Source organism: Heterodontus francisci, chromosome 28 (genome assembly GCF_036365525.1).
Source record: "Heterodontus francisci isolate sHetFra1 chromosome 28, sHetFra1.hap1, whole genome shotgun sequence".
Classification (NCBI taxonomy): domain Eukaryota; kingdom Metazoa; phylum Chordata; class Chondrichthyes; order Heterodontiformes; family Heterodontidae; genus Heterodontus; species Heterodontus francisci.
The window spans coordinates 8,322,977-8,395,065 of NC_090398.1; positions in this window are offsets into that span (position 1 = coordinate 8,322,977).

Genomic DNA, 72,089 nt, shown 5'->3' on the forward strand with positions numbered 1-72,089 from the left:
TCAAATCACGGAGGGGTTTGTACTGGAAGAGTAGGGGGGCCGGGAGGAGCGGAATGTTGTGAGTTCAAGAAACCAGCGAATCTGAGGTTGAGTCAAACCCTATCCTATCCCAGCCTTAACTGTATTCAATGATGGAGAATCCACAACCTCTGGGGGAGAGAATTCCAAAGATTCACAAACCTTTGAGTTGTAGTAACTTCTCCTCATCTCAGTCCTGAATGATTGACCCCTTTATCCTGAGACTGTGTCCCCGTGTTCTAGATTCCCTGACCAGTGGGAACAATCTCTCAGCTTCTACCCTATCCAGCCCTTTCAGAATCCTGTCTGTCTCAGTTAGATCACCTCTCATTCTTCCAAACTCTAGAGAATATCGGCCCAATTTACTCAGCCTCTCATCATCGGACAACCCCCTCATCCCAGGGACCAATTCAGTAAATCTTCACTGCACCGCCTCCAGTGCAAGTATATCCTTTCTTAAAACGATGCCAGTGCCCCGAGAATCGAAACCCCTTCTTCCCACACCACTCTTTGAGCCACGTGTTTAGTTCTCTGATCTGCGTGACCCTGTGCCAGTTTGCATGTGGTTCAGATAACAATCCGGAGATGTTCTTCCTTTTGGTTTGGACCTGAACTCCTCAAATTCTCCAATCAGAACATCGTTTCTGGTTCTCCCTATGTCATTGGTTCCCACATGGACTACGGAAACTGGATTTTAAAAAATTCATTCATGGGATGTGGGCGTCACTGGCCAGGCCAGCATTTATTGCCCATCCCTACTTGCCCTTGAGAAGGTGGTGGTGAGCTGCCTTCTTGAACCAATGCAGTCCATTTGGGGTAGGTACACCCACAGTGCTGTTAGGTAGGGAGTTCCAGGAATTTGACATAGCCACAGTGAAGGAACGGTGATATAGTTCCAAGTCAGGATGGTGTGTGACTTGGAGGGGAACTTGCAGGTGGTGATGTTCCCATGTATTTGCTGCCCTTGTCCCTCTAGTTGGTAGAGGTTGCGGGTTTGGAAGGTGCTGTCTGAGGAGCCTTGGTGTGTTGCTGCAGTGCATCTTGTAGATGGTACACACTGCTGCCACTGTGCGTCGATAGTGGACGGAGTGAATGTTGAATGTTCTTGTAGCTGTTGAATGAACGTTTTAAGAGTGATCTCCCTTTAAGAACTCAGTCTGCTATTGAGCTAAGAACTAGAATGTAGTCATTTAATGAGAAGCCATCGTCACTCGGCAATTGTAACAACTGTGAAGGTTCTGTGAATAGTTTGCTCAGTACTGTATATATTATTCTAACTATTAATAATCCCTGCCCAGAGATCACTGGACAGTGATCAGGATCAGGAACCCTGGCTGATTTCCTCTCCCTAACCCCTGGGTCAGTGGATTGTGGTCAGGAGCAGGAACCCTGGCTGTCCGACCCACCTCTCTCCAACCCAGGTTCAATGGACAGTGATGAGGTGCAGGAGTCCTGGCTGTTTTACCCTCTCTCTATTCCAAGGGTCACTAAATGAAAGGGTCATTAGATCCAAGGAAGAGGCAGAGAAATTTGCCAGAAAAAACAACAGACCTGAGGATTGGGAGCAGTTTAGAATTCAACAAAGGAGGACCAAGGGATTGATTAAGAAGGGGAAAATAGAGTACGAGAGCAAACTTGTGGGGAAAATAAAAACTGAGTGAAAAAGTTTCTATAGATATGTGAAGCAGAGTCTTTGAATATTTTAAATGCAGAGGTAGATAGATTCTTGATAAGCAAATGGGTGGAAGGTTATTGGGTGTCGGTGGAAATGTGGAGTAATCAGTTCAGCCATGAACTTATTGAATGTTGGAACAGGTAAGGTAAGGTAAGGTAAATGGGTCTGTGCCTGTGATATGAATCATCGTAAAAGAGGACAACACCAGAGATCAGGTGCTGCTGTCAGGAGAAGATGGACGAAGACCGGTCATCTCCAGATCCAGGGCTCCCGTCAACTCCGGTAAGGACCAACTGTGGGGCTGATTGTAAGTTTCAGCCAAATCGCGGAGGGGTTTGTGCTATGAGGTATTTTGATATATTTCCAAGTCAGGATGGTGTGTGACTTGGAGGGGAACTTGCAGGTGGTGATATTCTCATGTATTTGCTGCCCTTGTCCTTCTAGTTGGTAGAGGCCACAGGTTTGGAAGGTGCCGTCGATAAGGAGCCTTGGTGCATTTCTGCAGTGCATCCTGTAGATGGTACACACTGCTGCCACTGTACGTCGGTGGTGGAGGGGGTGAATGCTTGTAGATGGGGTGCCAATCAAGCGGGCTGCTTTGTCCTGGATGGTGTCGAGCTTCTTGAGTGTTGTTGGAGCTGCACCCATCCAGGCAAGTGGAGAGTATTCCATCATACTCCTGACATGTGCTTTGTAGATGGTGGACAGGCATTGGGGAGTCAGGAGGTGAGTTACTCACTGCACAATACCAAGCCTCTGACCTGTTCTTGTCGCTGTTGTATGAACGTTTTAAGAGTGAGGTCCCTTTAAGAACTCAGTCTGCTATTGAGCTCAGAACTAGAATGTAGTCATTTAACTAGAAACCATCGTCACTCGGCAATTGTAACAACTGTGAAGGTTCTGTGAATAGTTTGCTCAGTACTGTATATATTATTCTAACTATTAATGATCCCTGCCCAGAGATCACTGAACAGTGATCAGGATCAGGAACCCTGGCTGATTTCCTCTCCCTAACCCCTGGGTCAGTGGATTGTGGTCAGGAGCAGGAAACCTGGCTGTCCTACCCACCTCTCTCCAACCCAGGTTCAATGGACAGTGATGAGGTGCAGGAGTCCTGGCTGTTTTCCCCTCTCTCTATTCAAGGGTCACTAAATTAAAGGGTCATTAGATCCAAGGAAGAGGCATACAAATTCAACAGAAAAAGCAAACAGACCTGAGGATTGGGAGCAGTCTAGAATTCAACAAAGGAGGACCAAGGGATTAATTGAGAAGGGGAAAATAGAGTACGAGAGCAAGCCTGCGGGAAAATAAAAACTGAGTGTAAAAGTTTCTATCGGTATGTGAAGAGAAAAAGATTGGTGAAGACAAATGTACATCCCTTCCAGTCAGAAACAGGGGAATTTATTATGGGGAACAAAGAAATGGCTGACCAACTAAATGCATACTTTGGTTCTGTCTTCACAATGGTGGACACAAATATCATACCAGAAATGTTGGGGAACACAGGGCTTAGAGAGAGAGAGAGAGAGGAACTGAAGTAAAACAGTGTTAGTAGAGAAATGGTGTTGGGGAAATTGATGGGATTGAAGGCCGATAAATCCCCAGGGCCTGATGGTCTGCATCCCCGAATACTTAAGTAATTGGCCCTGGAAATAGTGGATGCATTGGTGGTCATCTTCAAAGATTCTCTCGGTTCTGGAACAGTTCCTGCAGATCGTAGGTTCGCTCGTGTAACCCCACTATTTAAAAAGGGAGGTAGAGAGAAAGCAGGGAATTATAGACCAGTCAGACTGACATCGGTAGTGGGGAAAATTCCAGAGTCCATTTTCAAAGATTATGTAGCAGAGCACTTAGAGAACAGTGGTAGAATCGGACAGAGTCAGCATGGATTTACGAAAGGGAAAACATGTTTGACAAATCCTCTGGAATTCTTCGAGGATGTAACTAGTAGAGTTGATGAGGGGGAGCCAGTGGATGTGGTTTATTTGGACTTTCAGAAGGCTTTCGACAAAGTCCCACATAAGAAATTAACGTGTAAAATTAAAGCGCATGGGATTGTGGGTAGTGTATTGCAATGGATCGAAAATTGGTTGTCGGACAGGAAACAAACAGTAGGGATAAATGGGTCTTTTCCGAATGGCAGGCAGTGACTGGTGGGGTACTGCAGGGATCGTTGCTAGGACCCCAGCTATTCACAACATACATTAATCCTTTCAGGACTGAGAACAGGAGAAATTTCTTCACCCAGAGAGTGGTGAGCCTGTGGAATTCGCTACCACAGAAAGTATTTGAGGCCAAAACATTGTCTGTTTTCAATAAGGACTTAGATAGAGTTCTTGGGTCTGAAGGGATCAAAGGGTATGGGGTGAAAGTGGGATCAGGTTTCTGAGTTGGATGATCAGCCAGGATCATAATGAATGGCAGAGCAGGCTCGAAGGGCTGAATGGCCTATTCCTGATCCTATTTTCTTTGTTTCTATATTTAGACAGTGATCAGGAGCAGGAACCCTGTCTGATTTCCCCTCTCTCTTACCCAGGACGCAGTGGAAAGTGATCAGGAGCGGGAACGCTGGCGGACCTCGTCTCTCTCGAACCCAGGAGTCACTGAACAGTGATCTGGAGCAGGTACCATGACTGATTTTCACAATCTGTCACCAAGGGGTCACTGTACAGCGATCAGGAGCAGGAACCCTGGCTGATTTCACCCTCTCCCTATTCCATGGGTCACTGTACAGCGATCAGGGGCAGGAACCCTGGCTGATTTCACCCTCTCCCTATTCCATGGGTCACTGTACAGCGATCAGGAGCAGGAACCCTGGCTGTTTTACCCTCTCTGTCGAACCCAGGGTTCTCTGGACAGTGACCAGCAGCAGGAACCCTGGATGATTTCCCCTCTCTCTCTAACACAGGGGTCACTGGATACAAGTGTTCAGACTGTTATTTTCCTGTCCTTACTGGATACAGGTGTGGTGCCGGAGGATTGCAGAACTGCTAACATTGTACTTCTGTTTAAAAATGGTGTGAGGGATAGACCAAACAATTACAGGCCAGTCTGTCTAACCTCAGTAGTGGGCAAATTATTGGAATTTATTCTGAGAGTCAGGATAAACTCGAACCCAGGGTGAAGGATATAAAATAGGTCAAAACCATACACAGAGGTGAACTGTCCAGTCACTAAGGGGTTAACTGCAACACACAGAGGGGTTGAGCGAACTGAAACTCTGGGTCATCAGGAGACTGAGAGTCATTATCATGGACAATGGCGCAGGTCAACTGCCATTACACAGCACAATTAGTTCCTGCTGGAATGAAAGGAGCATTCACAGTCCAGTCAACCTTGGTGACAGGTATCCCTCACCATGGGGAGGGGATCAGATTGTTTTCTGTTGTGTAAATGTACAGAAAGGCACAGCGATAATTATGGGGGATTTTAACCTACATATTGACTGGAAAAATCAGATGGGCTGAGGTGGCCTAGATGAGTAGGACATAGAATGTGTTCATGATAATTTCTTGGAACAATACATTCTGGAGCCAACCAGAGAGCAGGCTTTTCTAGACTCGGTACTGTGCAACAAGACAGGATGAATTAATGACCTCATAGTTAAGGCGCCCCTAGGTAGCAGCGATCATAATACGATTGAATTTTACAGTCAGTTTGAGGGAGAGAAGAGTGGGTGCAAGTCTAGTATTTTAAACATAAATAAGGGCAATTGTGAGGGCATGAAAGCAGAGTTCACTTAAGTGAACTGGCAAATCAGGTTAAGGGATGGTCAATAGAGATGCAGTGGCAGATATTTAAGGGGATATTTCAGAATAAACAAAATAGATACATTTCAATGAGAAAGAAAAATTCCAAGGGCAGGACTCGCCATCCGTGGTTAACTAAAACAGTTAAAGATAGCATCAAATTTAAAGAAAAAGCTTGCAATTGTGCAAAGACGGGAGGCAGGTCAGAAATATGAAGACAGATAGTTAGAGTTTCTATAGATATTTAAAAAAGAAAAGAGTTGACAAAACGTGCGTTGATCCTATAGAAAGTGAGTCTGGGGAATTAATAATGGATAATAAGGAGATGATTGATGAATTGAGCAGATATTTTACATTGGTCTTCACGATTGAGGATACAAATAACATCCCAGTATTAGCTGTAAGTCAGAAAATGGAAGGGAGGGAGGAACTCAAGAAAATTACAATCACCAGGGAAGTGGCACTGAACCAATTGTTGGAGCTGCAGGCTGAGAAGACCCCGGGTCCTGATGGACTTCATTCTAGGGTGTTAAAAGAAGTGGCCAGTGAGATCGTTGGTGCATTAGTTTTAATTTTCCAAAAGTCCCTCGATTCGGGGGTAGTTCTGTTAGATTGGAAAATAGTGAATATAATTCCTTTATTCAAAAATGGAGATGCAGAAAGCAGGAAACCACAGGCCAGTTAGATTAACATCTGTCTTCGGGAAAATGTTAGAAGTTATTATTAAAGATGTTATAGCAGGGCATGTAGAAAAATTCAAGGTAATCAGGCAGAGTCAACATGGTTTTATGAAAGGGAAATTATGTTTAACCAGTTTATTGGAGTTCTTTGAGGGAGTTAGATGTTCTGTGGATAAAGGGGAACCGGTGGATGTATTGTACTTAGATTTCCAGAAGGCATTTGATAAGGTGCCACATCAAAATTTATTGCAGAAAATAAAAGCTCTTGGTGTAGGGGGTAACATATTAGCATGGATAGAAGATTGGCTTGCTAATAGGAAACAGAGTAGGCATAAATGGGTCATTTTCTGGTTGGCAAGATGTAACGAGTGGTGTGCCACAGGGATCAGTGCTGGGGCCTCAACTTTTTACAATTTATAGAAATGACTTAGATGAAGGGACCGAAGGTATAGTTGTTAAATTTGCTGATGACACAAAAATAGGTGGGAAAGTAATTTGTGAAGAGGACATACGGGGGCTAGAAAGGGATACAGATAGGTTAAGTGAGTGGGCAAAGATCTGGCAAACGGAGTATAATGTGGGAAGGTGGGAACTTGTTCATTTTGGCAAAAAGAACAAAAAAGAAGCATATTATCTAAATGGTGAGAGATTGCAGAGCTCTGAGATGCAGAGGGATCTGGGTGTCCTAGTGCATGAATCACAAAAGGTTAGTGAGCAGGTACAGCACGTAGTTGGGAAAGCAAATAGAATGTTATTGTTTATCGCGAGGGGAATTGAATACAAAAGTAGGGAGTCTGTGCTTCAGCTATAACAGGGCATTGGTGAGAGCACATCTGGAGTACTGTGTACAGTTTTGATCTCCTTATTTAAAGAAGGATGTAAATGCGTTGGAAACAGTACAGAGAAGGTTTACTGGACTAAAACCTGGAATGGGTGGACTGTCTTATGAGGAAAGATTGGACAGGCTAGGCTTGTATCTGCTGGAATTTAGAAGAGTAAGAGGCGACTTGATTGAAGCATATAAGATCCTGAGGGGTCTTGACAGGGTGGATGTGGAAAGGATGTTTCTCCTTGTGGGAGAATCTAGAACTAGGGGTCACTGTTTAAAAATAAGGGGTCGCCCATTTAAGACAGAGATGAGGAGAAATTTTGTTCTCTCAGAGGGTTGGAGTCTTTGGAATTCTCTTTCTCAAAAGGTGGTGGAAGCAGAGTCTTTGAATATTTTAAATGCAGAGGTGGATAGATTCTTGATAAGCAAATGGGTGGAAGGTTTTTGGGTGTCGGTGGAATTGTGGAGTAATCAGTTCAGCCATGAACTTATTGAATGTTGGAACAGGTAAGGTAAGGTAAGGTAAGTGGGTCTGTGCCTGTGATATGAATCATCGTAAAAGAGGACAACACCAGAGATCAGGTGCTGCTGTCAGGAGAAGATGGACGAAGACCGGTCATCTCCAGATCCAGGGCTCCCGTCAACTCCGGTAAGGACCAACTGTGGGGGGTGATTGTAAGTTTAAGCCAAATGGCGGAGGGGTTTGTGCTATGAGGTATTTTGTAAATTTCATTCAACCAATTTCAGATTCTTGATGAGCAAATGTGGGTGGAAGGTTATCGGGGGTCGGTGGAAATGTGAAGTCGTCAGTTCAGCCATGAACTTATTGAATGGCGGTGCAGTCTCGAAGGGCCGTGTAGCCTACTCCTGCTCCTAATTCGTATGTTCGTATGTCACCTTGTTTGGGGGTTTGTACTGTGAGGTATTGTTGTTAATTCTGGTCAAATCACGGAGGGGTTTGTACTGGAAGAGTAGGGGGGCCGGGATGTGCGGAATGTTGTGAGTTCAAGAAACCAGCGAATCTGAGGTTGAGTCAAACCCTATCCTATCCCAGCCTTAACTGTATTCAATGATGGAGAATCCACAACCTCTGGGGTAGAGAATTCCAAAGATTCACAAACCTTTGAGTTGTAGTAACTTCTCCTCATCTCAGTCCTGAATGATTGACCCCTTTATCCTGAGACTGTGTCCCCGTGTTCTAGTTTCCCTGACCAGTGGGAACAATCTCTCAGCCTCTACCCTATCCAGCCCTTTCAGAATCCTGTCTGTCTCAGTTAGATCACCTCTCATTCTTCCAAACTGCAGAGAATATCGGCCCAATTTACTCAGCCTCTCATCATCGGACAACCCCCTCATCCCAGGGACCAATTCAGTAAATCTTCACTGCACTGCCTCCAGTGCAAGTATATCCTTTCTTAAAACGATGCCAGTGCCCCAAGAATCGAAACCCCTTCTTCCCACACCACTCTTTGAGCCACGCGTTTAGTTCTCTGATCTGCGTGACCCTGTGCCAATTTGCATGTGGTTCAGATCACAATCCAGAGATGTTCTTCCTTTTGGTTTGGACCCGACCTCCTCAAATTCTCCAATCAGAACATCGTTTCTGGTTCTCCCTATGTCATTGGTTCCCACATGGACTACGGAAACTGGATTTTTTTTGTATTCATTCATGTGATGTGGGCGTCACTGGCCAGGCCAGTATTTATTGCCCATCCCTACTTGCCCTTGAGCAGGTGGTGGTGAGCTGCCTTCTTGAACCACTGCAGTCCATTTGGGGTAGGTACACCCACAGTGCTGTTAGGTAGGGAGTTCCAGGAATTTGACATAGCGACAGTGAAGGAACGGCGATATAGTTCCAAGTCAGGATGGTGTGTGACTTGGAGGGGAACTTGCAGGTGGTGATGTTCCCATGTATTTGCTGCCCTTGTCCCTCTAGTTGGTAGAGGTTGCGGGTTTGGAAGGTGCTGTCTGAGGAGCCTTGGTGTGTTGCTGCAGTGCATCTTGTAGATGGTACACACTGCTGCCACTGTGCGTCTGTGGTGGACGGAGTGAATGTTGAATGTTCTTGTAGCTGTTGAATGAACGTTTTAAGAGTGATCTCCCTTTAAGAACTCAGTCTGCTATTGAGCTAAGAACTAGAATGTAGTCATTTAACTAGAAGCCATCGTCACTCGGCAATTGTAACAACTGTGAAGGTTCTGTAAATAGTTTGCTCAGTACTGTATATATTATTCTAACTATTAATAATCCCTGCCCAGAGATCACTGGACAGTGATCAGGAGCAGGAACCCTGGCTGATTTCCTCTCCCTAACCCCTGGGTCACTGGACAGTGATCAGGAGCAGGAACCCTGGCTGTCCTACCCACCTCTCTCCAACCCAGGTTCAATGGACCGTGATGAGGTGCAGGAGTCCTGGCTGTTTTACCCTCTCTCTATTCCAAGGGTCACTAAATTAAAGGGTCATTCGATCCAAGGAAGAGGCAGAGAAATTTGCCAGAAAAAACAACAGACCTGAGGATTGGGAGCAGTTTAGAATTCAGCAAAGGAGGACCAAGGGATTGATTAAGAAGGGGAAAATAGAGTTCGAGAGCAAACTTGTGGGGAAAATAAAAACTGAGTGAAAAAGTTTCTATAGATATGTGAAGCAGAGTCTTTGAATATCTTAAATGCAGAGGTAGATAGATTCTTGATAAGCAAATGGGTGGAAGGTTATTGGGTGTCGGTGGAAATGTGGAGTAATCAGTTCAGCCATGAACTTATTGAATGTTGGAACAGGTAAGGTAAGGTAAGGTAAGTGGGTCTGTGCCTGTGATATGAATCATCGTAAAAGAGGACAACACCAGAGATCAGGTGCTGCTGTCAGGAGAAGATGGACGAAGACCGGTCATCTCCAGATCCAGGGCTCCCGTCAACTCCGGTAAGGACCAACTGTGGGGCTGATTGTAAGTTTCAGCCAAATCGCGGAGGGGTTTGTGCTCTGAGGTATTTTGATATATTTCCAAGTCAGGATGGTGTGTGACTTGGAGGGGAACTTGCAGGTGGTGGTGTTCTCATGTATTTGCTGCCCTTGTCCTTCTAGTTGGTAGAGGCTGCAGGTTTGGAAGGTGCTGTCGAAGGAGCCTAGGTGCATTGCTGCAGTGCATCCTGTAGATGGTACACACTGCTGCCACTGTGCATCGGTGGTGGAGGGGGTGAATGCTTGTAGATGGGGTGCCAATCAAGTGGGCTGCTTTGTCCTGGATGGTGTCGAGCTTCTTGAGTGTTGTTGGAGCTGCACCCATCCAGGCAAGTGGAGAGTATTCCATCACACTCCTGACATGTGCTTTGTAGATGGTGGACAGGCATTGGGGAGTCAGGAGGTGAGTTACTCACTGCACAATACCAAGCCTCTGACCTGTTCTTGTCGCTGTTGTGTGAATGTTTTAAGAGTGAGGTCCCTTTAAGAACTCAGTCTGCTAATGAGCTCAGAACGAGAATGTAGTCATTTAACTAGAAGCCATCGTCACTCGGCAATTGTAACAACTGTGAAGGTTCTGTAAATAGTTTGCTCAGTACTGTATATATTATTCTAACTATTAATAATCCCTGCCCAGAGATCACTGAACAGTGATCAGGAGCAGGAACCCTGGCTGATTTCCTCTCCCTAACCCCTGGGTCAGTGGATTGTTGTCAGGAGCAGGAACCCTGGCTGTCCTACCCACCTCTCTCCAACCCAGGTTCAATGGACAGTGATGAGGTGCAGGAGTCCTGGCTGTTTTACCCTCTCTCTATTCAAGGGTCACTAAATTAAAGGGTCATTAGATCCAAGGAAGAGGCATACAAATTCAACAGAAAAAGCAAACAGACCTGAGGATTGGGAGCAGTCTAGAATTCAACAAAGGAGGACCAAGGGATTAATTGAGAAGGGGAAAATAGAGAACGCGAGCAAGCTTGCGGGAAAATAAAAACTGAGTGAAAAAGTTTCTATCGGTATGTGAAGAGAAAAAGATTGGTGAAGACAAATGTACATCCCTTCCAGTCAGAAACAGGGGAATTTATTATGGGGAACAAAGAAATGGCTGACCAACTAAATGCATACTTTGGTTCTGTCTTCACAATGGTGGACACAAATATCATACCAGAAATGTTGGGGAACACAGGGCTTAGAGAGAGAGAGAGAGGAACTGAAGTAAAACAGTGTTAGTAGAGAAATGGTGTTGGGGAAATTGATGGGATTGAAGGCCGATAAATCCCCAGGGCCTGATGGTCTGCATCCCCGAATACTTAAGTAATTGGCCCTGGCAATAGTGGATGCATTGGTGGTCATCTTCAAAGATTCTCTAGGCTCTGGAACAGTTCCTGCCGATCGTAGGTTCGCTAGTGTAACCCCACTATTTAAAAAGGGAGGTAGAGAGAAAGCAGGGAATTATAGACCAGTCAGACTGACATCGGTAGTGGGGAAAATTCCAGAGTCCATTTTCAAAGATTATGTAGCAGAGCACTTAGAGAACAGTGGTAGAATCGGACAGAGTCAGCATGGATTTACGAAAGGGAAAACATGTTTGACAAATCTACTGGAATTCTTTGAGGATGTAACTAGTAGAGTTGATGAGGGGGAGCCAGTGGATGTGGTTTATTTGGACTTTCAGAAGGCTTTCGACAAAGTCCCACATAAGAAATTAACGTGTAAAATTAAAGCGCATGGGATTGTGGGTAGTGTATTGCAATGGATCGAAAATTGGTTGTCGGACAGGAAACAAACAGTAGGGATAAATGGGTCTTTTCCGAATGGCAGGCAGTGACTAGTGGGGTACTGCAGGGATCGTTGCTAGGACCCCAGCTATTCACAACATACATTAATCCTTTCAGGACTGAGAACAGGAGAAATTTCTTCACCCAGAGAGTGGTGAGCCTGTGGAATTCGCTACCACAGAAAGTATTTGAGGCCAAAACATTGTCTGTTTTCAATAAGGACTTAGATAGAGTTCTTGGGTCTGAAGGGATCAAAGGGTATGGGGTGAAAGTGGGATCAGGTTTCTGAGTTGGATGATCAGCCATGATCATAATGAATGGCGGAGCAGGCTCGAAGGGCTGAATGTTCTATTCCTGATCCTATTTTCTTTGTTTCTATATTTAGACAGTGATCAGGAGCAGGAACCCTGTCTGATTTCCCCTCTCTCTTACCCAGGACGCAGTGGAAAGTGATCAGGAGCGGGAACGCTGGCGGACCTCGTCTCTCTCGAACCCAGGAGTCACTGAACAGTGATCTGGAGCAGGTACCATGACTGATTTTCACAATCTGTCACCAAGGGGTCACTGTACAGCGATCAGGAGCAGGAACCCTGGCTGATTTCACCCTCTCCCTATTCCATGGGTCACTGTACAGCGATCAGGGGCAGGAACCCTGGCTGATTTCACCCTCTCCCTATTCCAGGGGTCCCTGCACAGCGATCAGGAGCAGGAACCCTGGCTGTTTTACCCTCTCTGTCGAACCCAGGGTTCTCTGGACAGTGACCAGCAGCAGGAACCCTGGATGATTTCCCCTCTCTCTCTAACACAGGGGTCACTGGATACAAGTGTTCAGACTGTTATTTTCCTGTCCTTACTGGATACAGGTGTGGTGCCGGAGGATTGCAGAACTGCTAACATTGTACTTCTGTTTAAAAATGGTGTGAGGGATAGATCAAACAATTACAGGCCAGTCTGTCTAACCTCAGTAGTGGGCAAATTATTGGAATTTATTCTGAGAGTCAGGATAAACTCGAACCCAGGGTGAAGGATATAAAATAGGTCAAAACCATACACAGAGGTGAACTGTCCAGTCACTAAGGGGTTAACTGCAACACACAGAGGGGTTGAGCGAACTGAAACTCTGGGTCATCAGGAGACTGAGAGTCATTATCATGGACAATGGCGCAGGTCACCTGCCATTACACAGCACAATTAGTTCCTGCTGGAATGAAAGGAGCATTCACAGTCTAGTCAACCTTGGTGACAGGTATCCCTCACCATGGGGAGGGGATCAGATTGTTTTCTGTTGTGTAAAGGTACAGAAAGGCACAGCGATAATTATGGGGGATTTTAACCTCCATATTGACTGGAAAAATCAGATGGGCAGAGGTGGCCTAGTTGAGTAGGACATCGAATGTGTTCATGATAATTTCTTGGAACAATACATTCTGGAGCCAACCAGAGAGCAGGCTTTTCTAGACTTGGTACTGTGCAACAAGACAGGATGAATTAATGACCTCAAAAATAAGGAGCCCCGAGGTAGCAGCGATCATAATATGATTGAATTTTACAGTCAGTTTGAGGGAGAGAAGAGTGGGTGCAAGTCTAGTACTTTAAACATAAATAAGGGCAATTATGAGGGCATGAAAGCAGAGTTCATTAAAGTGAACTGGCAAATCAGGTGTAGGAATGGTCGATAGAGATGCAGTGGCAGACATTTAAGGGGATATTTCAGAATACACAGAATAGATACATTTCAATGAGAAAGAAAAATTCCAAGGGTGGGACTTGCCATCTGTGGTTAACTAAAACAGTGAAAGATAGCATCAAATTTAAAGAAAAAGCTTGTAATTGCACAAAGATGGGAGGCAGGTCAGAAGATTGCAGAGAATATTAAAATTAGCAAAGAATGACTAAAAGATTGATAAGGAAGGTAAAATTAGAGTACGAGAGAAACCGAGTTAGAAATATAAAGACAGATAGCAAGAGTTTCTATAGATACTTAAAAAAGAAAAGAGTTAACAAAGTGAGCATTGGTCCTATAGAAAGTGAGTCTGGGGAATTAATAATGGATAATAAGGAGATGGCAGATGAATTGAACAGATATTTTGCATCGGTCTTCACTATTGAGGATACAAATAACATCCCAGTATTAGCTGTAAGTCAGGAAGTGGAAGGGAGGGAGGAACTCAAGAAAATTACAATCACCAGGGAAGTGGTGAATTCTGAACCAATTGTTGGAGCTGCAGGCTGACAAATCCCCGGGTCCTGATGGACTTCATTCTAGGGTGTGAAAAGAAGTGGCTAGTGAGATCGTTGATGCGTTAGTTTTAATTTTCCAAAATTCCCTCGATTCGGGAAAGGTTCTGTTAGATTGGAAAATAGCGAATATAATTCCTTTATTCAAAAATGGAGGGATACAGAAAGCAGGAAACTACAGGCCAGTTAGATTAACATCTGTCTTCGGGAAAATGTTAGAAGTTATTATTAAAGATGTTATAGCAGGGCATTTAGAAAAATTCAAGGTAATCAGGCAGAGTCAACCTGGTTTTATGAAAGGGAAATTATGTTCAACCAATTTATTGGAGTTCTTTGAGGGAGTTAGATGTTCTGTGGATAAAGGGGAACCGGTGGATGTATTGTACTTAGATTTCCAGAAGGCATTTGATAAGGTGCCACAGCAAAGGTGATTGCAGAAAATAAAAGCTCGTGGTGTAGGGGGTAACATATTGGCATGGATAGAAGATTGGTTAGCTAACGGTAACACAGTTGGCATAAATGGGTCATTTTCTGGTTGGCAAGATGTAACGAGTGGTGTGCCACGGGGATCAGTGCTGGGGCCTCAACTTTTTACAATTTATAGAAATGACTTAGATGAAGGGACCAAAGGTATAGTTGTTAAATTTGCTGATGACACACAGATAGGTAGGAAAATAATTTGTGAAGAGGCCATAAGGTGGCTAGAAAGGGATATAAATAGGTTAAGTGAGTGGGCAAAGACCCGGCAAATGGAGTATAATGTGGGAAGGTGGGAAATCGTTCATTTTGGCAAAAAGAACAAAAAAGAAGCATATTATCTAAATGGTGAGAGATTGCAGAGCTCTGAGACGCAGAGGGATCTGGGTGTCCTCGTGCATGAATCGCAAAAGGTTAGTGAGCAGGTACCAAGTAATTCGGAAAGCTAATAGAATGTTATCGTTTATCGCGAGGGGAATTGAATACAAAATTAGGGAGGCTGTGCATCAGCTATACAGGGCATTGGTGAGAGCACATCTGGAGTACTGTGTACAGTACTGGTCTCCTTATTTAAAGAAGGATGTAAATGCGTTGGAGGCAGTACAGAGAAGGTTTACTGGATTAATACCTGGAATGGGCGGACTGTCTTCTGAGGAAAGATTGGACAGGCTAGGCTTGTATCTGCTGGAATTTAGAAGAGTAAGAGGCGACTTGATTGAAACTTATAAGATCCTGAGGGGTCCTGACAGGGTGGATGTGGAAAGGATGTTTCTCCTTGTGGGAGAATCTAGAACTAGGGGTCACTGTTTAAAAATAAGGGGTCGCCCATTTAAGACAGAGATGAGGAGAAATTTTGTTCTCTCAGAGGGTTGGAGTCTTTGGAATTCTCTTTCTCAAAAGGTGGTGGAAGCAGAGTCTTTGAATATTTTAAATGCAGAGGTGGATAGATTCTTGATAAGCAAATGGGTGGAAGGTTTTTGGGTGTCGGTGGAATTGTGGAGTAATCAGTTCAGCCATGAACTGCTTGAATGTTGGAACAGGTAAGGTAGGTGGGTCTGTGCCTGTGATATGAATCATCGTAAAAGAGGACAACACCAGAGATCAGGTGCTGCTGTCAGGAGAAGATGGACGAAGACCGGTCATCTCCAGATCCAGGGCTCCCGTCAACTCCGGTAAGGACCAACTGTGGGGGGGTGATTGTAAGTTTCAGCCAAATGGCGGAGGGGTTTGTGCTATGAGGTATTTTGTAAATTTCATTCAACCAATTTCAGATTCTTGATGAGCAAATGTGGGTGGAAGGTTATCGGGGGTCGGTGGAAATGTGAAGTTGTCAGTTCAGCCATGAACTTATTGAATGGCGGTGCAGTCTCGAAGGGCCGTGTAGCCTACTCCTGCTCCTAATTCGTATGTTCGTATGTCACCTTGTACGGGGGTTTGTACTGTGAGGTATTGTTGTTAATTCCGGTCAAATCACGGAGGGGTTTGTACTGGAAGAGTAGGGGGGCCGGGATGTGCGGAATGTTGTGAGTTCAAGAAACCAGCGAATCTGAGGTTGAGTCAAACCCTATCCTATCCCAGCCTTAACTGTATTCAATGATGGAGAATCCACAACCTCTGGGGTAGAGAATTCCAAAGATTCACAAACCTTTGAGTTGTAGTAACTTCTCCTCATCTCAGTCCTGAATGATTGACCCCTTTATCCTGAGACTGTGTCCCCGTGTTCTAGATTCCCTGACCAGTGGGAACAATCTCTCAGCTTCTACCCTATCCAGCCCTTTCAGAATGCTGTATGTCTCAGTTAGATCACCTCTCATTCTTCCAAACTCTAGAGAATATCGGCCCAATTTACTCAGCCTCTCATCATCGGACAACCCCCTCGTCCCAGGGACCAATTCAGTAAATCTTCACTGCACTGCCTCCAGTGCAAGTATATCCTTTCTTAAAACGATACCAGTGCCCCGAGAATCGAAACCCCTTCTTCCCACACCACTCTTTGAGCCACGTGTTTAGTTCTCTGATCTGCGTGACCCTGTGCCAATTTGCATGTGGTTCAGATAACAATCCGGAGATGTTCTTCCTTTTGGTTTGGACCCGAACTCCTCAAATTCTCTAATCTGAACATCGTTTCTGGTTCTCCCTATGTCATTGGTTCCCACATGGACTACGGAAACTGGATTTTAAAAAATTCATTCATGGGATGTGGGCGTCACTGGCCAGGCCAGCATTTATTGCCCATCCCTACTTGCCCTTGAGCAGGTGGTGGTGAGCTGCCTTCTTGAACCACTGCAGTCCATTTGGGGTAGGTATACCCACAGTGCTGTTAGGTAGGGAGTTCCAGGAATTTGACATAGCGACAGTGAAGGAACGGCGATATAGTTCCAAGTCAGGATGGTGTGTGACTTGGAGGGGAACTTGCAGGTGGTGATGTTCCCATGTATTTGCTGCCCTTGTCCCTCCAGTTGGTAGAGGTTGCGGGTTTGGAAGGTGCTGTCTGAGGAGCCTTGGTGTGTTGCTGCAGTGCATCTTGTAGATGGTACACACTGCTGCCACTGTGCGTCGATAGTGGACGGAGTGAATGTTGAATGTTCTTGTAGCTGTTGAATGAACGTTTTAAGAGTGATCTCCCTTTAAGAACTCAGTCTGCTATTGAGCTAAGAACTAGAATGTAGTCATTTAATGAGAAGCCATCGTCACTCGGCAATTGTAACAACTGTGAAGGTTCTGTGAATAGTTTGCTCAGTACTGTATATATTATTCTAACTATTAATAATCCCTGCCCAGAGATCACTGAACAGTGATCAGGATCAGGAACCCTGGCTGATTTCCTCTCCCTAACCCCTGGGTCAGTGGATTGTGGTCAGGAGCAGGAAACCTTGCTGTCCGACCCACCTCTCTCCAACCCAGGTTCAATGGACAGTGATGAGGTGCAGGAGTCCTGGCTGTTTTACCCTCTCTCTATTCCAAGGGTCACTAAATGAAAGGGTCATTAGATCCAAGGAAGAGGCAGAGAAATTTGCCAGAAAAAACAACAGACCTGAGGATAGGGAGCAGTTTAGAATTCAACAAAGGAGGACCAAGGGATTGATTAAGAAGGGGAAAATAGAGTACGAGAGCAAACTTGTGGGGAAAATAAAAACTGAGTGAAAAAGTTTCTATAGATATGTGAAGCAGAGTCTTTGAATATTTTAAATGCAGAGGTAGATAGATTCTTGATAAGCAAATGGGTGGAAGGTTATTGGGTGTCGGTGGAAATGTGGAGTAATCAGTTCAGCCATGAACTTATTGAATGTTGGAACAGGTAAGGTAAGGTAAGGTAAGTGGGTCTGTGCCTGTGATATGAATCATCGTAAAAGAGGACAACACCAGAGATCAGGTGCTGCTGTCAGGAGAAGATTGACGAAGACCGGTCATCTCCAGATCCAGGGCTCCCGTCAACTCCGGTAAGGACCAACTGTGGGGGTGATTGTAAGTTTCAGCCAAATCGCGGAGGGGTTTGTGCTCTGAGGTATTTTGATATATTTCCAAGTCAGGATGGTGTGTGACTTGGAGGGGAACTTGCAGGTGGTGGTGTTCTCATGTATTTGCTGCCCTTGTCCTTCTAGTTGGTAGAGGCCGCAGGTTTGGAAGGTGCTGCCTAAGGAGCCTTGGTGCATTGCTGCAGTGCATCCTGTAGATGGTACACACTGCTGCCACTGTGCGTCGGTGGTGGAGGGGGTGAATGCTTGTAGATGGGGTGCCAATCAAGTGGGCTGCTTTGTCCTGGATGGTGTCGAGCTTCTTGAGTGTTGTTGGAGCTGCACCCATCCAGGCAAGTGGAGAGTATTCCATCATACTCCTGACATGTGCTTTGTAGATGGTGGACAGGCATTGGGGAGTCAGGAGGTGAGTTACTCACTGCACAATACCAAGCCTCTGACCTGTTCTTGTCGCTGTTGTGTGAACGTTTTAAGAGTGAGGTCCCTTTAAGAACTCAGTCTGCAAATGAGCTCAGAACTAGAATGTAGTAATTTAACTAGAAACCATCGTCACTCGGCAACTGTAACAACTGTGAAGGTTCTGTGAATAGTTTGCTCAGTACTGTATATATTATTCTAACTATTAATAATCCCTGCCCAGAGATCACTGAACAGTGATCAGGAGCAGGAACCCTGGCTGATTTCCTCTCCCTAACCCCTGGGTCAGTGGATTGTGGTCAGGAGCAGGAAACCTGGCTGTCCTACCCACCTCTCTCCAACCCAGGTTCAATGGACCGTGATGAGGTGCAGGAGTCCTGGCTGTTTTCCCCTCTCTCTATTCCAAGGGTCACTCAATTAAAGGGTCATTAGATCCAAGGAAGAGGCAGAGAAATTTGCCAGAAAAAAACAACAGACCTGAGGATTGGGAGCAGTTTAGAATTCAACAAAGGAGGACCAAGGGATTGATTAAGAAGGGGAAAATAGAGTATGAGAGCAAGCTTGCGGGGAACATAAAAACTGACTGTAAAAGTTTCTATAGATATGTGAAGAGAAAAAGATTGGTGAAGACAAATGTAGGTCCCTTACAGTCAGAAACAGGGGAATTTATTATGGGAATAAAGAAATGGCTGACCAGCTAAATGCATACTTTGGTTCTGTCTTCACAAAGGAGGACACAAATATCATACCAGAAATGTTGGGGAACACAGGGCTTAGAGAGAGAGAGGAACTGAAGGAAATCAGTATTAGTAGAAAAATGGTGGTTGGGGAAATTGATGGGATTGAAGGCCGATAAATCCCCAGGGCCTGATGGATGCATCCCAGAGTACTTAAGGAAGTGGCTCTAGAAATAGTGGATGCATTGGTGGTTGTCTTCCAAGATTCTATAGACTCTGGAACACTTCCTACAGATCGGATGGTTGCTAATGTAACCCCAATATTTAAAAAGGGAGATGGAGAGAAAGCAGGGAATTATAGACCAGTCAGACTGACGTCAATAGTGGGGAAAATTCTAGAGTCCATTATCAAAGATTATGGAGCAGAGCACTTAGAGAACAGTGGTAGAATCGGGCAGAGTCAGCATGGATTTACGAAAGGGAAATCATGTTTGACAAATCTACTGGAATTCTTCGAGGATGTAACTAGTAGAGTTGATGAGGGGGAGACAGTGGATGGGGTTTATTTGGACTTTCAGAAGGCTTTCGACAAAGTCCCACTTAAGAAATTAACGTGTAAAATTAAAGCGCATGGGATTGTGGGTAGTGTATTGCGATGGATTGAAAATTGGTTGGCTGACAGGAAACAAAGAGTAGGGATAAATGGGTCTTTTCCGAATGTCAGGCAGTGACTAGTGGGGTACTACAGGGATCGGTGCTAGGATTCCAGCTATTCACAACATATATTAAACCTTTCAGGACTGAGAACAGGAGAAATTTCTTCACCCAGAGAGTGGTGAACCTGTGGAATTCGATACCACAGAAAGCATTTGAGGCCAAAACATTGTATGTTTTCAATAAGGAGTTAGATATAGTTCTTGGGTCTCAAGGGATCAAAGGGTATGGGGCGAAAGAGGGATCAGGTTTCTGAGTTGGATGATCAGCCATGATCATAATGAATGGCGGAGCAGGCTCGAAGGGCTGAATGGCCTATTCCTGATCCTACTTTCTATGTTTCTCTGTTTCGACAGTGATCAGGAGCAGGAACCCTGTCTGATTTCCCCTCTCTCTTTCCCAGGAGGCATTGAAAAGTGATCAGGAGCAGGAACGCTGGCGGACCTCATCTCTCTCTGGCGCAGGACTCACTGGACAGTGATCAGGAGCAGGTACCATGACTGATTTCACCCTCTTTCTAACCCAGGGGTCACTGGACAGTGATCAGGAGCAGGAACGCTGGCGGACCTCGTCTCTCACTGACCCAGGAGTCACTGAACTGTGATCTGGAGCAGGTACCATGACTGATATCACCCTCTCCCTATTCCAGGGGTCACTGTACAGCGATCAGGAGCAGGAACCCTGGCTGATTTCCCTCTCTTAAGCAGAGGGGTCACAGGTCTGTGATTAGGGCCAGATCTCTGGCTGATTTACCCTCTCTGTCGAACCCAGGGTTCACTGGACAGTGACCAGTAGCAGGAACCCTGGATGATTTCCCCTCTCTCTCTAACACAGGGGTCTCTGGATACAAGTGTTCAGACTGTTATTTTCCTGTCCTTACTGGATACAGGTGTGGTGCCGGAGGATTGCAGAACTGCTAACATTGTACTTCTGTTTAAAAATGGTGTGAGGGATAGACCAAACAATTACAGGCCAGTCTGTCTACCTTCAGTTGTGTGCAAATTATTGGAATTTATTCTGAGAGTCAGAATGAACTCGAACCCAGGGTGAAGGATATAAAATAGGTCAAAACCATACACAGAGGTGAACTGTCCAGTCACTAAGGGGTTAACTTCAACACACAGAGGGGTTGAGCGAACTGAAACTCTGGGTCATCAGGAGACTGAGAGTCATTATCATGGACAATGGCGCAGGTCAACTGCCATTACACAGCACAATTAGTTCCTGCTGGAATGAAAGGAGCATTCACAGTCCAGTCAACCTTGGTGACAGGTATCCCTCACCATGGGGAGGGGATCAGATTGTTTTCTGTTGTGTAAAGGTACAGAAAGGCACAGCGATAATTATGGGGAATTTTAACCTCCATATTAGTGGAAAAATCAGATGGGCAGAGGTGGCCTAGATGAGGAGTACATAGAATGTGTTCATGATAATTCCTTGGAACAATACATTCTGGAACCAACCAGAGAGCAGGCTTTACAAGACTTGGTACTGTGCAACAAGACAGGATGAATTAATGACCTCATAGTTAAGGCACCCCTAGGTAGCAGCGATCATAATATGATTGAATTTTACAGTCAGTTTGAGGGAGAGAAGAGTGGGTGCAAGTCTAGTATTTTAAACATAAATAAGGGCAATTATGAGGGCATGAAAGCAGAGTTCACTAAAGTGAACTGGCAAATCAGGTGAAGGGATGGTCAATAGAGATGCAGTGGCAGATATTTAAGGGGATATTTCAGAATAAACAAAATAGATACATTTCAATGAGAAAGAAAAATTCCAAGGGCAGGACTCGCCATCCGTGGTTAACTAAAACAGTTAAAGACAGCATCAAATTTAAAGAAAAAGCTTGTAATTGTGCAAAGACGGGAGGCAGGTCAGAAATATGAAGACAGATAGTTAGAGTTTCTATAGATATTTAAAAAAGAAAAGAGTTGACAAAGTGAGCGTTGGTCCTCTAGAAAGTGAGTCTGGGGAATTAATAATGGATAATAAGGAGATGGCAGATGAATTGAACAGATATTTTGCATTGGTCTTCACTATTGAGGATACAAATAACATCCCAGTATTAGCTGTAAGTCAGAAAATGGAAGGGATGGAGGAACTCAAGAAAATTACAATCACCAGGGAAGTGGCACTGAACCAATTGTTGGAGCTGCAGGCTGACAAATCCCCGGGTCCTGATGGACTTCATTCTAGGGTGTGAAAAGAAGTGGCCAGTGAGATCGTTGATGCGTTAGTTTTAATTTTCCAAAATTCCCTCGATTCGGGAAAGGTTCTGTTAGATTGGAAAATAGCGAATATAATTCCTTTATTCAAAAATGGAGGGATACAGAAAGCAGGAAACCACAGGCCAGTGAGATTAACATCTGTCTTCGGGAAAATGTTGGAAGCTATTATTAAAGATGTTATAGCAGGGCATTTAGAAAAATTCAAGGTAATCAGGCAGAGTCAACCTGGTTTTATGAAAGGGAAATTATGTTCAACCAATTTATTGGAGTTCTTTGAGGGAGTTATATGTGCTGTGGATAAAGGGGAACCGGTGGATGTATTGTACTTAGATTTCCAGAAGGCATTTGATAAGGTGCCACAGCAAAGGTGATTGCAGAAAATAAAAGCTCGTGGTGTAGGGGGTAACATATTAGCATGGATAGAAGATTGGTTAGCTAACTGGAAACACAGTTGGCATAAATGGGTCATTTTCTGGTTGGCAAGATGTAACGAGTGGTGTGCCACGGGGATCAGTGCTGGGGCCTCAACTTTTTACAATTTATAGAAATGACTTAGATGAAGGGACCAAAGGTATAGTTGTTAAATTTGCTGATGACACACAGATAGGTAGGAAAATAATTTGTGAAGAGGCCATAAGGTGGCTAGAAAGGGATATAAATAGGTTAAGTGAGTGGGCAAAGATCTGGCAAATGGAGTATAATGTGGGAAAGTGGGAAATTGTTCATTTTGGCAAAAAGAACAAAAAAGAAGCATATTATCTAAATGGTGAGAGATTGCAGAGCTCTGAGATGCAGAGGGATCTGGGTGTCCTAGTGCATGAATCGCAAAAGGTTAGTGAGCAGGTACCAAGTAATTCGGAAAGCTAATAGAATGTTATCATTTATCGCGAGGGGAATTGAATACAAAATTAGGGAGGCTGTGCATCAGCTATACAGGGCATTGGTGAGAGCACATCTGGAGTACTGTGTACAGTACTGGTCTCCTTATTTAAAGAAGGATGTAAATGCGTTGGAGGCAGTACAGAGAAGGTTTACTGGATTAATACCTGGAATGGGTGGACTGTCTTCTGAGGAAAGATTGGACAGGCTAGGCTTGTATCTGCTGGAATTTAGAAGAGTAAGAGGCGACTTGATTGAAACTTATAAGATCCTGAGGGGTCCTGACAGGGTGGATGTGGAAAGGATGTTTCTCCTTGTGGGAGAATCTAGAACTAGGGGTCACTGTTTAAAAATAAGGGGTCGCCCATTTAAGACAGAGATGAGGAGAAATTTTGTTCTCTCAGAGGGTTGGAGTCTTTGGAATTCTCTTTCTCAAAAGGTGGTGGAAGCAGAGTCTTTGAATATTTTCAATGCAGAGGTGGATAGATTCTTGATAAGCAAATGGGTGGAAGGTTTTTGGGTGTCGGTGGAATTGTGGAGTAATCAGTTCAGCCATGAACTTATTGAATGTTGGAACAGGTAAGGTAAGGTAAGGTAAGTGGGTCTGTGCCTGTGATATGAATCATCGTAAAAGAGGACAACACCAGAGATCAGGTGCTGCTGTCAGGAGAAGATGGACGAAGACCGGTCATCTCCAGATCCAGGGCTCCCGTCAACTCCGGTAAGGACCAACTGTGGGGGGTGATTGTAAGTTTCAGTCAAATGGCGGAGGGGTTTGTGCTATGAGGTATTTTGTAAATTTCAGTCAACCAATTTCAGAATCTTGATGAGCAAATGTGGGTGGAAGGTTATCGGGGGTCGGTGGAAATGTGAAGTCGTCAGTTCAGCCATGAACTTATTGAATGGCGGTGCAGTCTCGAAGGGCCGTGTAGCCTACTCCTGCTCCTAATTCGTATGTTCGTATGTCACCTTGTTTGGGGGTTTGTACTGTGAGGTATTGTTGTTAATTCCGGTCAAATCACGGAGGGGTTTGTACTGGAAGAGTAGGGGGGCCGGGAGGAGCGGAATGTTGTGAGTTCAAGAAACCAGCGAATCTGAGGTTGAGTCAAACCCTATCCTATCCCAGCCTTAACTGTATTCAATGATGGAGAATCCACAACCTCTGGGGGAGAGAATTCCAAAGATTCACAAACCTTTGAGTTGTAGTAACTTCTCCTCATCTCAGTCCTGAATGATTGACCCCTTTATCCTGAGACTGTGTCCCCGTGTTCTAGATTCCCTGACCAGTGGGAACAATCTCTCAGCTTCTACCCTATCCAGCCCTTTCAGAATCCTGTCTGTCTCAGTTAGATCACCTCTCATTCTTCCAAACTCTAGAGAATATCGGCCCAATTTACTCAGCCTCTCATCATCGGACAACCCCCTCATCCCAGGGACCAATTCAGTAAATCTTCACTGCACCGCCTCCAGTGCAAGTATATCCTTTCTTAAAACGATGCCAGTGCCCCGAGAATCGAAACCCCTTCTTCCCACACCACTCTTTGAGCCACGTGTTTAGTTCTCTGATCTGCGTGACCCTGTGCCAGTTTGCATGTGGTTCAGATAACAATCCGGAGATGTTCTTCCTTTTGGTTTGGACCTGAACTCCTCAAATTCTCCAATCAGAACATCGTTTCTGGTTCTCCCTATGTCATTGGTTCCCACATGGACTACGGAAACTGGATTTTAAAAAATTCATTCATGGGATGTGGGCGTCACTGGCCAGGCCAGCATTTATTGCCCATCCCTACTTGCCCTTGAGAAGGTGGTGGTGAGCTGCCTTCTTGAACCACTGCAGTCCATTTGGGGTAGGTACACCCACAGTGCTGTTAGGTAGGGAGTTCCAGGAATTTGACATAGCCACAGTGAAGGAACGGTGATATAGTTCCAAGTCAGGATGGTGTGTGACTTGGAGGGGAACTTGCAGGTGGTGATGTTCCCATGTATTTGCTGCCCTTGTCCCTCTAGTTGGTAGAGGTTGCGGGTTTGGAAGGTGCTGTCTGAGGAGCCTTGGTGTGTTGCTGCAGTGCATCTTGTAGATGGTACACACTGCTGCCACTGTGCGTCGATAGTGGACGGAGTGAATGTTGAATGTTCTTGTAGCTGTTGAATGAACGTTTTAAGAGTGATCTCCCTTTAAGAACTCAGTCTGCTATTGAGCTAAGAACTAGAATGTAGTCATTTAATGAGAAGCCATCGTCACTCGGCAATTGTAACAACTGTGAAGGTTCTGTGAATAGTTTGCTCAGTACTGTATATATTATTCTAACTATTAATAATCCCTGTCCAGAGATCACTGGACAGTGATCAGGATCAGGAACCCTGGCTGATTTCCTCTCCCTAACCCCTGGGTCAGTGGATTGTGGTCAGGAGCAGGAACCCTGGCTGTCCGACCCACCTCTCTCCAACCCAGGTTCAATGGACAGTGATGAGGTGCAGGAGTCCTGGCTGTTTTACCCTCTCTCTATTCCAAGGGTCACTAAATGAAAGGGTCATTAGATCCAAGGAAGAGGCAGAGAAATTTGCCAGAAAAAACAACAGACCTGAGGATTGGGAGCAGTTTAGAATTCAACAAAGGAGGACCAAGGGATTGATTAAGAAGGGGAAAATAGAGTACGAGAGCAAACTTGTGGGGAAAATAAAAACTGAGTGAAAAAGTTTCTATAGATATGTGAAGCAGAGTCTTTGAATATTTTAAATGCAGAGGTAGATAGATTCTTGATAAGCAAATGGGTGGAAGGTTATTGGGTGTCGGTGGAAATGTGGAGTAATCAGTTCAGCCATGAACTTATTGAATGTTGGAACAGGTAAGGTAAGGTAAGGTAAATGGGTCTGTGCCTGTGATATGAATCATCGTAAAAGAGGACAACACCAGAGATCAGGTGCTGCTGTCAGGAGAAGATGGACGAAGACCGGTCATCTCCAGATCCAGGGCTCCCGTCAACTCCGGTAAGGACCAACTGTGGGGCTGATTGTAAGTTTCAGCCAAATCGCGGAGGGGTTTGTGCTATGAGGTATTTTGATATATTTCCAAGTCAGGATGGTGTGTGACTTGGAGGGGAACTTGCAGGTGGTGATATTCTCATGTATTTGCTGCCCTTGTCCTTCTAGTTGGTAGAGGCCACAGGTTTGGAAGGTGCCGTCGATAAGGAGCCTTGGTGCATTTCTGCAGTGCATCCTGTAGATGGTACACACTGCTGCCACTGTACGTCGGTGGTGGAGGGGGTGAATGCTTGTAGATGGGGTGCCAATCAAGCGGGCTGCTTTGTCCTGGATGGTGTCGAGCTTCTTGAGTGTTGTTGGAGCTGCACCCATCCAGGCAAGTGGAGAGTATTCCATCATACTCCTGACATGTGCTTTGTAGATGGTGGACAGGCATTGGGGAGTCAGGAGGTGAGTTACTCACTGCACAATACCAAGCCTCTGACCTGTTCTTGTCGCTGTTGTATGAATGTTTTAAGAGTGAGGTCCCTTTAAGAACTCAGTCTGCTATTGAGCTCAGAACTAGAATGTAGTCATTTAACTAGAAACCATCGTCACTCGGCAATTGTAACAACTGTGAAGGTTCTGTGAATAGTTTGCTCAGTACTGTATATATTATTCTAACTATTAATGATCCCTGCCCAGAGATCACTGAACAGTGATCAGGATCAGGAACCCTGGCTGATTTCCTCTCCCTAACCCCTGGGTCAGTGGATTGTGGTCAGGAGCAGGAAACCTGGCTGTCCTACCCACCTCTCTCCAACCCAGGTTCAATGGACAGTGATGAGGTGCAGGAGTCCTGGCTGTTTTCCCCTCTCTCTATTCAAGGGTCACTAAATTAAAGGGTCATTAGATCCAAGGAAGAGGCATACAAATTCAACAGAAAAAGCAAACAGACCTGAGGATTGGGAGCAGTCTAGAATTCAACAAAGGAGGACCAAGGGATTAATTGAGAAGGGGAAAATAGAGTACGAGAGCAAGCCTGCGGGAAAATAAAAACTGAGTGTAAAAGTTTCTATCGGTATGTGAAGAGAAAAAGATTGGTGAAGACAAATGTACATCCCTTCCAGTCAGAAACAGGGGAATTTATTATGGGGAACAAAGAAATGGCTGACCAACTAAATGCATACTTTGGTTCTGTCTTCACAATGGTGGACACAAATATCATACCAGAAATGTTGGGGAACACAGGGCTTAGAGAGAGAGAGAGAGAGGAACTGAAGTAAAACAGTGTTAGTAGAGAAATGGTGTTGGGGAAATTGATGGGATTGAAGGCCGATAAATCCCCAGGGCCTGATGGTCTGCATCCCCGAATACTTAAGTAATTGGCCCTGGAAATAGTGGATGCATTGGTGGTCATCTTCAAAGATTCTCTCGGTTCTGGAACAGTTCCTGCAGATCGTAGGTTCGCTCGTGTAACCCCACTATTTAAAAAGGGAGGTAGAGAGAAAGCAGGGAATTATAGACCAGTCAGACTGACATCGGTAGTGGGGAAAATTCCAGAGTCCATTTTCAAAGATTATGTAGCAGAGCACTTAGAGAACAGTGGTAGAATCGGACAGAGTCAGCATGGATTTACGAAAGGGAAAACATGTTTGACAAATCTACTGGAATTCTTCGAGGACGTAACTAGTAGAGTTGATGAGGGGGAGCCAGTGGATGTGGTTTATTTGGACTTTCAGAAGGCTTTCGACAAAGTCCCACATAAGAAATTAACGTGTAAAATTAAAGCGCATGGGATTGTGGGTAGTGTATTGCAATGGATCGAAAATTGGTTGTCGGACAGGAAACAAACAGTAGGGATAAATGGGTCTTTTCCGAATGGCAGGCAGTGACTAGTGGGGTACTGCAGGGATCGTTGCTAGGACCCCAGCTATTCACAACATACATTAATCCTTTCAGGACTGAGAACAGGAGATATTTCTTCACCCAGAGAGTGGTGAGCCTGTGGAATTCGCTACCACAGAAAGTATTTGAGGCCAAAACATTGTCTGTTTTCAATAAGGAGTTAGATAGAGTTCTTGGGTCTGAAGGGATCAAAGGGTATGGGGTGAAAGTGGGATCAGGTTTCTGAGTTGGATGATCAGCCAGGATCATAATGAATGGCAGAGCAGGCTCGAAGGGCTGAATGGCCTATTCCTGATCCTATTTTCTTTGTTTCTATATTTAGACAGTGATCAGGAGCAGAAACCCTGTCTGATTTCCCCTCTCTCTTACCCAGGACGCAGTGGAAAGTGATCAGGAGCGGGAACGCTGGCGGACCTCGTCTCTCTCGAACCCAGGAGTCACTGAACAGTGATCTGGAGCAGGTACCATGACTGATTTTCACAATCTGTCACCAAGGGGTCACTGTACAGCGATCAGGAGCAGGAACCCTGGCTGATTTCACCCTCTCCCTATTCCATGGGTCACTGTACAGCGATCAGGGGCAGGAACCCTGGCTGATTTCACCCTCTCCCTATTCCAGGGGTCCCTGCACAGCGATCAGGAGCAGGAACCCTGGCTGTTTTACCCTCTCTGTCGAACCCAGGGTTCTCTGGACAGTGACCAGCAGCAGGAACCCTGGATGATTTCCCCTCTCTCTCTAACACAGGGGTCACTGGATACAAGTGTTCAGACTGTTATTTTCCTGTCATTACTGGATACAGGTGTGGTGCCGGAGGATTGCAGAACTGCTAACATTGTACTTCTGTTTAAAAATGGTGTGAGGGATAGATCAAACAATTACAGGCCAGTCTGTCTAACCTCAGTAGTGGGCAAATTATTGGAATTTATTCTGAGAGTCAGGATAAACTCGAACCCAGGGTGAAGGATATAAAATAGGTCAAAACCATACACAGAGGTGAACTGTCCAGTCACTAAGGGGTTAACTGCAACACACAGAGGGGTTGAGCGAACTGAAACTCTGGGTCATCAGGAGACTGAGAGTCATTATCATGGACAATGGCGCAGGTCACCTGCCATTATACAGCACAATTAGTTCCTGCTGGAATGAAAGGAGCATTCACAGTCTAGTCAACCTTGGTGACAGGTATCCCTCACCATGGGGAGGGGATCAGATTGTTTTCTGTTGTGTAAAGGTACAGAAAGGCACAGCGATAATTATGGGGGATTTTAACCTCCATATTGACTGGAAAAATCAGATGGGCTGAGGTGGCCGGATTGAGTAGGACATAGAATGTGTTCATGATAATTCCTTGGAACAATACATTCTGGAGCCAACCAGAGAGCAGGCTTTTCTAGACTTGGTACTGTGCAACAAGACAGGATGAATTAATGACCTCAAAAATAAGGTGCCCCGAGGTAGCAGCGATCATAATATGATTGAATTTTACAGTCAGTTTGAGGGAGAGAAGAGTGGGTGCAAGTCTAGTACTTTAAACATAAATAAGGGCAATTATGAGGGCATGAAAGCAGAGTTCATTAAAGTGAACTGGCAAATCAGGTGTAGGAATGGTCGATAGAGATGCAGTGGCAGACATTTAAGGGGATATTTCAGAATACACAGAATAGATACATTTCAATGAGAAAGAAAAATTCCAAGGGTGGGACTTGCCATCTGTGGTTAACTAAAACAGTTAAAGATATTATCAAACTTAAAGAAAAAGCCTATAATTGCGCAAAGATGGGAGGCAGGTCAGAAGATTGCAGAGAATATTAAAATTAGCAAAGAATGACTAAAAGATTGATAAGGAAGGTAAAATTAGAGTACGAGAGAAACCGAGTTAGAAATATAAAGACAGATAGCAAGAGTTTCTATAGATACTTAAAAAAGAAAAGAGTTAACAAAGTGAGCATTGGTCCTATCGAAAGTGAGTCTGGGGAATTAATAATGGATAATAAGGAGATGGCAGATGAATTGAACAGATATTTTGCATCGGTCTTCACTATTGAGGATACAAATAACATCCCAGTATTAGCTGTAAGTCAGGAAGTGGAAGGGAGGGAGGAACTCAAGAAAATTACAATCACCAGGGAAGTGGTGAATTCTGAACCAATTGTTGGAGCTGCAGGCTGACAAATCCCCGGGTCCTGATGGACTTCATTCTAGGGTGTGAAAAGAAGTGGCTAGTGAGATCGTTGATGCGTTAGTTTTAATTTTCCAAAATTCCCTCGATTCGGGAAAGGTTCTGTTAGATTGGAAAATAGCGAATATAATTCCTTTATTCAAAAATGGAGGGATACAGAAAGCAGGAAACTACAGGCCAGTTAGATTAACATCTGTCTTCGGGAAAATGTTGGAAGCTATTATTAAAGATGTTATAGCAGGGCATTTAGAAAAATTCAAGGTAATCAGGCAGAGTCAACCTGGTTTTCTGAAAGGGAAATTATGTTCAACCAATTTATTGGAGTTCTTTGAGGGAGTTAGATGTTCTGTGGATAAAGGGGAACCGGTGGATGTATTGTACTTAGATTTCCAGAAGGCATTTGATAAGGTGCCACAGCAAAGGTGATTGCAGAAAATAAAAGCTCGTGGTGTAGGGGGTAACATATTGGCATGGATAGAAGATTGGTTAGCTAACGGTAACACAGTTGGCATAAATGGGTCATTTTCTGGTTGGCAAGATGTAACGAGTGGTGTGCCACGGGGATCAGTGCTGGGGCCTCAACTTTTTACAATTTATAGAAATGACTTAGATGAAGGGACCAAAGGTATAGTTGTTAAATTTGCTGATGACACACAGATAGGTAGGAAAATAATTTGTGAAGAGGCCATAAGGTGGCTAGAAAGGGATATAAATAGGTTAAGTGAGTGGGCAAAGACCCGGCAAATGGAGTATAATGTGGGAAGGTGGGAAATCGTTCATTTTGGCAAAAAGAACAAAAAAGAAGCATATTATCTAAATGGTGAGAGATTGCAGAGCTCTGAGATGCAGAGGGATCTGGGTGTCCTCGTGCATGAATCGCAAAAGGTTAGTGAGCAGGTACCAAGTAATTCGGAAAGCTAATAGAATGTTATCATTTATCGCGAGGGGAATTGAATACAAAATTAGGGAGGCTGTGCATCAGCTATACAGGACATTGGTGAGAGCACATCTGGAGTACTGTGTACAGTACTGGTCTCCTTATTTAAAGAAGGATGTAAATGCGTTGGAGGCAGTGCAGAGAAGGTTTACTGGATTAATACCTGGAATGGGCGGACTGTCTTCTGAGGAAAGATTGGACAGGCTAGGCTTGTATCTGCTGGAATTTAGAAGAGTAAGAGGCGATTTGATTGAAGCATATAAGATCCTGAGGGGTCCTGACAGGGTGGATGTGGAAAGGATGTTTCTCCTTGTGGGAGAATCTAGAACTAGGGGTCACTGTTTAAAAATAAGGGGTCGCCCATTTAAGACAGAGATGTGGAGAAATTTTGTTCTCTCAGAGGGTTGGAGTCTTTGGAATTCTCTTTCTCAAAAGGTGGTGGAAGCAGAGTCTTTGAATATTTTAAATGCAGAGGTGGATAGATTCTTGATAAGCAAATGGGTGGAAGGTTTTTGGGTGTCGGTGGAAATGTGGAGTAATCAGTTCAGCCATGAACTTATTGAATGTTGGAACAGGTAAGGTAAGGTAAGGTAGGTGGGTCTGTGCCTGTGATATGAATCATCATAAAAGAGGACAACACCAGAGATCAGGTGCTGCTGTCAGGAGAAGATGGACGAAGACCGGTCATCTCCAGATCCAGGGCTCCCGTCAACTCCGGTAAGGACCAACTGTGGGGGGTGATTGTAAGTTTCAGTCAAATCGCGGAGGGGTTTGTGCTATGAGGTATTTTGTAAATTTCAGTCAACCAATTTCAGATTCTTGATGAGCAAATGTGGGTGGAAGGTTATCGGGGGTCGGTGGAAATGTGAAGTCGTCAGTTCAGCCATGAACTTATTGAATGGCGGTGCGGTCTCGAAGGGCCGTGTAGCCTACTCCTGCTCCTAATTCGTATGTTCGTATGTCACCTTGTTTGGGGGTTTGTACTGTGAGGTATTGTTGTTAATTCCGGTCAAATCACGGAGGGGTTTGTACTGGAAGAGTAGGGGGGCTGGGAGGAGCGGAATGTTGTGAGTTCAAGAAACCAGCGAATCTGAGGTTGAGTCAAACCCTATCCTATCCCAGCCTTAACTGTATTCAATGATGGAGAATCCACAACCTCTGGGGGAGAGAATTCCAAAGATTCACAAACCTTTGAGTTGTAGTAACTTCTCCTCATCTCAGTCCTGAATGATTGACCCCTTTATCCTGAGACTGTGTCCCCGTGTTCTAGTTTCCCTGACCAGTGGGAACAATCTCTCAGCTTCTACCCTATCCAGCCCTTTCAGAATCCTGTCTGTCTCAGTTAGATCACCTCTCATTCTTCCAAACTCTAGAGAATATCGGCCCAATTTACTCAGCCTCTCATCATCGGACAACCCCCTCATCCCAGGGACCAATTCAGTAAATCTTCACTGCACTGCCTCCAGTGCAAGTATATCCTTTCTTAAAACGATGCCAGTGCCCCAAGAATCGAAACCCCTTCTTCCCACACCACTCTTTGAGCCACGCGTTTAGTTCTCTGATCTGCGTGACCCTGTGCCAATTTGCATGTGGTTCAGATCACAATCCAGAGATGTTCTTCCTTTTGGTTTGGACCCGACCTCCTCAAATTCTCCAATCAGAACATCGTTTCTGGTTCTCCCTATGTCATTGGTTCCCACATGGACTACGGAAACTGGATTTTTTTTGTATTCATTCATGTGATGTGGGCGTCACTGGCCAGGCCAGTATTTATTGCCCATCCCTACTTGCCCTTGAGCAGGTGGTGGTGAGCTGCCTTCTTGAACCACTGCAGTCCATTTGGGGTAGGTACACCCACAGTGCTGTTAGGTAGGGAGTTCCAGGAATTTGACATAGCGACAGTGAAGGAACGGCGATATAGTTCCAAGTCAGGATGGTGTGTGACTTGGAGGGGAACTTGCAGGTGGTGATGTTCCCATGTATTTGCTGCCCTTGTCCCTCTAGTTGGTAGAGGTTGCGGGTTTGGAAGGTGCTGTCTGAGGAGCCTTGGTGTGTTGCTGCAGTGCATCTTGTAGATGGTACACACTGCTGCCACTGTGCGTCTGTGGTGGACGGAGTGAATGTTGAATGTTCTTGTAGCTGTTGAATGAACGTTTTAAGAGTGAGGTCCCTTTAAGAACTCAGTCTGCTATTGAGCTAAGAACTAGAATGTAGTCATTTAACTAGAAGCCATCGTCACTCGGCAATTGTAACAACTGTGAAGGTTCTGTAAATAGTTTGCTCAGTACTGTATATATTATTCTAACTATTAATAATCCCTGCCCAGAGATCACTGGACAGTGATCAGGAGCAGGAACCCTGGCTGATTTCCTCTCCCTAACCCCTGGGTCACTGGACAGTGATCAGGAGCAGGAACCCTGGCTGTCCGACCCACCTCTCTCCAACCCAGGTTCAATGGACAGTGATGAGGTGCAGGAGTCCTGGCTGTTTTACCCTCTCTCTATTCCAAGGGTCACTAAATTAAAGGGTCATTCGATCCAAGGAAGAGGCAGAGAAATTTGCCAGAAAAAACAACAGACCTGAGGATTGGGAGCAGTTTAGAATTCAGCAAAGGAGGACCAAGGGATTGATTAAGAAGGGGAAAATAGAGTTCGAGAGCAAACTTGTGGGGAAAATAAAAACTGAGTGAAAAAGTTTCTATAGATATGTGAAGCAGAGTCTTTGAATATCTTAAATGCAGAGGTAGATAGATTCTTGATAAGCAAATGGGTGGAAGGTTATTGGGTGTCGGTGGAAATGTGGAGTAATCAGTTCAGCCATGAACTTATTGAATGTTGGAACAGGTAAGGTAAGGTAAGGTAAGTGGGTCTGTGCCTGTGATATGAATCATCGTAAAAGAGGACAACACCAGAGATCAGGTGCTGCTGTCAGGAGAAGATGGACGAAGACCGGTCATCTCCAGATCCAGGGCTCCCGTCAACTCCGGTAAGGACCAACTGTGGGGCTGATTGTAAGTTTCAGCCAAATCGCGGAGGGGTTTGTGCTCTGAGGTATTTTGATATATTTCCAAGTCAGGATGGTGTGTGACTTGGAGGGGAACTTGCAGGTGGTGGTGTTCTCATGTATTTGCTGCCCTTGTCCTTCTAGTTGGTAGAGGCTGCAGGTTTGGAAGGTGCTGTCGAAGGAGCCTAGGTGCATTGCTGCAGTGCATCCTGTAGATGGTACACACTGCTGCCACTGTGCATCGGTGGTGGAGGGGGTGAATGCTTGTAGATGGGGTGCCAATCAAGTGGGCTGCTTTGTCCTGGATGGTGTCGAGCTTCTTGAGTGTTGTTGGAGCTGCACCCATCCAGGCAAGTGGAGAGTATTCCATCACACTCCTGACATGTGCTTTGTAGATGGTGGACAGGCATTGGGGAGTCAGGAGGTGAGTTACTCACTGCACAATACCAAGCCTCTGACCTGTTCTTGTCGCTGTTGTGTGAATGTTTTAAGAGTGAGGTCCCTTTAAGAACTCAGTCTGCTAATGAGCTCAGAACGAGAATGTAGTCATTTAACTAGAAGCCATCGTCACTCGGCAATTGTAACAACTGTGAAGGTTCTGTGAATAGTTTGCTCAGTACTGTATATATTATTCTAACTATTAATAATCCCTGCCCAGAGATCACTGAACAGTGATCAGGAGCAGGAACCCTGGCTGATTTCCTCTCCCTAACCCCTGGGTCAGTGGATTGTTGTCAGGAGCAGGAACCCTGGCTGTCCTACCCACCTCTCTCCAACCCAGGTTCAATGGACAGTGATGAGGTGCAGGAGTCCTGGCTGTTTTACCCTCTCTCTATTCAAGGGTCACTAAATTAAAGGGTCATTAGATCCAAGGAAGAGGCATACAAATTCAACAGAAAAAGCAAACAGACCTGAGGATTGGGAGCAGTCTAGAATTCAACAAAGGAGGACCAAGGGATTAATTGAGAAGGGGAAAATAGAGAACGCGAGCAAGATTGCGGGAAAATAAAAACTGAGTGAAAAAGTTTCTATCGGTATGTGAAGAGAAAAAGATTGGTGAAGACAAATGTACATCCCTTCCAGTCAGAAACAGGGGAATTTATTATGGGGAACAAAGAAATGGCTGACCAACTAAATGCATACTTTGGTTCTGTCTTCACAATGGTGGACACAAATATCATACCAGAAATGTTGGGGAACACAGGGCTTAGAGAGAGAGAGAGAGGAACTGAAGTAAAACAGTGTTAGTAGAGAAATGGTGTTGGGGAAATTGATGGGATTGAAGGCCGATAAATCCCCAGGGCCTGATGGTCTGCATCCCCGAATACTTAAGTAATTGGCCCTGGCAATAGTGGATGCATTGGTGGTCATCTTCAAAGATTCTCTAGGCTCTGGAACAGTTCCTGCCGATCGTAGGTTCGCTAGTGTAACCCCACTATTTAAAAAGGGAGGTAGAGAGAAAGCAGGGAATTATAGACCAGTCAGACTGACATCGGTAGTGGGGAAAATTCCAGAGTCCATTTTCAAAGATTATGTAGCAGAGCACTTAGAGAACAGTGGTAGAATCGGACAGAGTCAGCATGGATTTACGAAAGGGAAAACATGTTTGACAAATCTACTGGAATTCTTTGAGGATGTAACTAGTAGAGTTGATGAGGGGGAGCCAGTGGATGTGGTTTATTTGGACTTTCAGAAGGCTTTCGACAAAGTCCCACATAAGAAATTAACGTGTAAAATTAAAGCGCATGGGATTGTGGGTAGTGTATTGCAATGGATCGAAAATTGGTTGTCGGACAGGAAACAAACAGTAGGGATAAATGGGTCTTTTCCGAATGGCAGGCAGTGACTGGTGGGGTACTGCAGGGATCGTTGCTAGGACCCAGCTATTCACAACATACATTAATCCTTTCAGGACTGAGAACAGGAGAAATTTCTTCACCCAGAGAGTGGTGAGCCTGTGGAATTCGCTACCACAGAAAGTATTTGAGGCCAAAACATTGTCTGTTTTCAATAAGGACTTAGATAGAGTTCTTGGGTCTGAAGGGATCAAAGGGTATGGGGTGAAAGTGGGATCAGGTTTCTGAGTTGGATGATCAGCCAGGATCATAATGAATGGCAGAGCAGGCTCGAAGGGCTGAATGTTCTATTCCTGATCCTATTTTCTTTGTTTCTATATTTAGACAGTGATCAGGAGCAGGAACCCTGTCTGATTTCCCCTCTCTCTTACCCAGGACGCAGTGGAAAGTGATCAGGAGTGGGAACGCTGGCGGACCTCGTCTCTCTCGAACCCAGGAGTCACTGAACAGTGATCAGGAGCAGGTACCATGACTGATTTTCACAATCTGTCACCAAGGGTTCAGTGTACTCTGATCAGGAGCAGGAACCCTGACTGATATCACCCTCTCCCTATTCCAGGGGTCACTGTACAGCGATCAGGAGCAGGAACCCTGGCTGATTTCACCCTCTCCCTATTCCATGGGTCACTGTACAGCGATCAGGGGCAGGAACCCTGGCTGATTTCACCCTCTCCCTATTCCAGGGGTCCCTGCACAGCGATCAGGAGCAGGAACCCTGGCTGTTTTACCCTCTCTGTCGAACCCAGGGTTCTCTGGACAGTGACCAGCAGCAGGAACCCTGGATGATTTCCCCTCTCTCTCTAACACAGGGGTCACTGGATACAAGTGTTCAGACTGTTATTTTCCTGTCCTTACTGGATACAGGTGTGGTGCCGGAGGATTGCAGAACTGCTAACATTGTACTTCTGTTTAAAAATGGTGTGAGGGATAGATCAAACAATTACAGGCCAGTCTGACTAACCTCAGTAGTGGGCAAATTATTGGAATTTATTCTGAGAGTCAGGATAAACTCAGACCCAGGGTGAAGGATATAAAATAGGTCAAAACCATACACAGAGGTGAACTGTCCAGTCACTAAGGGGTTAACTGCAACACACAGAGGGGTTGAGCGAACTGAAACTCTGGGTCATCAGGAGACTGAGAGTCATTATCATGGACAATGGCGCAGGTCAACTGCATTACACAGCACAATTAGTTCCTGCTGGAATGAAAGGAGCATTCACAGTCCAGTCAACCTTGGTGACAGGTATCCCTCACCATGGGGAGGGGATCAGATTGTTTTCTGTTGTGTAAATGTACAGAAAGGCACAGCGATAATTATGGGGGATTTTAACCTCCATATTGACTGGAAAAATCAGATGGGCAGAGGTGGCCTAGTTGAGTAGGACATCGAATGTGTTCATGATAATTTCTTGGAACAAAACATTCTGGAGCCAACCAGAGAGCAGGCTTTACTAGACTTGGTACTGTGCAACAAGACAGGATGAATTAATGACCTCAAAAATAAGGAGCCCCGAGGTAGCAGCGATCATAATATGATTGAATTTTACAGTCAGTTTGAGGGAGAGAAGAGTGGGTGCAAGTCTAGTACTTCAAACATAAATAAGGGCAATTATGAGGGCATGAAAGCAGAGTTCATTAAAGTGAACTGGCAAATCAGGTGTAGGAATGGTCGATAGAGATGCAGTGGCAGACATTTAAGGGGATATTTCAGAATACACAGAATAGATACATTTCAATGAGAAAGAAAAATTCCAAGGGTGGGACTTGCCATCTGTGGTTAACTAAAACAGTTAAAGATATTATCAAACTTAAAGAAAAAGCCTATAATTGCGCAAAGATGGGAGGCAGGTCAGAAGATTGCAGAGAATATTAAAATTAGCAAAGAATGACTAAAAGATTGATAAGGAAGTTAAAATTAGAGTACGAGAGAAACCGAGTTAGAAATATAAAGACAGATAGCAAGAGTTTCTATAGATACTTAAAAAAGAAAAGAGTTAACAAAGTGAGCATTGGTCCTATCGAAAGTGAGTCTGGGGAATTAATAATGGATAATAAGGAGATGGCAGATGAATTGAACAGATATTTTGCATCGGTCTTCACTATTGAGGATACAAATAACATCCCAGTATTAGCTGTAAGTCAGGAAGTGGAAGGGATGGAGGAACTCAAGAAAATTACAATCACCAGGGAAGTGGTGAATTCTGAACAAATTGTTGGAGCTGCAGGCTGACAAATCCCCGGGTCCTGATGGACTTCATTCTCGGGTGTGAAAAGAAGTGGCTAGTGAGATCGTTGATGCGTTAGTTTTAATTTTCCAAAATTCCCTCGATTCGGGAAAGGTTCTGTTAGATTGGAAAATAGCGAATATAATTCCTTTATTCAAAAATGGAGGGATACAGAAAGCAGGAAACTACAGGCCAGTTAGATTAACATCTGTCTTCGGGAAAATGTTGGAAGCTATTATTAAAGATGTTATAGCAGGGCATTTAGAAAAATTCAAGGTAATCAGGCAGAGTCAACCTGGTTTTCTGAAAGGGAAATTATGTTCAACCAATTTATTGGAGTTCTTTGAGGGAGTTAGATGTTCTGTGGATAAAGGGGAACCGGTGGATGTATTGTACTTAGATTTCCAGAAGGCATTTGATAAGGTGCCACAGCAAAGGTGATTGCAGAAAATAAAAGCTCGTGGTGCAGGGGGTAACATATTGGCATGGATAGAAGATTGGTTAGCTAACGGGTAACACAGTTGGCATAAATGGGTCATTTTCTGGTTGGCAAGATGTAACGAGTGGTGTGCCACGGGGATCAGTGCTGGGGCCTCAACTTTTTACAATTTATAGAAATGACTTAGATGAAGGGACCAAAGGTATAGTTGTTAAATTTGCTGATGACACACAGATAGGTAGGAAAATAATTTGTGAAGAGGCCATAAGGTGGCTAGAAAGGGACATAAATAGGTTAAGTGAGTGGGCAAAGACCCGGCAAATGGAGTATAATGTGGGAAAGTGGGAAATTGTTCATTTTGGCAAAAAGAACAAAAAAGAAGCATATTATCTAAATGGTGAGAGATTGCAGAGCTCTGAGATGCAGAGGGACCTGGGTGTCCTAGTGCATGAATCGCAAAAGGTTAGTGAGCAGGTACCAAGTAATTCGGAAAGCTAATAGAATGTTATCGTTTATCGCGAGGGGAATTGAATACAAAATTAGGGAGGCTGTGCATCAGCTATACAGGGCATTGGTGAGAGCACATCTGGAGTACTGTGTACAGTACTGGTCTCCTTATTTAAAGAAGGATGTAAATGCGTTGGAGGCAGTACAGAGAAGGTTTACTGGATTAATACCTGGAATGGGCGGACTGTCTTATGAGGAAAGATTGGACAGGCTAGGCTTGTATCTGCTGGAATTTAGAAGAGTAAGAGGCGACTTGATTGAAACTTATAAGATCCTGAGGGGTCCTGACAGGGTGGATGTGGAAAGGATGTTTCTCCTTGTGGGAGAATCTAGAACTAGGGGTCACTGTTTAAAAATAAGGGGTCGCCCATTTAAGACAGAGATGAGGAGAAATTTTGTTCTCTCAGAGGGTTGGAGTCTTTGGAATTCTCTTTCTCAAAAGGTGGTGGAAGCAGAGTCTTTGAATATTTTAAATGCAGAGGTGGATAGATTCTTGATAAGCAAATGGGTGGAAGGTTTTTGGGTGTCGGTGGAATTGTGGAGTAATCAGTTCAGCCATGAACTGCTTGAATGTTGGAACAGGTAAGGTAAGTGGGTCTGTGCCTGTGATATGAATCATCGTAAAAGAGGACAACACCAGAGATCAGGTGCTGCTGTCAGGAGAAGATGGACGAAGACCGGTCATCTCCAGATCCAGGGCTCCCGTCAACTCCGGTAAGGACCAACTGTGGGGGTGATTGTAAGTTTCAGCCAAATGGCGGAGGGGTTTGTGCTATGAGGTATTTTGTAAATTTCATTCAACCAATTTCAGATTCTTGATGAGCAAATGTGGGTGGAAGGTTATCGGGGGTCGGTGGAAATGTGAAGTTGTCAGTTCAGCCATGAACTTATTGAATGGCGGTGCAGTCTCGAAGGGCCGTGTAGCCTACTCCTGCTCCTAATTCGTATGTTCGTATGTCACCTTGTTTGGGGGTTTGTACTGTGAGGTATTGTTGTTAATTCCGGTCAAATCACGGAGGGGTTTGTACTGGAAGAGTAGGGGGGCCGGGATGTGCGGAATGTTGTGAGTTCAAGAAACCAGCGAATCTGAGGTTGAGTCAAACCCTATCCTATCCCAGCCTTAACTGTATTCAATGATGGAGAATCCACAACCTCTGGGGTAGAGAATCCCAAAGATTCACAAACCTTTGAGTTGTAGTAACTTCTCCTCATCTCAGTCCTGAATGATTGACCCCTTTATCCTGAGACTGTGTCCCCGTGTTCTAGATTCCCTGACCAGTGGGAACAATCTCTCAGCCTCTACCCTATCCAGCCCTTTCAGAATCCTGTCTGTCTCAGTTAGATCACCTCTCATTCTTCCAAACTGCAGAGAATATCGGCCCAATTTACTCAGCCTCTCATCATCGGACAACCCCCTCATCCCAGGGACCAATTCAGTAAATCTTCACTGCACTGCCTCCAGTGCAAGTATATCCTTTCTTAAAACGATGGCAGTGCCCCAAGAATCGAAACCCCTTCTTCCCACACCACTCTTTGAGCCACGTGTTTAGTTCTCTGATCTGCGTGACCCTGTGCCAATTTGCATGTGGTTCAGATAACAATCCGGAGATGTTCTTCCTTTTGGTTTGGACCCGAACTCCTCAAATTCTCTAATCAGAACATCGTTTCTGGTTCTCCCTATGTCATTGGTTCCCACATGGACTACGGAAACTGGATTTTAAAAAATTCATTCATGGGATGTGGGCGTCACTGGCCAGGCCAGCATTTATTGCCCATCCCTACTTGCCCTTGAGAAGGTGGTGGTGAGCTGCCTTCTTGAACCACTGCAGTCCATTTGGGGTAGGTATACCCACAGTGCTGTTAGGTAGGGAGTTCCAGGAATTTGACATAGCGACAGTGAAGGAACGGCGATATAGTTCCAAGTCAGGATGGTGTGTGACTTGGAGGGGAACTTGCAGGTGGTGATGTTCCCATGTATTTGCTGCCCTTGTCCCTCCAGTTGGTAGAGGTTGCGGGTTTGGAAGGTGCTGTCTGAGGAGCCTTGGTGTGTTGCTGCAGTGCATCTTGTAGATGGTACACACTGCTGCCACTGTGCGTCGATAGTGGACGGAGTGAATGTTGAATGTTCTTGTAGCTGTTGAATGAACATTTTAAGAGTGATCTCCCTTTAAGAACTCAGTCTGCTATTGAGCTAAGAACTAGAATGTAGTCATTTAATGAGAAGCCATCGTCACTCGGCAATTGTAACAACTGTGAAGGTTCTGTGAATAGTTTGCTCAGTACTGTATATATTATTCTAACTATTAATAATCCCTGCCCAGAGATCACTGAACAGTGATCAGGATCAGGAACCCTGGCTGATTTCCTCTCCCTAACCCCTGGGTCAGTGGATTGTGGTCAGGAGCAGGAAACCTGGCTGTCCGACCCACCTCTCTCCAACCCAGGTTCAATGGACAGTGATGAGGTGCAGGAGTCCTGGCTGTTTTACCCTCTCTCTATTCCAAGGGTCACTAAATGAAAGGGTCATTAGATCCAAGGAAGAGGCAGAGAAATTTGCCAGAAAAAACAACAGACCTGAGGATTGGGAGCAGTTTAGAATTCAACAAAGGAGGACCAAGGGATTGATTAAGAAGGGGAAAATGGAGTACGAGAGCAAACTTGTGGGGAAAATAAAAACTGAGTGAAAAAGTTTCTATAGATATGTGAAGCAGAGTCTTTGAATATTTTAAATGCAGAGGTGGATAGATTCTTGATAAGCAAATGGGTGGAAGGTTATTGGGGGGAGGTGGAAATGTGGAGTAATCAGTTCAGCCATGAACTTATTGAATGTTGGAACAGGTAAGGTAAGGTAAGTGGGTCTGTGCCTGTGATATGAATCATCGTAAAAGAGGACAACACCAGAGATCAGGTGCTGCTGTCAGGAGAAGATGGACGAAGACCGGTCATCTCCAGATCCAGGGCTCCCGTCAACTCTGGTAAGGACCAACTGTGGGGCTGATTGTAAGTTTCAGCCAAATCGCGGAGGGGTTTGTGCTATGAGGTATTTTGATATATTTGCAAGTCAGGATGGTGTGTGACTTGGAAGGGAACTTGCAGGTGGTGGTGTTCTCATGTATTTGCTGCCCTTGTCCTTCTAGTTGGTAGAGGCCGCAGGTTTGGAAGGTGCTGTCTAAGGAGCCTTGGTGCATTGCTGCAGTGCATCCTGTAGATGGTACACACTGCTGCCACTGTGCGTCGGTGGTGGAGGGGGTGAATGCTTGTAGATGGGGTGCCAATCAAGTGGGCTGCTTTGTCCTGGATGGTGTCGAGCTTCTTGAGTGTTGTTGGAGCTGCACCCATCCAGGCAAGTGGAGAGTATTCCATCATACTCCTGACATGTGCTTTGTAGATGGTGGACAGGCATTGGGGAGTCAGGAGGTGAGTTACTCACTGCACAATACCAAGCCTCTGACCTGTTCTTGTCGCTGTTGTGTGAACGTTTTAAGAGTGAGGTCCCTTTAAGAACTCAGTCTGCAAATGAGCTCAGAACTAGAATGTAGTAATTTAACTAGAAACCATCGTCACTCGGCAACTGTAACAACTGTGAAGGTTCTGTGAATAGTTTGCTCAGTACTGTATATATTATTCTAACTATTAATAATCCCTGCCCAGAGATCACTGAACAGTGATCAGGAGCAGGAACCCTGGCTGATTTCCTCTCCCTAACCCCTGGGTCAGTGGATTGTGGTCAGTAGCAGGAAACCTGGCTGTCCTACCCACCTCTCTCCAACCCAGGTTCAATGGACCGTGATGAGGTGCAGGAGTCCTGGCTGTTTTCCCCTCTCTCTATTCCAAGGGTCACTAAATTAAAGGGTCATTAGATCCAAGGAAGAGGCAGAGAAATTTGCCAGAAAAAAACAACAGACCTGAGGATTGGGAGCAGTTTAGAATTCAACAAAGGAGGACCAAGGGATTGATTAAGAAGGGGAAAATAGAGTATGAGAGCAAGCTTGCGGGGAACATAAAAACTGACTGTAAAAGTTTCTATAGATATGTGAAGAGAAAAAGATTGGTGAAGACAAATGTAGGTCCCTTACAGTCAGAAACAGGGGAATTTATTATGGGAATAAAGAAATGGCTGACCAGCTAAATGCATACTTTGGTTCTGTCTTCACAAAGGAGGACAGAAATATCATACCAGAAATGTTGGGGAACACAGGGCTTAGAGAGAGAGAGGAACTGAAGGAAATCAGTATTAGTAGAAAAATGGTGGTTGGGGAAATTGATGGGATTGAAGGCCGATAAATCCCCAGGGCCTGATGGATGCATCCCAGAGTACTTAAGGAAGTGGCTCTAGAAATAGTGGATGCATTGGTGGTTGTCTTCCAAGATTCTATAGACTCTGGAACACTTCCTACAGATCGGATGGTTGCTAATGTAACCCCAATATTTAAAAAGGGAGATGGAGAGAAAGCAGGGAATTATAGACCAGTCAGACTGACGTCAATAGTGGGGAAAATTCTAGAGTCCATTATCAAAGATTATGTAGCAGAGCACTTAGAGAACAGTGGTAGAATCGGGCAGAGTCAGCATGGATTTACGAAAGGGAAATCATGTTTGACAAATCTACTGGAATTCTTCGAGGATGTAACTAGTAGAGTTGATGAGGGGGAGACAGTGGATGGGGTTTATTTGGACTTTCAGAAGGCTTTCGACAAAGTCCCACTTAAGAAATTAACGTGTAAAATTAAAGCGCATGGGATTGTGGGTAGTGTATTGCGATGGATTGAAAATTGGTTGGCAGACAGGAAACAAAGAGTAGGGATAAATGGGTCTTTTCCGAATGGCAGGCAGTGACTAGTGGGGTACTACAGGGATCGGTGCTAGGATTCCAGCTATTCACAACATATATTAAACCTTTCAGGACTGAGAACAGGAGAAATTTCTTCACCCAGAGAGTGGTGAACCTGTGGAATTCGCTACCACAGAAAGTATTTGAGGCCAAAACATTGTATGTTTTCAATAAGGAGTTAGATATAGTTCTTGGGTCTGAAGGGATCAAAGGGTATGGGGCGAAAGAGGGATCAGGTTTCTGAGTTGGATGATCAGCCATGATCATAATGAATGGCGGAGCAGGCTCGAAGGGCTGAATGGCCTATTCCTGATCCTACTTTCTATGTTTCTCTGTTTCGACAGTGATCAGGAGCAGGAACCCTGTCTGATTTCCCCTCTCTCTTTCCCAGGAGGCATTGAAAAGTGATCAGGAGCAGGAACGCTGGCGGACCTCATCTCTCTCTGGCGCAGGACTCACTGGACAGTGATCAGGAGCAGGTACCATGACTGATTTCACCCTCTTTCTAACCCAGGGGTCACTGGACAGTGATCAGGAGCAGGAACGCTGGCGGACCTCGTCTCTCACTGACCCAGGAGTCACTGAACTGTGATCTGGAGCAGGTACCATGACTGATATCACCCTCTCCCTATTCCAGGGGTCACTGTACAGCGATCAGGAGCAGGAACCCTGGCTGATTTCGCTCTCTGAAGCAGAGGGGTCACAGGTCTGTGATTAGGGCCAGATCTCTGGCTGATTTACCCTCTCTGTCGAACCCAGGGTTCACTGGACAGTGACCAGTAGCAGGAACCCTGGATGATTTCCCCTCTCTCTCTAACACAGGGGTCTCTGGATACAAGTGTTCAGACTGTTATTTTCCTGTCCTTACTCGATACAGGTGTGGTGCCGGAGGATTGCAGAACTGCTAACATTGTACTTCTGTTTAAAAATGGTGTGAGGGATAGACCAAACAATTACAGGCCAGTCTGTCTACCTTCAGTTGTGTGCAAATTATTGGAATTTATTCTGAGAGTCAGAATGAACTCGAACCCAGGGTGAAGGATATAAAATAGGTCAAAACCATACACAGAGGTGAACTGTCCAGTCACTAAGGGGTTAACTTCAACACACAGAGGGGTTGAGCGAACTGAAACTCTGGGTCATCAGGAGACTGAGAGTCATTATCATGGACAATGGCGCAGGTCAACTGCCATTACACAGCACAATTAGTTCCTGCTGGAATGAAAGGAGCATTCACAGTCCAGTCAACCTTGGTGACAGGTATCCCTCACCATGGGGAGGGGATCAGATTGTTTTCTGTTGTGTAAAGGTACAGAAAGGCACAGCGATAATTATAGGGAATTTTAACCTCCATATTACTGGAAAAATCAGATGGGCAGAGGTGGCCGAGATGAGGAGTACATAGAATGTGTTCATGATAATTCCTTGGAACAATACATTCTGGAACCAACCAGAGAGCAGGCTTTACTAGACTTGGTACTGTGCAACAAGACAGGATGAATTATTGACCTCATAGTTAAGGCGCCCCTAGGTAGCAGCGATCATAATATGATTGAATTTTACAGTCAGTTTGAGGGAGAGAAGAGTGGCTGGAAGTCTAGTATTTTAAACATAAATAAGGGCAATTATGAGGGCATGAAAGCAGAGTTCACTAAAGTGAACTGGCAAATCAGGTTAAGGGATGGTCAATAGAGATGCAGTGGCAGATATTTAAGGGGATATTTCAGAATAAACAAAATAGATACATTTCAATGAGAAAGAAAAATTCCAAGGGCAGGACTCGCCATCCGTGGTTAACTAAAACAGTTAAAGATAGCATCAAATTTAAAGAAAAAGCTTGTAATTGCGCAAAGACGGGAGGCAGGTCAGAAATATGAAGACAGATAGTTAGAGTTTCTATAGATATTTAAAAAAGAAAAGAGTTGACAAAGTGAGCGTTGGTCCAATAGAAAGTGAGTCTGGGGAATTAATAATGGATAATAAGGAGATGGCAGATGAATTGAACAGATATTTTGCATTGGTCTTCACTATTGAGGATACAAATAACATCCCAGTATTAGCTGTAAGTCAGAAAATGGAAGGGAGGGAGGAACTCAAGAAAATTACAATCACCAGGGAAGTGGCACTGAACCAATTGTTGGAGCTGCAGGCTGACAAGACCCCGGGTCCTGATGGACTTCATTCTAGAGTGTTAAAAGAAGTGGCCAGTGAGATCGTTGTTGCATTAGTTTTAATTTTCCAAAATTCCCTCCATTCGGGAAAGGTTCTGTTAGATTGGAAAATAGCGAATATAATTCCTTTATTCAAAAATGGAGGGATACAGAAAGCAGGAAACCACAGGCCAGTTAGATTAACATCTATCTTCGGGAAAATGTTAGAAGTTATTATTAAAGATGTTATAGCAGGGCATGTAGAAAACTTCAAGGTAATCAGGCAGAGTCAACATGGTTTTATGAAAGGGAAATTATGTTTAACCAATTTATTGGAGTTCTTTGAGGGAGTTAGATGTTCTGTGGATAAAGGGGAACCGGTGGATGTATTGTACTTAGATTTCCAGAAGGCATTTGATAAGGTGCCACATCAAAATTTATTGCAGAAAATAAAAGCTCTTGGTGTAGGGGGGAACATATTAGCATGGATAGAAGATTGGCTTGCTAATAGGAAACAGAGTAGGCATAAATGGGTCATTTTCTGGTTGGCAAGATGGAACGAGTGGTGTGCCACAGGGATTTGTGCTGGGGCCTCAACTTTTTACAATTTATAGAAATGACTGAGATGAAGGGACCGAAGGTATAGTTGTTAAATTTGCTGATGACACAAAAATAGGTGGGAAAGTAATTTGTGAAGAGGACATACGGGGGCTAGAAAGGGATACAGATCGGTTAAGTGAGTGGGCAAAGATCTGGCAAATGGAGTATAATGTGGGAAGGTGGGAACTTGTTCATTTTGGCAAAAAGAACAAAAAGAAGCATATTATCTTAATGGTGAGAGATTGCAGAGCTCTGAGATGCAGAGGGATCTGGGTGTCCTAGTGCATGAATCGCAAAAGGTTAGTGAGCAGGTACCAAGTAATTCGGAAAGCTAATAGAATGTTATCATTTATCGCGAGGGGAATTGAATACAAAATTAGGGAGGCTGTGCATCAGCTATACAGGGCATTGGTGAGAGCACATCTGGAGTACTGTGTACAGTACTGGTCTCCTTATTTAAAGAAGGATGTAAATGCGTTGGAGGCAGTACAGAGAAGGTTTACTGGATTAATACCTGGAATGGGTGGACTGTCTTCTGAGGAAAGATTGGACAGGCTAGGCTTGTATCTGCTGGAATTTAGAAGAGTAAGAGGCGACTTGATTGAAACTTATAAGATCCTGAGGGGTCTTGACAGGGTGGATGTGGAAAGGATGTTTCTCCTTGTGGGAGAATCTAGAACTAGGGGTCACTGTTTAAAAATAAGGGGTCGCCCATTTAAGACAGAGATGAGGAGAAATTTTGTTCTCTCAGAGGGTTGGAGTCTTTGGAATTCTCTTTCTCAAAAGGTGGTGGAAGCAGAGTCTTTGAATATTTTAAATGCAGAGGTGGATAGATTCTTGATAAGCAAATGGGTGGAAGGTTTTTGGGTGTCGGTGGAATTGTGGAGTAATCAGTTCAGCCATGAAATTATTGAATGTTGGAACAGGTAAGGTAAGGTAGGTAAGTGGGTCTGTGCCTGTGATATGAATCATCGTAAAAGAGGACAACACCAGAGATCAGGTGCTGCTGTCAGGAGAAGATGGACGAAGACCGGTCATCTCCAGATCCAGGGCTCCCGTCAACTCCGGTAAGGACCAACTGTGGGGGTGATTGTAAGTTTCAGCCAAATCGCGGAGGGGTTTGTGCTATGAGGTATTTTGTAAATTTCATTCAACCAATTTCAGATTCTTGATGAGCAAATGTGGGTGGAAGGTTATCGGGGGTCGGTGGAAATGTGAAGTCGTCAGTTCAGCCATGAACTTATTGAATGGCGGTGCAGTCTCGAAGGGCCGTGTAGCCTTCTCCTGCTCCTAATTCGTATGTTCGTATGTCACCTTGTTTGGGGGTTTGTACTGTGAGGTATTGTTGTTAATTCCGGTCAAATCACGGAGGGGTTTGTACTGGAAGAGTAGGGGGGCCGGGAGGAGCGGAATGTTGTGAGTTTAAGAAACCAGCGAATCTGAGGTTGAGTCAAACCCTATCCTATCCCAGCCTTAACTGTATTCAATGATGGAGAATCCACAACCTCTGGGGTAGAGAATACCAAAGATTCACAAACCTTTGAGTTGTAGTAATTTCTCCTCATCTCAGTCCTGAATGATTGACCCCTTTATCCTGAGACTGTGTCCCCGTGTTCTAGATTCCCTGACCAGTGGGAACAATCTCTCAGCCTCTACCCTATCCAGCCCTTTCAGAATCCTGTCTGTCTCAGTTAGATCACCTCTCATTCTTCCAAACTCTAGAGAATATCGGCCCAATTTACTCAGCCTCTCATCATCGGACAACCCCCTCATCCCAGGGACCAATTCAGTAAATCTTCACTGCACTGCCTCCAGTGCAAGTATATCCTTTCTTAAAACGATACCAGTGCCCCGAGAATCGAAACCCCTTCTTCCCACACCACTCTTTGAGCCACGTGTTTAGTTCTCTGATCTGCGTGACCCTGTGCCAATTTGCATGTGGTTCAGATAACAATCCGGAGATGTTCTTCCTTTTGGTTTGGACCCGAACTCCTCAAATTCTCTAATCAGAACATCGTTTCTGGTTCTCCCTATGTCATTGGTTCCCACATGGACTACGGAAACTGGATTTTAAAAAATTCATTCATGGGATGTGGGCGTCACTGGCCAGGCCAGCATTTATTGCCCATCCCTACTTGCCCTTGAGAAGGTGGTGGTGAGCTGCCTTCTTGAACCACTGCAGTCCATTTGGGGTAGGTACACCCACAGTGCTGTTAGGAAGGGAGTTCCAGGAATTTGACATAGCGACAGTGAAGGAACGGCGATATAGTTCCAAGTCAGGATGGTGTGTGACTTGGAGGGGAACTTGCAGGTGGTGATGTTCCCATGTATTTGCTGCCCTTGTCCCTCTAGTTGGTAGAGGTTGCGGGTTTGGAAGGTGCTGTCTGAGGAGCCTTGGTGTGTTGCTGCAGTGCATCTTGTAGATGGTACACACTGCTGCCACTGTGCGTCTGTGGTGGACGGAGTGAATGTTGAATGTTCTTGTAGCTGTTGAATGAACGTTTTAAGAGTGATCTCCCTTTAAGAACTCAGTCTGCTATTGAGCTAAGAACTAGAATGTAGTCATTTAATGAGAAGCCATCGTCACTCGGCAATTGTAACAACTGTGAAGGTTCTGTAAATAGTTTGCTCAGTACTGTATATATTATTCTAGCTATTAATAATCCCTGCCCAGAGATCACTGGACAGTGATCAGGAGCAGGAACCCTGGCTGATTTCCTCTCCCTAACCCCTGGGTCAGTGGATTGTGGTCAGGAGCAGGAACCCTGGCTGTCCGACCCACCTCTCTCCAACCCAGGTTCAATGGACAGTGATGAGGTGCAGGAGTCCTGGCTGTTTTACCCTCTCTCTATTCCAAGGGTCACTAAATTAAAGGGTCATTAGATCCAAGGAAGAGGCAGAGAAATTCAACAGAAAAAGCAAACAGACCTGAGGATTGGGAGCAGTCTAGAATTCAGCAAAGAAGGACCAAGGGATTGATTAAGAAGGGGAAAATAGAGAACGAGAGCAAACTTGTGGGGAAAATAAAAACTGAGTGAAAAAGTTTCTATAGATATGTGAAGCAGAGTCTTTGAATATCTTAAATGCAGAGGTGGATAGATTCTTGATAAGCAAATGGGTGGAAGGTTATTGGGGGGAGGTGGAAATGTGGAGTAATCAGTTCAGCCATGAACTTATTGAATGTTGGAACAGGTAAGGTAAGGTAAGGTAAGTGGGTCTGTGCCTGTGATATGAATCATCGTAAAAGAGGACAACACCAGAGATCAGGTGCTGCTGTCAGGAGAAGATGGACGAAGACCGGTCATCTCCAGATCCAGGGCTCCCGTCAACTCTGGTAAGGACCAACTGTGGGGCTGATTGTAAGTTTCAGCCAAATCGCGGAGGGGTTTGTGCTATGAGGTATTTTGATATATTTCCAAGTCAGGATGGTGTGTGACTTGGAGGGGAACTTGCAGGTGGTGGTGTTCTCATGTATTTGCTGCCCTTGTCCTTCTAGTTGGTAGAGGCCACAGGTTTGGAAGGTGCTGTCGAAGGAGCCTTGGTGCATTGCTGCAGTGCATCCTGTAGATGGTACACACTGCTGCCACTGTGCATCGGTGGTGGAGGGGGTGAATGCTTGTAGATGGGGTGCCAATCAAGCGGGCTGCTTTGTCCTGGATGGTGTCGAGCTTCTTGAGTGTTGTTGGAGCTGCACCCATCCAGGCAAGTGGAGAGTATTCCATCACACTCCTGACATGTGCTTTGTAGATGGTGGACAGGCATTGGGGAGTCAGGAGGTGAGTTACTCACTGCACAATACCAAGCCTCTGACCTGTTCTTGTCGCTGTTGTGTGAATGTTTTAAGAGTGAGGTCCCTTTAAGAACTCAGTCTGCTAATGAGCTCAGAACGAGAATGTAGTCATTTAACTAGAAGCCATCGTCACTCGGCAATTGTAACAACTGTGAAGGTTCTGTAAATAGTTTGCTCAGTACTGTATATATTATTCTAACTATTAATAATCCCTGCCCAGAGATCACTGGACAGTGATCAGGATCAGGAACCCTGGCTGATTTCCTCTCCCTAACCCCTGGGTCAGTGGATTGTGGTCAGGAGCAGGAACCCTGGCTGTCCGACCCACCTCTCTCCAACCCAGGTTCAATGGACAGTGATGAGGTGCAGGAGTCCTGGCTGTTTTACCCTCTCTCTATTCAAGGGTCACTAAATTAAAGGGTCATTAGATCCAAGGAAGAGGCATACAAATTCAACAGAAAATGCAAACAGACCTGAGGATTGGGAGCAGTCTAGAATTCAACAAAGGAGGACCAAGGGATTAATTGAGAAGGGGAAAGTAGAGTACGAGAGCAAGCCTGCGGGAAAATAAAAACTGAGTGTAAAAGTTTCTATCGGTATGTGAAGAGAAAAAGATTGGTGAAGACAAATGTACATCCCTTCCAGTCAGAAACAGGGGAATTTATTATGGGGAACAAAGAAATGGCTGACCAACTAAATGCATACTTTGGTTCTGTCTTCACAATGGTGGACACAAATATCATACCAGAAATGTTGGGGAACACAGGGCTTAGAGAAAGAGAGAGAGAGGAACTGAAGTAAAACAGTGATAGTAGAAAAATGGTGTTGGGGAAATTGATGGGATTGAAGGCCGATAAATCCCCAGGGCCTGATGGTCTGCATCCCCGAATACTTAAGTAATTGGCCCTGGAAATAGTGGATGCATTGGTGGTCATCTTCAAAGATTCTCTAGGCTCTGGAACAGTTCCTGCCGATCGTAGGTTCGCTAGTGTAACCCCAATATTTAAAAAGGGAGGTAGAGAGAAAGCAGGGAATTATAGACCAGTCAGACTGACATCGGTAGTGGGGAAAATTCCAGAGTCCATTTTCAAAGATTATGTAGCAGAGCACTTAGAGAACAGTGGTAGAATCGGACAGAGTCAGCATGGATTTACGAAAGGGAAAACATGTTTGACAAATCTACTGGAATTCTTCGAGGACGTAACTAGTAGAGTTGATGAGGGGGAGCCAGTGGATGTGGTTTATTTGGACTTTCAGAAGGCTTTCGACAAAGTCCCACATAAGAAATTAACGTGTAAAATTAAAGCGCATGGGATTGTGGGTAGTGTATTGCAATGGATCGAAAATTGGTTGTCGGACAGGAAACAAACAGTAGGGATAAATGGGTCTTTTCCGAATGGCAGGCAGTGACTGGTGGGGTACTGCAGGGATCGTTGCTAGGACCCCAGCTATTCAACATATATTAAACCTTTCAGGACTGAGAACAGGAGAAATTTCTTCACCCAGAGAGTGGTGAGCCTGTGGAATTCGCTACCACAGAAAGTATTTGAGGCCAAAACATTGTCTGTTTTCAATAAGGACTTAGATAGAGTTCTTGGGTCTGAAGGGATCAAAGGGTATGGGGTGAAAGTGGGATCAGGTTTCTGAGTTGGATGATCAGCCAGGATCATAATGAATGGCAGAGCAGGCTCGAAGGGCTGAATGGCCTATTCCTGATCCTATTTTCTTTGTTTCTATATTTAGACAGTGATCAGGAGCAGGAACCCTGTCTGATTTCCCCTCTCTCTTACCCAGGACGCAGTGGAAAGTGATCAGGAGCAGGAACGCTGGCGGACCTCGTCTCTCTCGGACCCAGGAGTCACTGAACAGTGATCAGGAGCAGGTACCATGACTGATTTTCACAATCTGTCACCAAGGGGTCACTGTACAGCGATCAGGAGCAGGAACCCTGGCTGTTTTACCCTCTCTGTCGAACCCAGGGTTCTCTGGACAGTGACCAGCAGCAGGAACCCTGGATGATTTCCCCTCTCTCTCTAACACAGGGGTCACTGGATACAAGTGTTCAGACTGTTATTTTCCTGTCCTTACTGGATACAGGGGTGGTGCCGGAGGATTGCAGAACTGCTAACATTGTACTTCTGTTTAAAAATGGTGTGAGGGATAGATCAAACAATTACAGGCCAGTCTGTCTAACCTCAGTAGTGGGCAAATTATTGGAATTTATTCTGAGAGTCAGGATAAACTCGAACCCAGGGTGAAGGATATAAAATAGGTCAAAACCATACACAGAGGTGAACTGTCCAGTCACTAAGGGGTTAACTGCAACACACAGAGGGGTTGAGCGAACTGAAACTCTGGGTCATCAGGAGACTGAGAGTCATTATCATGGACAATGGCGCAGGTCACCTGCCATTACACAGCACAATTAGTTCCTGCTGGAATGAAAGGAGCATTCACAGTCTAGTCAACCTTGGTGACAGGTATCCCTCACCATGGGGAGGGGATCAGATTGTTTTCTGTTGTGTAAAGGTACAGAAAGGCACAGCGATAATTATGGGGGATTTTAACCTCCATATTGACTGGAAAAATCAGATGGGCTGAGGTGGCCGGATTGAGTAGGACATAGAATGTGTTCATGATAATTCCTTGGAACAATACATTCTGGAGCCAACCAGAGAGCAGGCTTTTCTAGACTTGGTACTGTGCAACAAGACAGGATGAATTAATGACCTCAAAAATAAGGAGCCCCGAGGTAGCAGCGATCATAATATGATTGAATTTTACAGTCAGTTTGAGGGAGAGAAGAGTGGGTGCAAGTCTAGTACTTTAAACATAAATAAGGGCAATTATGAGGGCATGAAAGCAGAGTTCATTAAAGTGAACTGGCAAATCAGGTGTAGGAATGGTCGATAGAGATGCAGTGGCAGACATTTAAGGGGATATTTCAGAATACACAGAATAGATACATTTCAATGAGAAAGAAAAATTCCAAGGGTGGGACTTGCCATCTGTGGTTAACTAAAACAGTTAAAGATATTATCAAACTTAAAGAAAAAGCCTATAATTGCGCAAAGATGGGAGGCAGGTCAGAAGATTGCAGAGAATATTAAAATTAGCAAAGAATGACTAAAAGATTGATAAGGAAGGTAAAATTAGAGTACGAGAGAAACCGAGTTAGAAATATAAAGACAGATAGCAAGAGTTTCTATAGATACTTAAAAAAGAAAAAAGTTAACAAAGTGAGCATTGGTCCTATAGAAAGTGAGTCTGGGGAATTAATAATGGATAATAAGGAGATGGCAGATGAATTGAACAGATATTTTGCATCGGTCTTCACTATTGAGGATACAAATAACATCCCAGTATTAGCTGTAAGTCAGGAAGTGGAAGGGATGGAGGAACTCAAGAAAATTACAATCACCAGGGAAGTGGTGAATTCTGAACCAATTGTTGGAGCTGCAGGCTGACAAATCCCCGGGTCCTGATGGACTTCATTCTAGGGTGTGAAAAGAAGTGGCTAGTGAGATCGTTGATGCGTTAGTTTTAATTTTCCAAAATTCCCTCGATTCGGGAAAGGTTCTGTTAGATTGGAAAATAGCGAATATAATTCCTTTATTCAAAAATGGAGGGATACAGAAAGCAGGAAACTACAGGCCAGTTAGATTAACATCTGTCTTCGGGAAAATGTTGGAAGCTATTATTAAAGATGTTATAGCAGGGCATTTAGAAAAATTCAAGGTAATCAGGCAGAGTCAACCTGGTTTTCTGAAAGGGAAATTATGTTCAACCAATTTATTGGAGTTCTTTGAGGGAGTTAGATGTTCTGTGGATAAAGGGGAACCGGTGGATGTATTGTACTTAGATTTCCAGAAGGCATTTGATAAGGTGCCACAGCAAAGGTGATTGCAGAAAATAAAAGCTCGTGGTGTAGGGGGTAACATATTGGCATGGATAGAAGATTGGTTAGCTAACGGGTAACACAGTTGGCATAAATGGGTCATTTTCTGGTTGGCAAGATGTAACGAGTGGTGTGCCACGGAGATCAGTGCTGGGGCCTCAACTTTTTACAATTTATAGAAATGACTTAGATGAAGGGACCAAAGGTATAGTTGTTAAATTTGCTGATGACACACAGATAGGTAGGAAAATAATTTGTGAAGAGGCCATAAGGTGGCTAGAAAGGGACATAAATAGGTTAAGTGAGTGGGCAAAGATCTGGCAAATGGAGTATAATGTGGGAAAGTGGGAAATTGTTCATTTTGGCAAAAAGAACAAAAAAGAAGCATATTATCTAAATGGTGAGAGATTGCAGAGCTCTGAGATGCAGAGGGATCTGGGTGTCCTAGTGCATGAATCGCAAAAGGTTAGTGAGCAGGTACCAAGTAATTCGGAAAGCTAATAGAATGTTATCGTTTATCGCGAGGGGAATTGAATACAAAATTAGGGAGGCTGTGCATCAGCTATACAGGGCATTGGTGAGAGCACATCTGGAGTACTGTGTACAGTACTGGTCTCCTTATTTAAAGAAGGATGTAAATGCGTTGGAGGCAGTGCAGAGAAGGTTTACTGGATTAATACCTGGAATGGGCGGACTGTCTTATGAGGAAAGATTGGACAGGCTAGGCTTGTATCTGCTGGAATTTAGAAGAGTAAGAGGCGACTTGATTGAAACTTATAAGATCCTGAGGGGTCTTGACAGGGTGGATGTGGAAAGGATGTTTCTCCTTGTGGGAGAATCTAGAACTAGGGGTCACTGTTTAAAAATAAGGGGTCGCCCATTTAAGACAGAGATGAGGAGAAATTTTGTTCTCTCAGAGGATTGGAGTCTTTGGAATTCTCTTTCTCAAAAGGTGGTGGAAGCAGAGTCTTTGAATATTTTAAATGCAGAGGTGGATAGATTCTTGATAAGCAAATGGGTGGAAGGTTTTTGGGTGTCGGTGGAATTGTGGAGTAATCAGTTCAGCCATGAAATTATTGAATGTTGGAACAGGTAAGGTAGGTGGGTCTGTGCCTGTGATATGAATCATCGTAAAAGAGGACAACACCAGAGATCAGGTGCTGCTGTCAGGAGAAGATGGACGAAGACCGGTCATCTCCAGATCCAGGGCTCCCGTCAACTCCGGTAAGGACCAACTGTGGGGGTGATTGTAAGTTTCAGCCAAATCGCGGAGGGGTTTGTGCTATGAGGTATTTTGTAAATTTCATTCAACCAATTTCAGATTCTTGATGAGCAAATGTGGGTGGAAGGTTATCGGGGGTCGGTGGAAATGTGAAGTCGTCAGTTCAGCCATGAACTTATTGAATGGCGGTGCAGTCTCGAAGGGCCGTGTAGCCTACTCCTGCTCCTAATTCGTATGTTCGTATGTCACCTTGTTTGGGGGTTTGTACTGTGAGGTATTGTTGTTAATTCCGGTCAAATCACGGAGGGGTTTGTACTGGAAGAGTAGGGGGGCCGGGAGGAGCGGAATGTTGTGAGTTTAAGAAACCAGCGAATCTGAGGTTGAGTCAAACCCTATCCTATCCCAGCCTTAACTGTATTCAATGATGGAGAATCCACAACCTCTGGGGTAGAGAATACCAAAGATTCACAAACCTTTGAGTTGTAGTAATTTCTCCTCATCTCAGTCCTGAATGATTGACCCCTTTATCCTGAGACTGTGTCCCCGTGTTCTAGATTCCCTGACCAGTGGGAACAATCTCTCAGCCTCTACCCTATCCAGCCCTTTCAGAATCCTGTCTGTCTCAGTTAGATCACCTCTCATTCTTCCAAACTGCAGAGAATATCGGCCCAATTTACTCAGCCTCTCATCATCGGACAACCCCCTCATCCCAGGGACCAATTCAGTAAATCTTCACTGCACTGCCTCCAGTGCAAGTATATCCTTTCTTAAAACGATGCCAGTGCCCCAAGAATCGAAACCCCTTCTTCCCACACCACTCTTTGAGCCACGCGTTTAGTTCTCTGATCTGCGTGACCCTGTGCCAATTTGCATGTGGTTCAGATCACAATCCAGAGATGTTCTTCCTTTTGGTTTGGACCCGAACTCCTCAAATTCTCCAATCAGAACATCGTTTCTGGTTCTCCCTATGTCATTGGTTCCCACATGGACTACGGAAACTGGATTTTTTTTGTATTCATTCATGGGATGTGGGCGTCACTGGCCAGGCCAGTATTTATTGCCCATCCCTACTTGCCCTTGAGCAGGTGGTGGTGAGCTGCCTTCTTGAACCACTGCAGTCCATTTGGGGTAGGTACACCCACAGTGCTGTTAGGAAGGGAGTTCCAGGAATTTGACATAGCGACAGTGAAGGAACGGCGATATAGTTCCAAGTCAGGATGGTGTGTGACTTGGAGGGGAACTTGCAGGTGGTGATGTTCCCATGTATTTGCTGCCCTTGTCCCTCTAGTTGGTAGAGGTTGCGGGTTTGGAAGGTGCTGTCTGAGGAGCCTTGGTGTGTTGCTGCAGTGCATCTTGTAGATGGTACACACTGCTGCCACTGTGCGTCTGTGGTGGACGGAGTGAATGTTGAATATTCTTGTAGCTGTTGTATGAACGTTTTAAGAGTGATCTCCCTTTAAGAACTCAGTCTGCTATTGAGCTAAGAACTAGAATGTAGTCATTTAATGAGAAGCCATCGTCACTCGGCAATTGTAACAACTGTGAAGGTTCTGTAAATAGATTGCTCAGTACTGTATATATTATTCTAACTATTAATAATCCCTGTCCAGAGATCACTGGACAGTGATCAGGAGCAGGAACCCTGGCTGATTTCCTCTCCCTAACCCCTGGGTCAGTGGATTGTGATCAGGAGCAGGAACCCTGGCTGTCCTACCCACCTCTCTCCAACCCAGGTTCAATGGACTGTGTTGAGGTGCAGGAGTCCTGGCTGTTTTACCCTCTCTCTATTCAAGGGTCACTAAATTAAAGGGTCATTAGATCCAAGGAAGAGGCAGAGAAATTTGCCAGAAAAAACAACAGACCTGAGGATTGGGAGCAGTTTCGAATTCAACAAAGGAGGACCAAGGGATTGATTAAGAAGGGGAAAATAGAGGAAGAGAGCAAACTTGCGGGGAAAATAAAAACTGAGTGAAAAAGTTTCTTTAGGTATGTGAAGAGAAAAAGATTGGTGAAGACAAATGTAGGTCCCTTACGGTCAGAAACAGGGGAATTTATTATGGGGAACAAAGAAATGGCTGACCAACTAAATGCATACTTTGCTTCTGTCTTCACAAAGGAGGACACAAATATCATACCAGAAATGTTGGGGAACACAGGGCTTAGAGAGAGAGAGAGAGAGGAACTGAAGTAAAACAGTGTTAGTAGAGAAATGGTGTTGGGGAAATTGATGGGATTGAAGGCCGATAAATCCCCAGGGCCTGATGGTCTGCATCCCCGAATACTTAAGTAATTGGCCCTGGCAATAGTGGATGCATTGGTGGTCATCTTCAAAGATTCTCTCGACTCTGGAACAGTTCCTGCAGATCGTAGGTTCGCTAGTGTAACCCCACTATTTAAAAAGGGAGGTAGAGAGAAAGCAGGGAATTATAGACCAGTCAGACTGACATCGGTAGTGGGGAAAATTCCAGAGTCCATTTTCAAAGATTATGTAGCAGAGCACTTAGAGAACAGTGGTAGAATCGGACAGAGTCAGCATGGATTTACGAAAGGGAAAACATGTTTGACAAATCTACTGGAATTCTTCGAGGATGTAACTAGTAGAGTTGATGAGGGGGAGCCAGTGGATGTGGTTTATTTGGACTTTCAGAAGGCTTTCGACAACGTCCCAATTAGGAAATTAACGTGTAAAATTAAAGCGCATGGGATTGTGGGTAGTGTATTGCAATGGATCGAAAATTGGTTGGCAGACAGGAAACAAACAGTAGGGATAAATGGGTCTTTTCCGAATGGCAGGCAGTGACTGGTGGGGTACTGCAGGGATCGTTGCTAGGACCCCAGCTATTCAACATATATTAAACCTTTCAGGACTGAGAACAGGAGAAATTTCTTCACCCAGAGAGTGGTGAGCCTGTGGAATTCGCTACCACAGAAAGTATTTGAGGCCAAAACATTGTATGTTTTCAATAAGGAGTTAGATATAGTTCTTGGGTCTGAAGGGATCAAAGGGTATGGGGTGAAAGAGGGATCAGGTTTCTGAGTTGGATGATCAGCCATGATCATAATGAATGGCGGAGCAGGCTCGAAGGGCTGAATGTTCTATTCCTGATCCTATTTTCTTTGTTTCTATGTTTAGACAGTGATCAGGAGCAGAAACCCTGTCTGATTTCCCCTCTCTCTTACCCAGGACGCAGTGGAAAGTGATCAGGAGCAGGAACGCTGGCGGACCTCGTCTCTCTCGGACCCAGGAGTCACTGAACAGTGATCAGGAGCAGGTACCATGACTGATTTTCACAATCTGTCACCAAGGGTTCAGTGTACTCTGATCAGGAGCAGGAACCCTGACTGATATCACCCTCTCCCTATTCCATGGGTCACTGTACAGCGATCAGGAGCAGGAACCCTGGCTGATTTCACCCTCTCCCTATTCCAGGGGTCCCTGCACAGCGATCAGGAGCAGGAACCCTGACTGTTTTCCCTCTTTTAAGCAGAGGAGTCACTGGACAGTGATTAGGGGCAGATCACTTGCTGATTTACCCTCTCTGTCGAACCCAGGGTTCTCTGGACAGTGACCAGCAGCAGGAACCCTGGATGATTTCCCCTCTCTCTCTAACACAGGGGTCACTGGATACAAGTGTTCAGACTGTTATTTTCCTGTCCTTACTGGATACAGGTGTGGTGCCGGAGGATTGCAGAACTGCTAACATTGTACTTCTGTTTAAAAATGGTGTGAGGGATAGATCAAACAATTACAGGCCAGTCTGACTAACCTCAGTAGTGGGCAAATTATTGGAATTTATTCTGAGAGTCAGGATAAACTCAGACCCAGGGTGAAGGATATAAAATAGGTCAAAACCATACACAGAGGTAAACTGTCCAGTCACTAAGGGGTTAACTGCAACACACAGAGGGGTTGAGCGAACTGAAACTCTGGGTCATCAGGAGACTGAGAGTCATTATCATGGACAATGGCGCAGGTCAACTGCATTACACAGCACAATTAGTTCCTGCTGGAATGAAAGGAGCATTCACAGTCCAGTCAACCTTGGTGACAGGTATCCCTCACCATGGGGAGGGGATCAGATTGTTTTCTGTTGTGTAAATGTACAGAAAGGCACAGCGATAATTATGGGGGATTTTAACCTCCATATTGACTGGAAAAATCAGATGGGCAGAGGTGGCCTAGTTGAGTAGGACATCGAATGTGTTCATGATAATTTCTTGGAACAAAACATTCTGGAGCCAACCAGAGAGCAGGCTTTACTAGACTTGGTACTGTGCAACAAGACAGGATGAATTAATGACCTCAAAAATAAGGAGCCCCGAGGTTGCAGCGATCATAATATGATTGAATTTTACAGTCAGTTTGAGGGAGAGAAGAGTGGGTGCAAGTCTAGTACTTCAAACATAAATAAGGGCAATTATGAGGGCATGAAAGCAGAGTTCATTAAAGTGAACTGGCAAATCAGGTGTAGGAATGGTCGATAGAGATGCAGTGGCAGACATTTAAGGGGATATTTCAGAATACACAGAATAGATACATTTCAATGAGAAAGAAAAATTCCAAGGGTGGGACTTGCCATCTGTGGTTAACTAAAACAGTTAAAGATATTATCAAACTTAAAGAAAAAGCCTATAATTGTGCAAAGATGGGAGGCAGGTCAGAAGATTGCAGAGAATATTAAAATTAGCAAAGAATGACTAAAAGATTGATAAGGAAGTTAAAATTAGAGTACGAGAGAAACCGAGTTAGAAATATAAAGACAGATAGCAAGAGTTTCTATAGATACTTAAAAAAGAAAAGAGTTAACAAAGTGAGCATTGGTCCTATAGAAAGTGAGTCTGGGGAATTAATAATGGATAATAAGGAGATGGCAGATGAATTGAACAGATATTTTGCATCGGTCTTCACTATTGAGGATACAAATAACATCCCAGTATTAGCTGTAAGTCAGGAAGTGGAAGGGATGGAGGAACTCAAGAAAATTACAATCACCAGGGAAGTGGTGAATTCTGAACAAATTGTTGGAGCTGCAGGCTGACAAATCCCCGGGTCCTGATGGACTTCATTCTCGGGTGTGAAAAGAAGTGGCTAGTGAGATCGTTGATGCGTTAGTTTTAATTTTCCAAAATTCCCTCGATTCGGGAAAGGTTCTGTTAGATTGGAAAATAGCGAATATAATTCCTTTATTCAAAAATGGAGGGATACAGAAAGCAGGAAACTACAGGCCAGTTAGATTAACATCTGTCTTCGGGAAAATGTTGGAAGCTATTATTAAAGATGTTATAGCAGGGCATTTAGAAAAATTCAAGGTAATCAGGCAGAGTCAACCTGGTTTTCTGAAAGGGAAATTATGTTCAACCAATTTATTGGAGTTCTTTGAGGGAGTTAGATGTTCTGTGGATAAAGGGGAACCGGTGGATGTATTGTACTTAGATTTCCAGAAGGCATTTGATAAGGTGCCACAGCAAAGGTGATTGCAGAAAATAAAAGCTCGTGGTGCAGGGGGTAACATATTGGCATGGATAGAAGATTGGTTAGCTAACGGGTAACACAGTTGGCATAAATGGGTCATTTTCTGGTTGGCAAGATGTAACGAGTGGTGTGCCACGGGGATCAGTGCTGGGGCCTCAACTTTTTACAATTTATAGAAATGACTTAGATGAAGGGACCAAAGGTATCGTTGTTAAATTTGCTGATGACACACAGATAGGTAGGAAAATAATTTGTGAAGAGGCCATAAGGTGGCTAGAAAGGGACATAAATAGGTTAAGTGAGTGGGCAAAGACCCGGCAAATGGAGTATAATGTGGGAAAGTGGGAAATTGTTCATTTTGGCAAAAAGAACAAAAAAGAAGCATATTATCTAAATGGTGAGAGATTGCAGAGCTCTGAGATGCAGAGGGACCTGGGTGTCCTAGTGCATGAATCGCAAAAGGTTAGTGAGCAGGTACCAAGTAATTCGGAAAGCTAATAGAATGTTATCGTTTATCACGAGGGGAATTGAATACAAAATTAGGGAGGCTGTGCATCAGCTATACAGGGCATTGGTGAGAGCACATCTGGAGTACTGTGTACAGTACTGGTCTCCTTATTTAAAGAAGGATGTAAATGCGTTGGAGGCAGTACAGAGAAGGTTTACTGGACTAAAACCTGGAATGGGCGGACTGTCTTATGAGGAAAGATTGGACAGGCTAGGCTTGTATCTGCTGGAATTTAGAAGAGTAAGAGGCGACTTGATTGAAACTTATAAGATCCTGAGGGGTCCTGACAGGGTGGATGTGGAAAGGATGTTTCTCCTTGTGGGAGAATCTAGAACTAGGGGTCACTGTTTAAAAATAAGGGGTCGCCCATTTAAGACAGAGATGAGGAGAAATTTTGTTCTCTCAGAGGGTTGGAGTCTTTGGAATTCTCTTTCTCAAAAGGTGGTGGAAGCAGAGTCTTTGAATATTTTAAATGCAGAGGTGGATAGATTCTTGATAAGCAAATGGGTGGAAGGTTTTTGGGTGTCGGTGGAATTGTGGAGTAATCAGTTCAGCCATGAACTGCTTGAATGTTGGAACAGGTAAGGTAAGTGGGTCTGTGCCTGTGATATGAATCATCGTAAAAGAGGACAACACCAGAGATCAGGTGCTGCTGTCAGGAGAAGATGGACGAAGACCGGTCATCTCCAGATCCAGGGCTCCCGTCAACTCCGGTAAGGACCAACTGTGGGGGGGTGATTGTAAGTTTCAGCCAAATGGCGGAGGGGTTTGTGCTATGAGGTATTTTGTAAATTTCATTCAACCAATTTCAGATTCTTGATGAGCAAATGTGGGTGGAAGGTTATCGGGGGTCGGTGGAAATGTGAAGTTGTCAGTTCAGCCATGAACTTATTGAATGGCGGTGCAGTCTCGAAGGGCCGTGTAGCCTACTCCTGCTCCTAATTCGTATGTTCGTATGTCACCTTGTTTGGGGGTATGTACTGTGAGGTATTGTTGTTAATTCCGGTCAAATCACGGAGGGGTTTGTACTGGAAGAGTAGGGGGGCCGGGATGTGCGGAATGTTGTGAGTTCAAGAAACCAGCGAATCTGAGGTTGAGTCAAACCCTATCCTATCCCAGCCTTAACTGTATTCAATGATGGAGAATCCACAACCTCTGGGGTAGAGAATCCCAAAGATTCACAAACCTTTGAGTTGTAGTAACTTCTCCTCATCTCAGTCCTGAATGATTGACCCCTTTATCCTGAGACTGTGTCCCCGTGTTCTAGATTCCCTGACCAGTGGGAACAATCTCTCAGCTTCTACCCTATCCAGCCCTTTCAGAATCCTGTCTGTCTCAGTTAGATCACCTCTCATTCTTCCAAACTCTAGAGAATATCGGCCCAATTTACTCAGCCTCTCATCATCGGACAACCCCCTCATCCCAGGGACCAATTCAGTAAATCTTCACTGCACTGCCTCCAGTGCAAGTATATCCTTTCTTAAAACGATACCAGTGCCCCGAGAATCGAAACCCCTTCTTCCCACACCACTCTTTGAGCCACGTGTTTAGTTCTCTGATCTGCGTGACCCTGTGCCAATTTGCATGTGGTTCAGATAACAATCCGGAGATGTTCTTACTTTTGGTTTGGACCCGAACTCCTCAAATTCTGTAATCAGAACATCGTTTCTGGTTCTCCCTATGTCATTGGTTCCCACATGGACTACGGAAACTGGATTTTTTAAAATTCATTCATGGGATGTGGGCGTCACTGGCCAGGCCAGCATTTATTGCCCATCCCTACTTGCCCTTGAGCAGGTGGTGGTGAGCTGCCTTCTTGAACCACTGCAGTCCATTTGGGGTAGGTACACCCACAGTGCTGTTAGGTAGGGAGTTCCAGGAATTTGACATAGCGACAGTGAAGGAACGGCGATATAGTTCCAAGTCAGGATGGTGTGTGACTTGGAGGGGAACTTGCAGGTGGTGATGTTCCCATGTATTTGCTGCCCTTGTCCCTCTAGTTGGTAGAGGTTGCGGGTTTGGAAGGTGCTGTCTGAGGAGCCTTGGTGTGTTGCTGCAGTGCATCTTGTAGATGGTACACACTGCTGCCACTGTGCGTCTGTGGTGGACGGAGTGAATGTTGAATGTTCTTGTAGCTGTTGAATGAACGTTTTAAGAGTGATCTCCCTTTAAGAACTCAGTCTGCTATTGAGCTAAGAACTAGAATGTAGTCATTTAACTAGAAGCCATCGTCACTCGGCAATTGTAACAACTGTGAAGGTTCTGTAAATAGTTTGCTCAGTACTGTATATATTATTCTAACTATTAATAATCCCTGCCCAGAGATCACTGGACAGTGATCAGGAGCAGGAACCCTGGCTGATTTCCTCTCCCTAACCCCTGGGTCACTGGACAGTGATCAGGAGCAGGAACCCTGGCTGTCCTACCCACCTCTCTCCAACCCAGGTTCAATGGACCGTGATGAGGTGCAGGAGTCCTGGCTGTTTTACCCTCTCTCTATTCCAAGGGTCACTAAATTAAAGGGTCATTCGATCCAAGGAAGAGGCAGAGAAATTTGCCAGAAAAAACAACAGACCTGAGGATTGGGAGCAGTTTAGAATTCAGCAAAGGAGGACCAAGGGATTGATTAAGAAGGGGAAAATAGAGTTCGAGAGCAAACTTGTGGGGAAAATAAAAACTGAGTGAAAAAGTTTCTATAGATATGTGAAGCAGAGTCTTTGAATATCTTAAATGCAGAGGTAGATAGATTCTTGATAAGCAAATGGGTGGAAGGTTATTGGGTGTCGGTGGAAATGTGGAGTAATCAGTTCAGCCATGAACTTATTGAATGTTGGAACAGGTAAGGTAAGGTAAGGTAAGTGGGTCTGTGCCTGTGATATGAATCATCGTAAAAGAGGACAACACCAGAGATCAGGTGCTGCTGTCAGGAGAAGATGGACGAAGACCGGTCATCTCCAGATCCAGGGCTCCCGTCAACTCCGGTAAGGACCAACTGTGGGGCTGATTGTAAGTTTCAGCCAAATCGCGGAGGGGTTTGTGCTCTGAGGTATTTTGATATATTTCCAAGTCAGGATGGTGTGTGACTTGGAGGGGAACTTGCAGGTGGTGGTGTTCTCATGTATTTGCTGCCCTTGTCCTTCTAGTTGGTAGAGGCTGCAGGTTTGGAAGGTGCTGTCGAAGGAGCCTAGGTGCATTGCTGCAGTGCATCCTGTAGATGGTACACACTGCTGCCACTGTGCATCGGTGGTGGAGGGGGTGAATGCTTGTAGATGGGGTGCCAATCAAGTGGGCTGCTTTGTCCTGGATGGTGTCGAGCTTCTTGAGTGTTGTTGGAGCTGCACCCATCCAGGCAAGTGGAGAGTATTCCATCACACTCCTGACATGTGCTTTGTAGATGGTGGACAGGCATTGGGGAGTCAGGAGGTGAGTTACTCACTGCACAATACCAAGCCTCTGACCTGTTCTTGTCGCTGTTGTGTGAATGTTTTAAGAGTGAGGTCCCTTCAAGAACTCAGTCTGCTAATGAGCTCAGAACGAGAATGTAGTCATTTAACTAGAAGCCATCGTCACTCGGCAATTGTAACAACTGTGAAGGTTCTGTGAATAGTTTGCTCAGTACTGTATATATTATTCTAACTATTAATAATCCCTGCCCAGAGATCACTGAACAGTGATCAGGAGCAGGAACCCTGGCTGATTTCCTCTCCCTAACCCCTGGGTCAGTGGATTGTTGTCAGGAGCAGGAACCCTGGCTGTCCTACCCACCTCTCTCCAACCCAGGTTCAATGGACAGTGATGAGGTGCAGGAGTCCTGGCTGTTTTACCCTCTCTCTATTCAAGGGTCACTAAATTAAAGGGTCATTAGATCCAAGGAAGAGGCATACAAATTCAACAGAAAAAGCAAACAGACCTGAGGATTGGGAGCAGTCTAGAATTCAACAAAGGAGGACCAAGGGATTAATTGAGAAGGGGAAAATAGAGAACGCGAGCAAGATTGCGGGAAAATAAAAACTGAGTGAAAAAGTTTCTATCGGTATGTGAAGAGAAAAAGATTGGTGAAGACAAATGTACATCCCTTCCAGTCAGAAACAGGGGAATTTATTATGGGGAACAAAGAAATGGCTGACCAACTAAATGCATACTTTGGTTCTGTCTTCACAATGGTGGACACAAATATCATACCAGAAATGTTGGGGAACACAGGGCTTAGAGAGAGAGAGAGAGGAACTGAAGTAAAACAGTGTTAGTAGAGAAATGGTGTTGGGGAAATTGATGGGATTGAAGGCCGATAAATCCCCAGGGCCTGATGGTCTGCATCCCCGAATACTTAAGTAATTGGCCCTGGCAATAGTGGATGCATTGGTGGTCATCTTCAAAGATTCTCTAGGCTCTGGAACAGTTCCTGCCGATCGTAGGTTCGCTAGTGTAACCCCACTATTTAAAAAGGGAGGTAGAGAGAAAGCAGGGAATTATAGACCAGTCAGACTGACATCGGTAGTGGGGAAAATTCCAGAGTCCATTTTCAAAGATTATGTAGCAGAGCACTTAGAGAACAGTGGTAGAATCGGACAGAGTCAGCATGGATTTACGAAAGGGAAAACATGTTTGACAAATCTACTGGAATTCTTTGAGGATGTAACTAGTAGAGTTGATGAGGGGGAGCCAGTGGATGTGGTTTATTTGGACTTTCAGAAGGCTTTCGACAAAGTCCCACATAAGAAATTAACGTGTAAAATTAAAGCGCATGGGATTGTGGGTAGTGTATTGCAATGGATCGAAAATTGGTTGTCGGACAGGAAACAAACAGTAGGGATAAATGGGTCTTTTCCGAATGGCAGGCAGTGACTGGTGGGGTACTGCAGGGATCGTTGCTAGGACCCAGCTATTCACAACATACATTAATCCTTTCAGGACTGAGAACAGGAGAAATTTCTTCACCCAGAGAGTGGTGAGCCTGTGGAATTCGCTACCACAGAAAGTATTTGAGGCCAAAACATTGTCTGTTTTCAATAAGGACTTAGATAGAGTTCTTGGGTCTGAAGGGATCAAAGGGTATGGGGTGAAAGTGGGATCAGGTTTCTGAGTTGGATGATCAGCCATGATCATAATGAATGGCGGAGCAGGCTCGAAGGGCTGAATGTTCTATTCCTGATCCTATTTTCTTTGTTTCTATATTTAGACAGTGATCAGGAGCAGGAACCCTGTCTGATTTCCCCTCTCTCTTACCCAGGACGCAGTGGAAAGTGATCAGGAGCGGGAACGCTGGCGGACCTCGTCTCTCTCGAACCCAGGAGTCACTGAACAGTGATCTGGAGCAGGTACCATGACTGATTTTCACAATCTGTCACCAAGGGGTCACTGTACAGCGATCAGGAGCAGGAACCCTGGCTGATTTCACCCTCTCCCTATTCCATGGGTCACTGTACAGCGATCAGGGGCAGGAACCCTGGCTGATTTCACCCTCTCCCTATTCCAGGGGTCCCTGCACAGCGATCAGGAGCAGGAACCCTGGCTGTTTTACCCTCTCTGTCGAACCCAGGGTTCTCTGGACAGTGACCAGCAGCAGGAACCCTGGATGATTTCCCCTCTCTCTCTAACACAGGGGTCACTGGATACAAGTGTTCAGACTGTTATTTTCCTGTCCTTACTGGATACAGGTGTGGTGCCGGAGGATTGCAGAACTGCTAACATTGTACTTCTGTTTAAAAATGGTGTGAGGGATAGATCAAACAATTACAGGCCAGTCTGTCTAACCTCAGTAGTGGGCAAATTATTGGAATTTATTCTGAGAGTCAGGATAAACTCGAACCCAGGGTGAAGGATATAAAATAGGTCAAAACCATACACAGAGGTGAACTGTCCAGTCACTAAGGGGTTAACTGCAACACACAGAGGGGTTGAGCGAACTGAAACTCTGGGTCTTCAGGAGACTGAGAGTCATTATCATGGACAATGGCGCAGGTCACCTGCCATTACACAGCACAATTAGTTCCTGCTGGAATGAAAGGAGCATTCACAGTCTAGTCAACCTTGGTGACAGGTATCCCTCACCATGGGGAGGGGATCAGATTGTTTTCTGTTGTGTAAAGGTACAGAAAGGCACAGCGATAATTATGGGGGATTTTAACCTCCATATTGACTGGAAAAATCAGATGGGCAGAGGTGGCCTAGTTGAGTAGGACATCGAATGTGTTCATGATAATTTCTTGGAACAATACATTCTGGAGCCAACCAGAGAGCAGGCTTTTCTAGACTTGGTACTGTGCAACAAGACAGGATGAATTAATGACCTCAAAAATAAGGAGCCCCGAGGTAGCAGCGATCATAATATGATTGAATTTTACAGTCAGTTTGAGGGAGAGAAGAGTGGGTGCAAGTCTAGTACTTTAAACATAAATAAGGGCAATTATGAGGGCATGAAAGCAGAGTTCATTAAAGTGAACTGGCAAATCAGGTGTAGGAATGGTCGATAGAGATGCAGTGGCAGACATTTAAGGGGATATTTCAGAATACACAGAATAGATACATTTCAATGAGAAAGAAAAATTCCAAGGGTGGGACTTGCCATCTGTGGTTAACTAAAACAGTGAAAGATAGCATCAAATTTAAAGAAAAAGCTTGTAATTGCACAAAGATGGGAGGCAGGTCAGAAGATTGCAGAGAATATTAAAATTAGCAAAGAATGACTAAAAGATTGATAAGGAAGGTAAAATTAGAGTACGAGAGAAACCGAGTTAGAAATATAAAGACAGATAGCAAGAGTTTCTATAGATACTTAAAAAAGAAAAGAGTTAACAAAGTGAGCGTTGGTCCTATCGAAAGTGAGTCTGGGGAATTAATAATGGATAATAAGGAGATGGCAGATGAATTGAACAGATATTTTGCATCGGTCTTCACTATTGAGGATACAAATAACATCCCAGTATTAGCTGTAAGTCAGGAAGTGGAAGGGAGGGAGGAACTCAAGAAAATTACAATCACCAGGGAAGTGGTGAATTCTGAACCAATTGTTGGAGCTGCAGGCTGACAAATCCCCGGGTCCTGATGGACTTCATTCTAGGGTGTGAAAAGAAGTGGCTAGTGAGATCGTTGATGCGTTAGTTTTAATTTTCCAAAATTCCCTCGATTCGGGAAAGGTTCTGTTAGATTGGAAAATAGCGAATATAATTCCTTTATTCAAAAATGGAGGGATACAGAAAGCAGGAAACTACAGGCCAGTTAGATTAACATCTGTCTTCGGGAAAATGTTAGAAGTTATTATTAAAGATGTTATAGCAGGGCATTTAGAAAAATTCAAGGTAATCAGGCAGAGTCAACCTGGTTTTATGAAAGGGAAATTATGTTCAACCAATTTATTGGAGTTCTTTGAGGGAGTTAGATGTTCTGTGGATAAAGGGGAACCGGTGGATGTATTGTACTTAGATTTCCAGAAGGCATTTGATAAGGTGCCACAGCAAAGGTGATTGCAGAAAATAAAAGCTCGTGGTGTAGGGGGTAACATATTGGCATGGATAGAAGATTGGTTAGCTAACGGTAACACAGTTGGCATAAATGGGTCATTTTCTGGTTGGCAAGATGTAACGAGTGGTGTGCCACGGGGATCAGTGCTGGGGCCTCAACTTTTTACAATTTATAGAAATGACTTAGATGAAGGGACCAAAGGTATAGTTGTTAAATTTGCTGATGACACACAGATAGGTAGGAAAATAATTTGTGAAGAGGCCATAAGGTGGCTAGAAAGGGATATAAATAGGTTAAGTGAGTGGGCAAAGACCCGGCAAATGGAGTATAATGTGGGAAGGTGGGAAATCGTTCATTTTGGCAAAAAGAACAAAAAAGAAGCATATTATCTAAATGGTGAGAGATTGCAGAGCTCTGAGATGCAGAGGGATCTGGGTGTCCTCGTGCATGAATCGCAAAAGGTTAGTGAGCAGGTACCAAGTAATTCGGAAAGCTAATAGAATGTTATCATTTATCGCGAGGGGAATTGAATACAAAATTAGGGAGGCTGTGCATCAGCTATACAGGACATTGGTGAGAGCACATCTGCAGTATTGTGTACAGTACTGGTCTCCTTATTTAAAGAAGGATGTAAATGCGTTGGAGGCAGTGCAGAGAAGGTTTGCTGGATTAATACCTGGAATGGGCGGACTGTCTTATGAGGAAAGATTGGACAGGCTAGGCTTGTATCTGCTGGAATTTAGAAGAGTAAGAGGCGACTTGATTGAAACATATAAGATCCTGAGGGGTCCTGACAGGGTGGATGTGGAAAGGATGTTTCTCCTTGTGGGAGAATCTAGAACTAGGGGTCACTGTTTAAAAATAAGGGGTCGCCCATTTAAGACAGAGATGAGGAGAAATTTTGTTCTCTCAGAGGGTTGGAGTCTTTGGAATTCTCTTTCTCAAAAGGTGGTGGAAGCAGAGTCTTTGAATATTTTAAATGCAGAGGTGGATAGATTCTTGATAAGCAAATGGGTGGAAGGTTTTTGGGTGTCGGTGGAATTGTGGAGTAATCAGTTCAGCCATGAACTGCTTGAATGTTGGAACAGGTAAGGTAGGTGGGTCTGTGCCTGTGATATGAATCATCGTAAAAGAGGACAACACCAGAGATCAGGTGCTGCTGTCAGGAGAAGATGGACGAAGACCGGTCATCTCCAGATCCAGGGCTCCCGTCAACTCCGGTAAGGACCAACTGTGGGGGGGTGATTGTAAGTTTCAGCCAAATGGCGGAGGGGTTTGTGCTATGAGGTATTTTGTAAATTTCATTCAACCAATTTCAGATTCTTGATGAGCAAATGTGGGTGGAAGGTTATCGGGGGTCGGTGGAAATGTGAAGTTGTCAGTTCAGCCATGAACTTATTGAATGGCGGTGCAGTCTCGAAGGGCCGTGTAGCCTACTCCTGCTCCTAATTCGTATGTTCGTATGTCACCTTGTTTGGGGGTTTGTACTGTGAGGTATTGTTGTTAATTCCGGTCAAATCACGGAGGGGTTTGTACTGGAAGAGTAGGGGGGCCGGGATGTGCGGAATGTTGTGAGTTCAAGAAACCAGCGAATCTGAGGTTGAGTCAAACCCTATCCTATCCCAGCCTTAACTGTATTCAATGATGGAGAATCCACAACCTCTGGGGTAGAGAATTCCAAAGATTCACAAACCTTTGAGTTGTAGTAACTTCTCCTCATCTCAGTCCTGAATGATTGACCCCTTTATCCTGAGACTGTGTCCCCGTGTTCTAGATTCCCTGACCAGTGGGAACAATCTCTCAGCCTCTACCCTATCCAGCCCTTTCAGAATGCTGTATGTCTCAGTTAGATCACCTCTCATTCTTCCAAACTCTAGAGAATATCGGCCCAATTTACTCAGCCTCTCATCATCGGACAACCCCCTCGTCCCAGGGACCAATTCAGTAAATCTTCACTGCACTGCCTCCAGTGCAAGTATATCCTTTCTTAAAACGATACCAGTGCCCCGAGAATCGAAACCCCTTCTTCCCACACCACTCTTTGAGCCACGTGTTTAGTTCTCTGATCTGCGTGACCCTGTGCCAATTTGCATGTGGTTCAGATAACAATCCGGAGATGTTCTTCCTTTTGGTTTGGACCCGAACTCCTCAAATTCTCTAATCTGAACATCGTTTCTGGTTCTCCCTATGTCATTGGTTCCCACATGGACTACGGAAACTGGATTTTAAAAAATTCATTCATGGGATGTGGGCGTCACTGGCCAGGCCAGCATTTATTGCCCATCCCTACTTGCCCTTGAGCAGGTGGTGGTGAGCTGCCTTCTTGAACCACTGCAGTCCATTTGGGGTAGGTATACCCACAGTGCTGTTAGGTAGGGAGTTCCAGGAATTTGACATAGCGACAGTGAAGGAACGGCGATATAGTTCCAAGTCAGGATGGTGTGTGACTTGGAGGGGAACTTGCAGGTGGTGATGTTCCCATGTATTTGCTGCCCTTGTCCCTCCAGTTGGTAGAGGTTGCGGGTTTGGAAGGTGCTGTCTGAGGAGCCTTGGTGTGTTGCTGCAGTGCATCTTGTAGATGGTACACACTGCTGCCACTGTGCGTCGATAGTGGACGGAGTGAATGTTGAATGTTCTTGTAGCTGTTGAATGAACGTTTTAAGAGTGATCTCCCTTTAAGAACTCAGTCTGCTATTGAGCTAAGAACTAGAATGTAGTCATTTAATGAGAAGCCATCGTCACTCGGCAATTGTAACAACTGTGAAGGTTCTGTGAATAGTTTGCTCAGTACTGTATATATTATTCTAACTATTAATAATCCCTGCCCAGAGATCACTGAACAGTGATCAGGATCAGGAACCCTGGCTGATTTCCTCTCCCTAACCCCTGGGTCAGTGGATTGTGGTCAGGAGCAGGAAACCTGGCTGTCCGACCCACCTCTCTCCAACCCAGGTTCAATGGACAGTGATGAGGTGCAGGAGTCCTGGCTGTTTTACCCTCTCTCTATTCCAAGGGTCACTAAATGAAAGGGTCATTAGATCCAAGGAAGAGGCAGAGAAATTTGCCAGAAAAAACAACAGACCTGAGGATTGGGAGCAGTTTAGAATTCAACAAAGGAGGACCAAGGGATTGATTAAGAAGGGGAAAATAGAGTACGAGAGCAAACTTGTGGGGAAAATAAAAACTGAGTGAAAAAGTTTCTACAGATATGTGAAGCAGAGTCTTTGAATATTTTAAATGCAGAGGTAGATAGATTCTTGATAAGCAAATGGGTGGAAGGTTATTGGGTGTCGGTGGAAATGTGGAGTAATCAGTTCAGCCATGAACTTATTGAATGTTGGAACAG